At 35.4% G+C, this 72,089-nt stretch overlaps 6 protein-coding genes across 15 annotated transcripts; 4 read left to right on the top strand and 2 right to left on the bottom strand.

Annotated features, from left to right (window-relative positions):
- The first annotated feature begins 105 nt into the window (after positions 1–105).
- On the top strand, positions 106–6,074 carry LOC107981929. Its single transcript, XM_031928337.2, has 7 exons — positions 106–1,959; positions 2,049–2,387; positions 3,260–3,535; positions 4,013–4,251; positions 5,058–5,220; positions 5,677–5,780; positions 6,015–6,074. The coding sequence occupies exons 1-7, from the start codon at positions 1,761–1,763 to the stop codon at positions 6,057–6,059; spliced, it is 1,365 nt and encodes a 454-aa protein (XP_031784197.1). The 5' UTR covers positions 106–1,760; the 3' UTR covers positions 6,060–6,074.
- Positions 6,075–17,019: 10,945 nt separating this feature from the next.
- Positions 17,020–26,586, top strand: LOC100679404 (putative ankyrin repeat protein RF_0381). Its single transcript, XM_031928334.1, has 3 exons — positions 17,020–17,520; positions 17,665–18,104; positions 25,626–26,586. The coding sequence occupies exons 1-3, from the start codon at positions 17,136–17,138 to the stop codon at positions 26,361–26,363; spliced, it is 1,563 nt and encodes a 520-aa protein (XP_031784194.1). The 5' UTR covers positions 17,020–17,135; the 3' UTR covers positions 26,364–26,586.
- Positions 21,858–25,322, top strand: LOC103315312. Its single transcript, XM_031928335.2, has 4 exons — positions 21,858–23,484; positions 23,567–24,320; positions 24,416–24,605; positions 24,688–25,322. Exons 2-3 carry the CDS (start codon positions 23,738–23,740, stop codon positions 24,451–24,453), a joined length of 621 nt encoding a protein of 206 aa, XP_031784195.1. The 5' UTR covers positions 21,858–23,484; positions 23,567–23,737; the 3' UTR covers positions 24,454–24,605; positions 24,688–25,322.
- A 1,973-nt stretch (positions 26,587–28,559) lies between the features above and the next one.
- Positions 28,560–31,274, bottom strand: LOC116417124. The gene has a single exon (XM_031928372.1). It carries the CDS (start codon positions 31,272–31,274, stop codon positions 28,560–28,562), a length of 2,715 nt encoding a protein of 904 aa, XP_031784232.1.
- Positions 31,275–31,384: 110 nt separating this feature from the next.
- On the bottom strand, positions 31,385–32,443 carry LOC116417123. The gene has a single exon (XM_031928371.1). It carries the CDS (start codon positions 32,441–32,443, stop codon positions 31,385–31,387), a length of 1,059 nt encoding a protein of 352 aa, XP_031784231.1.
- Positions 32,444–47,580: 15,137 nt separating this feature from the next.
- On the top strand, positions 47,581–69,792 carry LOC100115516 (pyruvate carboxylase, mitochondrial). Of its 10 annotated transcripts, none has more exons than XM_003427566.5 (13): positions 47,581–47,637; positions 47,871–47,986; positions 58,587–58,766; positions 60,944–61,263; positions 61,355–61,505; positions 61,583–61,997; positions 62,073–62,334; positions 62,426–62,744; positions 65,603–65,650; positions 66,611–67,078; positions 67,158–67,983; positions 68,545–68,941; positions 69,030–69,792. In XM_003427566.5, the coding sequence occupies exons 3-13, from the start codon at positions 58,631–58,633 to the stop codon at positions 69,276–69,278; spliced, it is 3,591 nt and encodes a 1,196-aa protein (XP_003427614.1). In that variant the 5' UTR covers positions 47,581–47,637; positions 47,871–47,986; positions 58,587–58,630; the 3' UTR covers positions 69,279–69,792. The 10 variants fall into 10 exon arrangements, with proteins under 10 accessions (XP_003427614.1, XP_032457894.1, XP_032457893.1 ...); XM_032602003.1 differs by lacking the exons at positions 47,581–47,637; positions 47,871–47,986 and adding exons at positions 54,183–54,880; positions 60,491–60,509; XM_032602002.1 differs by lacking the exons at positions 47,581–47,637; positions 47,871–47,986 and adding exons at positions 54,183–54,880; positions 60,292–60,509.
- Positions 69,793–72,089: the final 2,297 nt, after the last annotated feature.

Raw genomic sequence — 72,089 nt, 5'->3', positions numbered from 1 at the left:
TATATATGTATTTTAATGATAAATTGTAACTCGCAATGTTAACCCATCCAAGCCTAAGAAACTATTTTCAGACACTGAAGAAGAAATGATACTCTGTAAGTATAAAATGAGCTGTTCTTTTCAGTCCCGGTGTTACTTATTAACTACAAATATTAATTAATATACGGAATGGCGTTTATTAGCGCCCGTGCTGAAGGACGACTTATGACACATGTATCGTACGATATTCTATAGTACTGTCTAGCATAAATCCTTTGTTGCGCCTATCTGTAGCATAAACCGCCCATTTTTTGACCTTGTACTTAGCTACCGATAATCACGGTGCAATAATGGACTACTTATTCCACTGATAGGCGTCACATAAGCGACGATTTATGCCACGCAGCGCTATAATGATGTATTGTATACCAAGATCGTAGATTGGATTTTTTCAGACTCATCTTCGGCTCGCTAGCGCACTCGCCTTCGGCTCATGCTAGCTCACCTCGACACATGCTGCAAACTCCATACTCGGTCTAAAAAAGCCTACTTTACGTCCTTGGTCAATATATTATTATCGCCTGCTGCTGCGTTTTATCGCCCGCCGGTCGGTAAATGAGTACTTTTGGCCTCATTTTTAGATCAATAAAACACGAAACATGTGTTACAACCAAAGTATTAATTTTTTATTGATTACGTGGCTAAAAAGAAGTCGCTGAGATCTTATAATGCCAAAAAGAATGAAGCAATCCATGCAAAATCGAGAAACAACCGTTTTATTGCGGTGAAAAAAAAATTTTTTGCGAAAAAAATTATTCGATTGTTCCAAAATAGATACTTTAGCGTTAATGGGTTAACATAAGTTTGTTGTATATCTCCTTTTAATGCCTGGTTATTTTTTAAATTCATGAATTTTTTATTTTACGTTCTGTATATACATTCTGTATATATATTGTATTTTCTGTACGCAAATTTAAAAAAAAAATAGTTTACCTACCGAGAAAATCCCGTGATTATACACGTAATTTATCACATGATCAAACACAAATGAAAATTACAAAAAGGTTCAGTTAACCTCAAATTGTCGCTCCTTACGAAGAGTGGCACACTTCATACTCGCATCGAAGCAAAAGCAGTAGCACAGTTCGATATTTCCGGCGAAGACTAGCACGGTTCTCGGTGGAAAGTGAGAAAAACTTATGATAATTTAATAATTTTTGCAGTAATTGCCCCTTTCATGCGAATGTAATTATGTGCAAAATCTGAAGTTTTTAATATTAATCAGTTTTTGCTTCATGACGCCTAGAAATCGCCAATTTTGGCGTGAACTGTGCTAGTCTTCGTCGGAAAATCTGAACTGAACTACTCTTCGTAGGAAATCTGAACGATGCTACTCTTCGGAGAGATCGATGAGATAATGCGTAAAATAATTTTCCGTGTGAAAATTTGCATTAATAATGAAAGTAAATAGAATTGTTTAATAAGACTGTGTGACCGTTATTTGGTGTACCTGTACTTATGCAACTTTTATTATTAAACAAATTGGGTGAATATACAAAAAATAGAAGGTTGTTGTTTGATTAGATAGATATCGGTAGTACTATCTTAAGATTTGCATATGCACTGTTCCAAATTTAGTTTACAAGATAACAAGAGTGTAAATTTTTATTTATTTGTAAGCGATGAACGATCTATAAATTTAAGTAAATTTTCCAATTGTATATTATAGAATTTAATTGAAATCAAATTTTAAAATATTTCACAGATTCTTATCAGCCAAAATGCGGGATTTCGCGATAATTTTGGACGAAGAAGACGACATTAGGGTTATAGCCAGCAAATGGTTAACTACAGACAAAGGGTCAATGTTCTGGCCTCCTTTTATAAAGGCAAGTGACGTGACAGAGGCTATAATACAGCTAAGAGATGTCGGAAAAAATTGGAAGACATATCCGATCACAAAGCTAATCAAATTTAATGGTAGGCTGTTATTTTTAAACTTCGACATCACTTTAATACGGTTATATTATATAGTTTAGTTAATGTATCTTTACGTGTTTCATGTACAGATAGTTATACAGATGCAGTACGTGAATCAAAGCAGCATGGGATAGAACACTTCACAGATCCAAGTGATGATCAAAAATTAAAACGATCTAGATCAAATAGATACAAGAAAAATCGCGAAAGTTCTCCAGAAGAACCAAAAAAGAAGAAGGCCAAAACTGTTAGGAAAGATACTGATGATGAAAGTAGTGATCAAGAGGCCGGTGATTTAACAAAGAAAGTTGATTCACCCATCGATAGCGACGGCAATAAGTCTAGCGATGTCGAGCCGACTGAGGAGGATCCTCTATTGTTGCCACCTCTAAGCTTGAACGTTCAACTCCAAGACGTTGTTCAAAATGGTAAGTTTTGTGACTATATATGTATGTACCAGTTAGATAGCAGTATGAAATAGTAAGTCATATTAAGGGGAAGTTGGAGCTACAGCTTCGCAAATCCGCCATGCGGTACTTAGTATTTTACAACTTAAACAAAAATTAAAAGTCGGATCGACATTTTCTTTTGATAGAATTATTCACTAAACTGAACACTATGGCGCTCTGGTCTTGGTTTTTCATTGCAAGCTTTATTCAAAAAGTTATAGGGAACAGAAAAACAGTGTTTTTAGCTCTGACATCCCCTTAAGGGTCGAAACTAAGAAATTTTTCCAGCGGGTGTGTTTTACTGACTGAGCGACAAGATTTATCAAGAGGGTGATTTTACTGCTCAAGCGAAGCGAGGGCAGTAGTCATCTAAGGAAGAAATCTCGCGAGTACAGTAATTATCCCAAGTAAAAATCTATTATCAATCCGTATTGCATATAGTATTTTATTAGAATCTCGATCGGAAAGCCGCCCTGAAAGACGGGATCAACAACCTTTTATTATTAGTTTGATTTAGAATAACGCGCGCACATGCATCTTGTCATTTTTGTTTATTTTGTAGTTACTATAACTTAAGATTTTGTACGAAAATCGCAAAATGTTGATGAATTTATTACAAAACAAAACTAAAGTATTGTAAACAAAAAATTTAAAAAAATTTACTTTCCAATCGAAATTGCATATTTAACTTTCGGTTATTGGGTTAAAATAATAAATCAGGGCGAAAGGTGATGGCCATTTCGTTTGGGTGTGGAATAAGATAGATTATATGGCTAAATTGTGTATTACGCACACAAACTTTCTCAAATAGACATGTATGTATAATTATTGAAAATTATTTAAAAATCTAGTAGAAAAGTCTGTGAAAGGACATGTTGGAAAACCAGCGAATTCGAGTGGAGGTCAAAATAAAGAAAAGTCTGAGATACAATCTGGTAATACATCAAAAGCTCATTCACCAAATAGAGAATCTGATAACGCAAATTTTGATAAGCCGCCATCCGCAAAATCTAGTGCGGAAAAAAATACTCAGGCGTCTACTTCAAAATCCGATGAGCAAGAAAATGATCTTCCTTTGCCTGGCGTCAGTCATCTAACTGATCATGAAATTATTATTGCAACACCCCGTAAATATTTTTTATTTTTTAGATCTCACGAAATCTTTCGTAACACACAATATTGTTTTAATACTAGCTTAATCCAGGACTTTACTATGTTACTTCATCTAAAACAACGATCAATTACCATACATGAAAGTATTTTTGTCGCTATAAAAATAAACATTGATACGGAATGTCGAGTTGTTAGTGTGATCCATAATTTATGTACACACAATATTAACACACATAAGGAGAGCTCACACCTTTTGGATCACGGATTTTGATCATTGGCTTTATTCGTTGAGAATTAATGTTATTTACCTGCATGTACACTGTACAGTACTAAACTTTTTAATTTTATTGAATTCCGTGTTATTGTTATATAATATTATTGTCTGGTGAGGTCTTTAATGAAAATCGTGAGGCAGTATTTACGATATATTGTGTGTTATATGAATACTATCTTTTGCTATATGATCAATTAATTACCATAAATTGTTGCAGAGATGGTTTTTAAGTTAATAAATAAAGTTAACAGACTAAAGCGGCAGAATGACGCTTTAAAAAGAAAATTGGAGGGTGGTTATAGAAATACTAGATCGACAGACAAACAACTTTCTTTACAAGATATTGCGGTAATTAATAACTATTTCCCCATTGACACAAATGAAGCTAACAAGAACAAAAAAATAGATGTTGAAAATATGTTAGGAAAAAAAGATCAAGAGTTCTTCCAGAATGCGGTAAAAGTTATGAATGTTTAAGCTTAAAATTATTTTAGTTTATAATCTCGGGAGGTTCGTACCTTCTTGTGACACAGTATATATCGAGTATGCTTTGATGCGCCTTCTTTCCGAAATTGCACATTTTTTATCATGATTCTATAAAGAATTAGATATAAATAAGCAAACTGCATAAATATAATTTCTATACATTTGTGAATGTTAATTACTTTGAAAAATATTTCCAAGATATTAACTATCGATTTTGTAGTATGTCTTCGCTTATTTACCATGAATAATTTATAATCTTTATTACAATTAAACTATTAAAATCGTACACCATTCCTAATAGCTATTAAGCCTGACTATAACAGGAAAATAAATGTCCAATTACATGTTTCTGTGTCTAATTTTCTCAATTACTGCTTTTGTTTACATACATGTACTATTGATACATTTCTCGTGTACATAAAATTATCTTTTCAGTAATCGTCTTCGGCCTGCTATAAGCAATCGCTTTCATTAATTACCTCCAATTCGGTCATGCAATCTATTTTTTGCCCTTATTATTTGTATTTATAAATCAATATATCCTTATAATGTAGAAGGTACTAATGCAAGCATAAAAGGTACATTTTAAGTCAGTGTCTCTTATCGTACGTATAAAAAACACAGAAAAATGTATATGCATGCGTCAAAAGAAAATGGATTGTAGCAAAAACAATGTCCCTCTTTCCCTCACTCAGCTGTTCATATACATATAATTAGAATTATAAATGTATGAAACATTGTACGAAATTTTTAACATAAAGTAACTTACGTTTTAGGTAATCTTTTTCAAAAGCAAGGGAGGTAGCGATTGCCGCAAGTTAATATTTAACTGTATGATAGCTGCAATAACAAATGAAGTGGCGAATCAGTACAGCTTTATAGGGCGCAAAGCGCCAAGAAAATCTTTCAAAGACCTCCGGCTATGCACTTGCCTGTATCGTAAGTTTGTTTTTTTTTTCAAAGGAGAGAATACACTCAAATTTTAAACCTTTTTGCAATTTTAAGAGCCTCTGTCGTTCATAACGAAATTTCCTAAGATGGAAAGTAAATGTAATTATATTATATATTTTGGTAATGCTTTTTGTTATATAACTTAAAATGAATTTTTTCTAAATTATACCAATAGAATTCAAATTACATCTTATTTTTTTGCTGTTTAATTTTTTTTTTTTTTTTTTTCACTTAAAAGTAATTGAGCGGGCTTACTTGATCATTATATTTTACCTAGTTTACATATAAATTTTTAAATGAAACTCATAATCTTTAAGCGTTTAAACCATTCTATCGAATTATGAAATCATGGATTTTTAATTATTAGCAGTTTTGATGAACAAAATAATTTCAACTGTTGCTAATGTACACTTTATACATAAATATTTTGTTTTTATTGTTTAGAAGCTGTCAAACTTGCATTTCCAAATGCAAATGACGATGACATTGAAGATGGCATAAGTGCTTGGCAGGATACTGCAAACACGCGGCTAAAAGAGAGAAGCAAGGTAAATATTTTAATGAATTGATTATTTTTGCCTTCTATAAAACAAGCGATTTGGTGTAGTCTTTTTTGTTTTCAAAAAATCAATCATAAACAAATTCATTTGCGTTTATTATACGCATTTTTATTAAAATCATAGCTTATTCTGTTTTTTATCAGATTCTAAAGTTTTTTGCCATAGTAAATATTACCATTCTAAAGCTATTTTGCGTTATTTTTATATGACTACTTTTTTCAGTGGAAAAGGTCCAAAAAGGGCGCCATTCCAGCCAATAGTTATTGACGAAACCCTGAACAGTGGTGAAGAATCCGAATCATAATTATTTACTTATTTTATTCAGCATTCGTAAATACTTATTTTAATTCTAATCTTATCCAGTAATTATTATAATAAATAAAGTAGAGATCAGTAATTTAATAAAAACACAAGCTTAATTTGTAATTGATACATTTTTTCAATAAATAAAGGTATGTAATCATTCGATTTGAAGGTTTCTTTGAGCTAATATCAACTAATTTTAAGGGAAGTGTAACTTACATTTTGACAAAGGAGACTTCAAAACATAATCTTTTGCTTCAAAACTTATTGCTTATTTCCATTTTCAAGTATATTTAAATTCAAATATACACTATTCGCATATCTCCTTTTAATAAATAAAATATTTATCATCCATATTTATTACTTTGAAATTACAAAAAGGTAAGTACATTTAAAAAATGTGGTATCTTCGCTGTCCGAATCCTTCGATATTCCGGAGATGCCAACCTTGGGGCTCTGAGAGGTTCAAAGCGTGCAAAACAACGATAAAAATAAATGTAATGAACTGTTATAAGATACTAGCAGGTTACTTTTTGAGGTTAGAAATTCAAACATACACAGAATCGCGCACGAAAACAAATAGCCAATCGGAGATCACATAGAATATGTTACACAATGGCGCCATGCATTTTTTAAGTCGGACAGTCCGTATTTCGAATCGAAAGATCAATTAAAGAAGTATTAAATGATACTTCTGTATATTCTAATTAATTTTGAAAATTAATGAAAAGATTTTCCGAATCTTTAAGAAAGAATTTTTGGATTTTTTCTTGATTTTCTATCTGATCTTTTTTTTTAAATATTTCAAAAGATTAGATGAAAGGAAACTGAAATTATCGTCTAATTTTTCGAAATAACAAAAATGTATTATGTTAAGCTTTCGCCAAGGTTAGTGTAATGTTTTAACGAATATACCAGTAACGAGGTTACTGAAATACTCGATGAAACGTTACACTAACCTTGGTGAAAGCTTACCATAATAAATTTTTGGTATTTCGAAATATTTTAACAAAAGTTTCAGTTACCTTACATATACTCTTCTGAAAGATTTCAAAAAAGATTAAATAAAGCATCAATATGGCATTTAGAAAAGATTCCACAAATTCTTTCTGAAATATTCCAAAAATCTTTATGAAAGATTAAGAAGAAATCTTACTGAAAGATTAAAAAGAAATCTTTCTGGAAGATTAAAAAGAAATCTTTCTGAAAGATTAAAAAGACATCTTTATTTTTTTTTTTTTTGTTTTTTTTTTACATGGCATTTGGAACTCGAAAGTTCATCGCCTCATCTACGCAAGCCTTCCACGCTGCCATATCTTGTGTCAACCCCACCCAAGATGCATCCGTCAGAAGCAAGCATTACCCGAATGGAGTCTCTTATTTATTTCGACATTAATCTCGTTTCTATCATTTATGGTCGTACCCAGATACCTGAATTCGCTAACCTTTTCAAAAGTAAAATTCCCAACTCTGAGATCTTCCTCCCCTCTGCAGATCCCTAGCTTATCCACAATCATGTACTTTGTTTTTGATTCACTCACTTCTAACCCTGTATACTCCACCGCTTTTATGAGGATTTCCGCGTTTCTTGCTACCGTTTCCCTACAATCCCCCAGTATATCCAAATCATCTGCGTAGCCTAGTATCTGCGTTGTTCCATTAAGCGTTGCGCCCATCTGGCTAACCTGCATTTTTCTAACGGCATATTCTAACGTTAAGTTGAACAGCACCGTAGAGAGTCCATCCCCTTGTTTTAAACCATCGCGTATCATGAAGGGTTCTGATACATTACCGCCTACTCGGACCTTTCCCGTGCTTCCGTTCAGACATATTTGAATTAATCTCACGAGTTTTTTCGGTACACCGAGAAGTACTAGAATTTGATACATTTTGCTTCGCTTAATAGAGTCGTACGCTTTTTTAAAATCTATAAATAGTTGGTGTATGGTTTCGCAAAATTCCCACTTTTTCTCTAACAACTGTCTTATGGTAAACATTTGATCGCTCGTCGATTTGTTGCGCCGAAATCCGCACTGATAATCTCCTACTATATCTTCCGCGAATGGAGTGAGTCTAGCTTGTATTACGTTTGACAGAACTTTGTAGCACGTTGCTAAAAGTGAAATACCCCTATAGTTATTGCAGTCTGTCTTATCCCCCTTTTTAAAAATCGGTATAATGATAGATTCCTTCCAATTTTCGGGTATTGTTTCATTTTTCCAGATGGCACATACTAGTTTATAGATTTTGAAAGTGAGCTCGACGCCCCCATATTTGAGTAACTCAGCTGGTATAGAGTCATTTCCCGCGGCTTTGTTGTTTTTTAGTTTTTTAATCGCGGCCTCTACTTCTTGGTAGCTCGGTTCCTCCACGTGGGGTTCAGCAGTGTGAATTTCGTCCCCTAATTCTTCGCTATTTTCGTGCACGTTTAATAATTTATCGAAATAATTTTTCCACAGCGACAGTAATTCGTTGTCATTTGTTACGAGGTCCCCGTTTTCGTCCTTCATCAATTGCGCTCTACTCCTAAAACCCTTTCTGATGGCGTTAATCCCTCTGTACATTTCTCGGGGGTTATTTTCCTTACTGTTAGTTTCTATTCTCCTAATAAGATTCTTTTGATATTCCCGCTTCTTATTTCTGTAGATCGCGCTCGTCCGTTTCCTTACGTTAGAATACTCTTCTACGGTCCTATCGCTTCTATTTTGTAAGCTATCTAATTTAGCCTTTTTGCGTCTTTCAAACCACAGTTCGCACTCTTCGTCAAACCATGGTTTGCTCTTTGGCTTTTTCTTTTTACCCAGTACTTTGTTCGCGGCCTCTTTTATCGTTTTTTCGATGTCCCCCCATAAGCTATTCGGTTCGTCATTCCCCTCCGGCGATGTGTTTGCTTCAAGTGCCTGAAACCTGTTATTAATTTCTATCTGGTACCTAATTTGCTCTGTTCTATCTCGTAGTTTCTCAATATCGAAGCTTTCTACCTTGTTTGCTCGCTTACTATTTTGATTCGCTACTAGTCTAGCTCTTAATTTGGCTACTACTAGGAAGTGGTCCGAGTCGCTATCTGCCCCTCTGTAAGCCCTTACGTCAAGAACATTAGTATGACGTCTTTTTTCAATGAGGAAATGATCAATTTGGTTCTGTGTGGCCCCGTCCGGCGATGTCCACGTTGCCTTGTGTATGTTCTTGTGCTTAAAACACGTAGTTTTGATTATAAGATCTTTTGCCGCCGCGAAATTTATGACCCTAATACCGTTATCATTGCTGGCTTCGTGCAGGCTTTCCTTACCTATAGTAGGCCTAAACATTTCCTCCCTACCTATTTTAGCATTGAAATCGCCTAATACTATTCTTGTGTCGTAAGACGCGAACTGGTCGATTACCTGCTCTAAAGTTTCGTAATAGAGATCCTTAGCTTCTTCTTCTTTGTCCTCCGTAGGACAGTGTACATTAATAACTACATATCTATACCATTCACCTTCGATAATGATGTACGAGAGCCTATCATTGACGGATTTGAAACTTTTAACCGAATGTATGATGCTTTTGCTTACGAGAAATCCGGTGCCTAGAGATCCCCCACTCCCGGCCCCATACAGGTACGTGAAGTTACCCGATGCTAGTACTCCGCCATCTGGCCACCGCGATTCCTGTATTGCTACCAAATCTAGATTGTACCTATCAGCTTCCTTTACGAGTTCTTTAAACGCACCTGCTCTGTATAGACTGCGAACATTCCAAGTTCCGACCCTTAAGTCCCTTTTGGTTCGGATTTGATTTTTTTGAGCCATGATGTTATGTTAAACCCGCGCGCTTCGGATCCTGTTCCGATCGCAGGTGAGTCCACCGTTCTAGAGGTGATAACCCCCATACCTCTCTAGAACTAAGTATGAGAGCTTTCCGACTTTGACGAGGACAGTGTCAATTCGTCGTCAGACACACTACGGTTTCATTCTCGCATCCTAACGCCCCCCTGCAAGGCAGCGCGCCTTCGCTGGCATCGTTACCGCGTAAGACCAGGTGACGAATCATTCTACACATCCCCTTTCGGGGCAGTTGTCATCGCTCCCGCATCCTCCTCGGCAGCAGGATTTTGGCCCATTTTTGTAATGTGTGATGAAAGAGATAGATTGAGAGATAAGAGATAATGTGAAGTGTTTTTGTTGTTGTGGTGCTTGCGTAGTGTTTCTAGATGAATGCGTTCGACAGTGTGGGCTCATCACACCCATGCCTGTTCCTATCGGCTGTCCGCGGCTGCTTATTCAATTTATTCGCAGCTAACCTCTTTCTCAGGGGCTGTTCCTCTATCCGCAACCTAAGGACGCGCTGTGTAGTGGTGATAGGCACCCACCCGTCCGATCTGGACGACAACGCCCAAGACCCGCTTAGGGTAGCGGCATTGTAACAGAGACATCTTTATTAAAGTTTCAAAAATCGTTTATAAAAGATTCCAAAAAATATTTCAAAAATATTCCAATAATATTTCTGAAAGATTACAGCAACATATCTGCAAGCTTCCATAATTCTTTCTGAGACCTTCATAGAAGGTTACCAGAAATTTTCGAACATTTTTTAGATATATTGGAAAATTACTGGAATCATCCAAAAGCTTTCATTATTATTTTCAGAAGCTTTCGAGAAAGCTTTCAAACATATTTCACGGAACGACCCGGTAATGTTGTTGTAATCATTTTTGAAGTTTCACAAATTCTTTCCAAAATATTCCAAAAATCTTTCTGAAATCTTAACAGAAGGTTACCTGAAATTTTCAACCAATTTTAAAATATATTGGAATCTTACTGGAATCTTCCAGAAGCTTTCATCAACGTTTTTACAATCTTCCAAGAAAGCTTCCAAACATCTTTCACAGAAGGAAACAGCAATGTTGCTGGAAATCTTTCTGACATTAATTTGCAGCGGACATTTGAAGTATCTGGGAAGATTCCACAAATTCTTTCGGAAATATTCCAAAAATCTTGCTGAAACCTTAATAGAAGTCGAGGAGCCTAAAAACAGCAGGCTCCGAGCAGAGCCCCGACAAGCAAAGAAGCGACAACAGGTAAAAAGCGTGGCCAATCAAAGGGTCGATGAAAATTTAGCGTTCGACCGAGCAGCCGAGGTAATCGTTCCTGAAATAGACGCCGCAAAAATCAAGTCAATCATCGAAACAGTCGACCAAGATACGTTTCTCAGTTGGCGGGGCGTTTATGCACCTAATAATGTACCGCTTAGCAAACCTAGAGGGCGAACTAGAAGTGCAACAGCATAGTTCAGAAATCCTAAATAAACCTTCATTCTTTAAAGACTTCTAATTCGTGCGTAAGTTGGTAATTGAAATCGCGAATTTACGTAACTCTTTATTCTATTTTTATGCTATTTTTCCAAGTAAATCATTTTATATATAAATACCGAGATTTATGTAAGGGCTGGTATGTAAGGGAAGAGCTGGGCTGTGCGAGCATGCTAACATGCGCGGCGAAGAGTGCGTTGTGGTGGAAAAGAACTGCTGCTGCTTTCGTGACGATCGGTCTGTCGTGCTGCCGTGACGGTCACCGCTCGCTGATTCGCTCCCTAGTGAAATGTGTACCTGGCGAGCCTATAGAATTATTCACTTCAAAACTCCCAAGATACTTACTACGTCACTTGCTATGACTGTTTCATTTTGTTTATTGGTGAAAAACTAAAATTTTCTCTTTACGTGTGTGTGTGTATATATATATATATATATATATATATATATATATATATATATATATATATATATATATATATATATGTATATAATGCACTTCGTGGTTTGCGGTATGTAGGTGTAAGTCCTGCTCGAAGATGATGGATACGTTACCCGCGAGTCTCGTAGACGATGTCCAGGTGTCCGAAAATCTCAGCGGCTAGTAATGATTCCTATATCCAGTCTAGTTCTGAGTACAAATTATTTAATGTAATTGCTGCCTCATTACTGATACTTCTTTTAACATTAGTCAAGTACATACTCGTTTCTTTTAACGCTGCATCAGTTGCAAATTCATGAATTTTCTTGTATAGCTTTCTTTCATAGTTTGAAACTTCTTCATCCCTTGGTCTTATTTTGTGTGTTATATATGGTTTCAGGAAGTACAGCCGTTTAAAAATAGAATTTTCATAGTATGTCAGAGAATCTTTTTCAGACGCTTTCATGTCTGCTTTAGTAAAAGTATCTCTAAGAGATTTCCATTTCATTTTCAATTCTTCTACTGAAAAATAACAATATTACATGTATATTATTTATTTTACAAAAGGATTTACATATCATAAAAAATAAAAAATTATATGTTACCTGTAAATGTAGTATTTAGATCATCAAGAAGAGATTTTTTTAATATTTAACCAAACATCATTTTTTAACACTTTCCAGATAATAACTATCTTCATTTTTATTATACATAAACGTCGATGAACACATGATTTTTGTAATGATTTTTTCTGCAGGTGTCATCTGGGAAAGCAATAATATAAGTTGCTTATATTATTGATATGTTACATATAGTAATAATAAATAATGTTTTTTTACTTTTTTATAATTTTGATGACAGTTTCCCTGCCACGACAGAATTTGAACAATGTGATCCTATACAAAGTGCAGATTGATTGCACACTAGTAATAAAGGTAAAGTTATTTACTTTTATTTTAATTTGGAGGATGCACTTTTTCAAAACAATATTGCTCCAAAATACAACTACACATTTGTAGGTTATGTGTGGCAAAAGTTTGTTCACTCGATACCTCCAGAAACGTGCAACTTTTACTTCTGTTGGATGCAATGAAAATCACCAGATTTTCAGTTGCGATTTCAACGCAGCCGTACGCGGCCGAACGCGGTCGTACGCGAACGCACGCTGCTATGTGGGAAGGGCATAAGGCGAGCGTCAGCGGTTTGTGTGCCTTGCATCGCGAAGCGATGCAAGGCTGCGAGCTACCGCGGCCGTACGGCCGCGCGTGGCGCATTAGTTTTAAACGTAAATGATTTTAGAATTTACTGCGTTAAAAGAAATTTGATAATTAAGTTATATTTATGGATTTCAGGTTATGAACCCATTGATGGAGTCAAGTACTCAACATAATATAAGCATATTATGTTGACATATTATACTAAAAAAAATATGGCCAGTAGTTATTCACCGGCCATATCTTATGGCGTATTTTCTACGAGGGTAGTGATGGGCGATTCTTTTCGATTCTGTACGAATCGACCGATTCTTTTTCTGAAGAATCGATTCTTCTATCGATTCTTTTTGACTGACGATTCTCGATTCTCAATTATTTTGAAACTGGGAATCGAGAATCGATTCTTTTTCGGTTTTATTTTAAGTGAAAAATAAAAAATAAAAATTAAAAAATACAAATTAAAAGTCAAGGCTTTATTTTAATCTCTATCGCTTGCAAAAGCTGATTAAAAGAGAAATAATACTTTTTTTGGCGTATGTCGGAAGATGTATATCCGAGTATATCCGAGTATATCCGATGTATATCCGAGATATATTTGATGATATCGAATAAAGCGCAAGACAAACATTTCACATAAATTGTGCGTACATGTCAAAATAAAGTAAAGTAATCTATAAAACTGTATTAAATGGATATGTTATTGTAAAATCATACTTTCTAAATAAAACAAATATAAATGTAAATATCAAATTTTTTTATCAATTTATAATTTTATAAAAATCATGTAGTTATTAAAGAGTATAATAATATTAATATAATATAATATATTATATTATTTTATTCAATAATATTAATAAAAATTGGTCGATTCTTCATGATTCTTTTTCTGGAATCAGCGATTCTTGAGAATCGATGAAAATACAATACAATTTAATAAAAAAATTTGTTTAAATATTTAGAAAATGACAAAAATTATGCTTAACTTGTAGACAACTTTTTTAAATTAAATTTTTTTTTAAATTCCCACATTCATTACATAAACATATGTGTTTAAAGTAGATCCATTAAGAAAAAAGTGCCCTTCAAAGCCCAAAACTGAAGTAAGTCTGCGGTAGCTGAAATAATGAACATTGTGATTTTTGGCCTTCGAAGACCTATTGTACCTGACATATGGTATTGATAAACATTGTTTGATAATTTTTACAGTATGCCTGAGTTAATATAATTGTTCAATTGATTATTTAAACAATTTAAGGTACTTTTACACAAAAAATCAATATCTCATTTTTTTTTAATTTAAGGTGATGAGGTCCCCTAAAAATAGGGGTAAAATGAGAAGAAATGCTTGATAATATGTTACAATTCTTACTTTTTTGTAAAAGCAAAAATTAAAAAATTAAAACAACAGTCTTTTTAGATATTTTATAGTCTTATTGCACATAATACTTGCAAACCCAGTAAAAAAAGCTTGCACGACAAAGATTTCTTTAACAATTTTAAGAAATGATAAATTTCATGTTAATTTTCAGACAAGCTGTTATATGACGCATAAAATAGTACATTATGTAGCAAGCTTTGTTGTGCAGCAAGGGGTAAAAGTAGAAGTTTTCACAGAGTGCATTCACTGTCCAGCGAAGCAAGGGCAGTAAGCATCCGAGGGAAGAGTATTCTCGTAAGAACAGCATAATCATCTAAGGAAAAAATCTACTTTTACCTCGTGTTGTATATAGAATTTAATTCCACTCTTGACTAAAAGGCCACATTTTAGTTCTGAAAAAAACGGAATCGAATATATAAAATAACATTATGTGCATTAATTGTAAATCAATAGGAAAAATTTAAATAAAGTGTCACGTATAAACACACGTCATGAGTGTCTAATTACTATAATGGAGCGAGTACAAAAAGTGCAATGTGGGTAGCGGTAGTGTCACGGCGATAGAGCTTCTGCTTCGTGAACCAGAGGTTCTTGGTTCAAGCCTGAAGTCCGTCACTTTTTCATGGAACTTTTAATCATAACAAAAGATACTTTATTTTGTAAATTTAATTTTATAACATACCATTAGTAGTATTTGAAAAATATTACGAGCATATAGCAGATAAATTTTATGATTTTTTCGCGTAGCCAATCATTCTTTAATTTTCTTAAAAATTTTGTTAAAGATTTTTTTAATGTTTCAAAAATTTAAAAAGTTTCAAAATTTTTGAAAATATTTAATTTTAATTTTTGTAAATTTTGCTTCCTCTTAGAGGAAGCTTTGTGATAGTAAAATTTTCAGTTTCGCTAAAACGTCGTAGAAACGCATTTGGAAATGTTTAGAGTTCGAATCATATGCGTTTTTAGAAAATGTCCGTGCGGATGGCTGGGTGTGTATGTACGTATACCGTTATGATTTCGGAAGTACGCTACTGATCGTAATAAATTTTGACATGCATATATTATGTTTTCTGCTTTGAATTCGGGAAATATTTTTTCTACGATTCTGAAACTTTCTTGGCCGTTTATTGGCCGTTTTTCGACTTTTGTATGAATATATTTGTTTTTTTTTTAATGACATGATTACTACGATAAATTCGGCAATAATGTTTCTAAAAGAGCATTAAATCGCCTATTTTATCCCGCAAGATTTTCAAGATTGACTGTTCCGTTCAATTATTATCATAAAAAAGGGGATTTAAAAAAATGTAATATCTCCAAAAGTAAATGGTCAAACGTTTTGAAAAAATTTATGACAATTAAAAACGATAATATCTATTTGCTGTAAAAATGTTAAGCCATTTTGGCAACTAGTTTTTAAGCTAAAAATCGAAAACAAAAAAAAATGGGGTTTCGATGCCGTACGATTACGGGAGTAAAAATTGACTTTAATTAAGTTAAAATGTTGAGAAAAGATAGTTCTTTTGCTTACCTCGGCTAAGTTATCTATGCAGCTTGAGAAACCGATTAGTTTAAAAGGTTTTTAGATTGAAACTCTTTGTCTCTCACCCTACTGTATTCCCTTTATAACTGAAATTTACAATTTTTGTTAAACCTTTAACTCGCTAACTAAAGTTTAGAATGTTTTGAGAAAATTCATGATTTTATGAGGTTATGAGTACCCTATGGTATTTTAAATACTGAGGTTTAAATTTTTTCATGAAAATTATTTGATTTGATATCGTGACAGGTGCTTCTTTGATAAAATAATTAAGATTAAAAATAATTTAAAAATCATTAATATACAGTACATTTAAACAATTTTATTTATTGAAACTATAAATTTTGTTGGAGGAAACAACGTGCCAAAGAATTGGCAGCGGTTTTTCATATATTCATAGCTCATGATGAGTCATTTTTTGAATATTAGTAAACATATTTTTGTTTCAATCAAATATAGATTTAATCCAAACTGTAATAAGCCCGTTGTTTATTATTTTGTTATTCTAAGAAAATATTTGGTTATTTCAACGATATATTCCTTCTGTTTTTGAACATCGCATTACTTAAAATCGAGTTAATATATTCTGCGTAAATATGTGGTAAATGATTGAATTAAAAAAAAGCAACTTATAGTACTACCAAATTTTTTCAGTCTGCTAAAGTCCGCTTTAGCTGCCGGTATTCAAGCGCTGGACTTGGGATTAGAGCAAGCCGTAGCGTAGGTCCCTCACTAGTGTTTCGAGCAGGCCTCAGAAAATGATTTTTAAGTGCAGAGCAGCTGTACGAATAATATGAGTCTTGTAGGAAGGCTGTACTTAAGCCTTGGGAGACGAGACTTTCAAGACGAGTACTGCCATTCGTCTTGTAAACGACGCACATCCCTGCTATAAACATGAATATCTTTGCTTGAGGTGAAAACTGATGAAAGCGTGCTCGGTAAAAGTCGAAGAGCATGCAGCAGCATTTCGTATCCCTCCAGAAAAAGTCCCAAGGGTGAGGGTTTATACCTGCCTACACAAAGCACTTTAGCCACACCCACGTTACCCCTGAAAGATCGGCAGGACCACGCGGCCTCACTGCAGTTCTGAAGTCAGTGTACTCCACGGCTCGTACGTGACTACATAGCATGCACGCGAACTCGTGTTTACAGTAAATTTAAAATAATACCGCTTTTTTCTCTCAATCTTTAATCAAAATGGAATCACTCGACGTAATCGAAGAAGTGTTCACAGCTCAACTGCAGCAGCTTCGAAAAGCTGTCGAGGAAGGCTATCTTGCAATCGTCAACGAGATATTTCAAGACGATGCATTCAAAAGGGCTTTTAAACGCAGCAAATCGCGCTTGGGAGAGTATCAATTAAATCTTCTCAATACAGCGGCGTGCAAATACTATACGGAGATTGTGGAGAAGCTCATATCTCACGAAATTACTCTGAACGTAGAGGATAAAAAGTTTCCAGTTATCCAGCCACTTTGGTACGCCATAATAAATGGCCGATATCAGATCGCTAAAATTCTGATTCGCGCGGGTGCAGACGTCAATCGTCGAGCAGGTGATCAATGTCACTTCGATTATAGAGGTAAGTACTTTTTATACATCCGCGAAATATGAATATAACCACATTAAATTAGTCGTATTCTAACAATATGTGTTGTGTGATAACTATGACAAACTAATACTTATAAATAATCGTGATTCATATATTGTAACTTTATTGTTAAAGGCACACCCCTACATTTTGCCGCAATGAAACGTAATGAAGATCTCGTGGAACTTCTCTTGGCTCACGGCGCCAAAATAAATGCTTGCAACAGCAGGAAAGACACTGCGCTGCACTACGCAGTGCATGCGGACCCGCGGTGCATTCCAACGGTTCGTTGCCTCTTAAGACATGGCGCCCGGGTCGACCTAGGCTCCGAGCCGGTGCTGTTGCTGGCTGCGAGATTAGGAAACTTGGAGCTCGCCAAACTGCTCATTGAATATGGCGCTATCGCGAGCAAGGACGCGTCAAATAAAAGCGCTTTGCATCACACAGCTCAGGCGTACTATCAGAATACCGAGCTCGCCATGATGCTGCTCAGCAACGGCTTACCTGTTGACCAGCGGGACAAATGGGGAGAGACACCGCTGCACGAGGCTGCTAAGAGTAATAATGCTGCAATTGTACGTTTCTCAAGAAGATTTTGTTGTATTTATTAACTTTGTGCGTAGTTCATTTTAGATTGTTGGTTATGTTTGGGGGTTCCGTATAATTCAATTGAAAATTTGAATTTCGCGCCACAGTACAGTAGACGAAAAACAATGTATTCAATTATGAATAGTAACATAAACCAAATTGCGATGATTCACGGCATAGTTAGACTCTATGATATAATTATCTATTATTTTACAGTCGCAGACTGCACACATACGCACACATACGCACACATTCACACATTACTATTAAAAATATAACGTACTATACTACGTACTATAATATGTATAGTACTAATAAAGAACAGCAAAATTAATGTACTTAAATACGTATTATAAAACATCTCATTACCGAACATCAATTTTAGATTTCTCAGTTCAAAGCCCATGTGAATTTTCTGTTTGCCGGGTAAAATGTCATATTATGGTTGTTACAGAAAATCTACTTGTAGTAAATTTGTCTTTCATCCCGGCGCTTTAGTAAGTATTTTCACTCTTAGAGTTACACGAGGTTTCTAACGCAGTGCCGGTTTTTCAAGTAACTTTCAAAAGTGAAAATTCTTACTAATTAATATTGTGGGAATGAAGACAAAGTTATTACAAGTTTTTGTATATAAAAATACACTAGAAGTACTTTCATTTCATAAAAAGCGAGTTTATATATCACGAATGCTCAGAACAGTATCTCTATACTTTTTTCTCCAGTGTGGTAGGACCGTGAAGTTGTCCGCACAATCTATTATCAAGTGGCGCGGTAGCGCCACGAAAGCGAGTTTGAGAAGCAGGCGAAGTCGCGGCGCCCGTGACACTATTTACTTCTATATTGGTGTTCGGATTTTTCATCATACAGAAAAAAATGCTTATTGTTACTGTTCGTAAGATTTTTTGGCTTATTAGTATGTTTTCTGGGCTAAACTATGATTTCCAACAAAAATATTAGTGAAAAGGCTGCTTATTTTTATAATATGTGAGTGTATAATCCACAAATGCTAAAATTACGTTTTTCTTCTTCAACCCGAAATGTGAAAGGACCGTTGAGTTAGCCGCAAGAAGTGTTAGGACCGTGAAGTTGGCCGCAAAGCTATATACAGATGAGAATTGCTTTCTCAAGAAAATATAATAATATATTACGGTATTTTGAATTAGGAGGTTGCCAGTGCATACTGCCAGGGATAGCCGATGACAAGCTCTAGGAGGCGCGCTCCGTGGTTTTTTGTGTCTAGGTGTAAAAATCATTCGAGGAAGGTGTCTAGAGGTACAGGGTGGTCGATAACGACGTCTAGGTAGTTAGTCCCGTGGTTTTTGGTCTCTAGGTGTAAAAATTATTCAAGGGCGGTATCTAGATGTACAAGGTGGCTGATGACGAGGTCTAGGTGGTGCGCTCCGTGGTTTTTGGTGTCTAGGTGTAAAAATCATTTAAGAGCGGCGTCTAGGTGTACAGGGTGGCCGATGACGAGGTCTGGGTAGCTCGCACCGAGGTTTTCGGTGTCTAGGTGTAGAAATAATTCGAGGGTGATGTATATTAGAACAATCAGTGATTTCATCTTAGTAATAAAAATGTTACAAAAAAGCTGTGGTCGAATGGTGCTAAAGATGCTTATATTTTATTTTTACGACTTTGGATATGAAATACTATAAACAATTTTAAAAAAAGGATTGAAATCTCTAAAAAAATTAACTGTACTTATAGTGTTTGTATGACTTTCTAATATATATAAAAAGAAAATTTAGTTGTTCACCAATAAACAAAATGAAACGGGCATGGCAAGTTACGTAGTAATTATTTTGAGAGTTGTTCTTTGTTTCATTACGATTAAATATAATAAACTTGACTTTGTTTGATTGCTCTCAGTTCTTTTCTATCTGTAATTTTGTTGCGGAATATATCAAACTCGCCTAACCTTTTACTTTTTTAAGAGTTAATTTTTTTTAGAGATGTGTAATACAGTTGGGTATCGCTTTCCCACAGATTTCTATAAGCTGCGCAGAGTAAATGTGTTTACATTGTCTGCTTGAATTTAAGGTTATGTTTTTGAACAGCTGCTGTACTGTCGCTGCACAAACTTTCTGAGTTCGGGGTTACTGATTACGGGGCCCAGGAAGTGGATTTCGTAACTTTCCGTGCATACATGCAAATATCGTTTCGCGGTAGCCGATCACGCTAGGTGCCAAGGGTCTTCGATGACGAGGCTATCCAAATATATTGCGCACTGTAGATTTTTGTATCCACGTATCAATATCTGCCATGAATGCGGTCTAGGGTGACCGATAACAAAGTCGTGCAGTGCGCACCGTACTTACTTCTAGTGCAAAAATGTTCAAATCAGTTATGTTTACTGTCCAGGTACATGCGGTCGACAATATCGTGATCGAGGTAGGGCTCTCCGTAGCTTTCATTGTCTAAGTGTAAAAACTAATTCTAGACACCAAAAGCTATCGTATCACCAAGACCCTGTCATCGGCGACCTCATGCACCTGGATACAATAAACGAGAGAGGTAATAAAAATCCCAGTACCGTCGTAGGAAATTGAGGCTAATATGGCCACGATAGATCAAATTTTATGCCCAGTATAGCCAAATTATGTGGCATATTGTGGCCATATGTCCCTGTTAACAGGCGACAGTAAGTGGGCATAATATGCGCTAAAATTATGGCGAACCTTTTATACATGGCAACCTAACCTTGCACATATTTATGCATATGTGCATACAAACATGACCACACTCAACGCTCACACTGAAATGTACACTTTTTATGTGGGTTCAGATATTAGAAACATTAGGTAAAATTTGTGTGTTCAAGATTATCAACAATGAAGTGTAAAAGTGATGATCCTGACAGATATTCTTTCAACTCAGTGTACGAGTCAGTCGCAGGCAGTATCTATCATTATATTGCCTTATATGCAGTGTATTCATGCAAGATATTTAATTTGTGGCGTAGATGCTTATTTTATTATGTAGAAACAGACTAGCGTAACAAGTTTTGCTTGTCTGTCTTTGCTAGCTGATCCAGACCGAACCCCATGGCTCCGGGGGCAAAATTTAAAGATGGGTATTTACATGAGAATTTAAACTATAGCACTGGAGATAAAGACAAGTGGATATATTGTATTTACAGCTTGATGCAAAATTTCAGCCCTCTAAGTATGATAGATTTTAATTGAGAGCAAAAAGAAAAATTGAAAAAAGTAATTGTACAATCATTGAGAATTTGATTCTGCTCTCAATTAAAATCTATCATACTTAGAGGGCTGAAATTTTGCATGGTAATTTGTTGCAAGCTGTTATAACAATATATCCGCTTGTCTTTATCTCAAGTTCTCTAGTTTGAATTTTCATATAAACACCCATGTGTAAATTTTGCCCCCGGAGCCATGGGGTTCGATATGAGTCAGCTAGCAAAGTCAGACAAGCAAAATATGTTACTCTAGCCTCTACACTACAAATTAAACATCTTGCACGAATACACTGCATATAATGCAGTATAATGATGAATACTGCCTGCGACTGACTCGAACACTGAGTTGGGAATATCCGTCAAGATCATCACTTTTACACTTCATCATTGATTATCTTAAATACACAAATTTTACTTAATGTTTCTAATATCTAAACCCACATAAAAAGTGTACATTTCAGTGTGAGTGTTGAGTGTAGTCATGTTTGTATACATGCATGAATTATGTGTTAGGTTAGATTGCCATTCCTAACATATTACCTTTTATTTTCCAAATTTGTTGTAAATACTTTTTTTTAAACGTCAATGATTTTAAAATTTACTGATTTAAAGTAAAGTTGATTATTAAGTTTATGAATTTTAGGTTATTAACCCATTAGTGGATCAAGTACTCAACATAATGTAGGCATATCATGTCAAAGTATTCTAACATATTATGCAAGAAAATATGGCCACTAGTTATCGACAGGCCATATCTTATGGCGTATTTTCTACGAGGGTATGCACTACCTGAACCCCATCATTATGTATTTTATTTTTAGAACATGTTTTAGGTATTTCAATAAGTTCAGTCAAAAAGACATGAAATCTCTAAAAAAAAATCTAAACCAAAGTAAAATAGTTAGGCGCGTTTGATGTTTTGCGTATCATCATGCAGTCAATAATTTTGTTTACAGTGAAATTACAGATTAAAAAACAACTGAGATCAATTATAAAAAGTCAAGTTTACAATCTATTTATAATACGGAAAACAAAAACCATTATGTTTAATTGAGGTCTGAGTCGAATGATTGGTAATTTAAACTTAAGTAATATATTGATCAATTACAAATAACTCAAAAGATATTTGCTACGTATCTTACCATGCCCCTCACATTTTGTTCATGATACATACTTGTTCACGGAGTGGTCTTATTGTAAGTGTACCTTTCTGCATATTTTATTTGTGTACATAAACATATAAAATTTTTATTGCAATAAAAGGAAATATTTTAATTGTAAAAGTATGTATTATGAACAAAATGTGAGGGGCATGGCAAGTTAGGTAGGGGAAGGTGGGGTACAGCAAGCTTGGCGGGTGACTCGTTTTTCTATAAATTAAAACAGTAAAAAATAAAAAATCCTTTTAATAATAGTTCATATATATGTCTAGATTTTCCCCCTTATAATATTTAATCCAAAAAGGTATTTTAAAAATTATGCTGCAAGTGGAAAAAAGTTAGGAAATCGTAGGTTTTTTTTCATTTTTTAATAAGCGAGTACATTGCGAAAAAGTGTGTTTAATGAGATTTAAATAATCCTAATACATATTTTAAATCTTATTCTACAACCCTGTATTTTTATTTTTGTTTAAAGCCGCCTTAAATATGAAAACATAATAATTAAAAAAAAATTATAAATGTGGGGCACGGAGGGCACCATAGCGGGGCACGCAGGGCACACGGAAGCACTGCGCAGCTCCGATCTGGGGAATCAGCTGACTGATTCCTAACCTCTATACTCAATCGGAGTTCGGCGAACTGAGTATGTAGCAGCTCGATGCTTGTAGTTTTTTTAGTTAATTGCTTGTAGTTATAAGATTTTTAGTGTAGTGATGCTGCGGCATTACGTCAAGAAAACTAATAAGGAGTCGTGGAATGATGGGCAGATGCATTTAGCTATTAGTGCAGTTCTCGGCGGTTCAACATGCAAAGCTGCTGCTCAAAAGTTTGGCATTCCAAGAACCACTTTACAAGAAAGTTATAAGTGCTCGTAATAATGACAACATTATCCAATACGAGAGATCTCACAGTGGCTTCAAGTGCATTTTTTCAGACGAGCAAGAAGAAGCTCTCGTTAGAAAGATCAATCTCATGGAGAATTGTCTCATGCCTCTTACTGCAGCTGATGTGAGAAAACTAGCCCTAGACTTTGCTAAGAAGTTGAATATTCCTCATAATTTCAACGAATGATTTTTTTACATTGTTGCAGTCTCTGATGGATAAATTCAACTTCAGAGCTTAAAATATTTACAATGTTGATGAGACTGGCATATCCATAGTACCTAAATCATGCTCTAGACTAGTGACACGTACAGGACGCAAACAAGTTGGAGGCAAAACTGCTGCTGAAAGAGGTGAAACCGTCACTGCAGAAATTTACATGTCAGCCGCAGGAGCTTTCATGCCACCTATGCTGATTTTTCCTAGAGTGAAAGAAAATAAAGAACTACTTGAAGGAGCGCCAGCTGGAGCATGGTCTGAATTTCACAAAAGTGGATGGATACAAGTTGACATTTTTACAAGATGGTTTAGAAGATTCATTAATTATTCCCATGCTTCAAAAGACAACCCAATACTTCTGTTATTAGATGGGCATATCAGTCATGTAAAGAACCTAGAAGTAATTGAGTTGGCGATGGAGCATGGCGTTGAAATCATCTGTTTTCCACCTCACTGCACGCATAGAATGCAACCACTTGATGTCGGCTTCATGAAACCTCTAAGTCATTATTATACAGAAGAAGTAAATGTATTTCAACGAACAGGTGAACGAGTCACTTTAAAAAATGTGTTTCTGTTGTTTGGAAAGGCATTCATGAAAGCTGGAAAAATAGATACAGCTGTCAACGCATTTAAAAAGTGTGGAATTTTTCCACTCAATCCAAAAATATTTTCTAAATCAGATTTTGCGTGCTCCAATACTGATGCATCAACTTTAAATCAATCTACTCCAAAGACTCCACGTAAACACAACTTTCTTAAAAATCTTTTATGTACAAAAATTTAATTTAATATTTCTAAAGCTAAACATAATATATTTTTCAATTTTATATTTCAGAATTTGAAGCCGAAGTGAGAAACTACAGTGAAATGTGAGTCCGATCCAACCAAAACCAAAAAATAAGACTGAAATGTCAGTTACTGACTCATCAAATCAACCATTCCTCAATGTGATATCTACGGCTGAGCCTGAAATAAGGATTCCATTATCATACATAGTTAACGCTAAGCCATTGATAAATTTATTTGTGAGCTATATTTTTATATTTATCTACCAAATATTTAAAAACTTGTTAGTATTACCACTAATTTTACTGTCCATTTTCACAGAATACTTGCTTAGCATCAGTTCCAACGTCTCCATCACTTCAGGATAGTGTTATACCACTAGGGGCATGTTCGACAGTAGCATCCACTGCATCGTCAACTACTTTCCAGACATTGGACACCAATGATTCGATTGGTACAATGTTTACTACAACAATGCAACAATACACTGGTCCACCACGCCTATCTTCCTATAAACAATACTAATTGCAGCGTCAGTGAGAATTTAAGTGCAAATTTTGCGAACAATGAAATTAAAGTAATTCAATTAAGTGAAATTGATGCAGTTCAATTAGAAAACTGTGAGTTTGTTTATATTTAATATTAATTATTGATCTCGTTATTCAAATAAAATGTATTACTAGGTTAAAAACTATTAAAATCAAAAGCAAAATGTGATAAAAGTTACCTAGTCGACTAGTAATTATAATTATTGTTTGTAAAATCTTCGAGCAATAAAATGAGTTTATAAAATTTCTGTTGGTTAATTTGGTCTTGACCTGTGTGCCTCATCCCCGTGCCATGCGTGCCCCATGGTGGGGCATATATAGCTTTTTGGAAACAATTTCTATTTTGTAAATTGCAAAAAAAATACTCCACCAATTCAAGTTTTGTAAATTGCATTTATTTTAATACTCAATTTATTAAATGTTTTTTTTTGAGCCCGAAATAGCCTATATTACCGACAGAGGAGTTAAATAAAGTTACAGTGCCCAACATGCCCCACCTTCCCCTAAATATCTTTTGAGTTATTTGTAATTGATCAATATATAACTTAAGTTCTTAATTACCAATCAAAAATTTAATTGGTTAATAAATTTGTAGAGAATAGTGCAAGTTTCAAGGAATGAATTTCGCACATTTGACATAATGCGTAAAAAAAGTAAAATTTCAAACTTCAAAGTTGTACTTTGTAAAGCCAAAATATTCTTTTATTTCAGGTAGAACTACTAATAGCTCAAGGCGCAGATGTCAACGCAAAATGCTCGTTCGACGTAACTCCTCTCTTCTCAGCGACGGCCAGGGGCAACACCTCGATTGTAAAACAACTCCTCACCAAAGGTGCAAATCCAAACGTCATAACGAAGTACGGACAAACGGCCTTTCACCTTGCCTGTTCAAAAGGCTTTGCTGTTATTGTCAGCGAACTTCTCAAATTTGAAGCTGACGTAAACGTACCGACTTCCATGGATGCTTTATCGCCTAATAGAGCAGAGTATGACTGGGACATCAGAGTTATGCTGATAAAGTACATCGTTAAGCTACAGGCCAATAGTAAACCCGTCTCTGAGGATTTCATATTGACTTTGAGGATCAAGCATGACAAGCTTTTCTCTGATTGTCAGAGTGAGATTGAGAGGATGAAAGCGACGATACTTCATAACAAAGTAACATTTTTTAAACTTCTTACGCTGCCTAAAAAGGGATTGGTGGCACTGATGGAAAACAAAGAGCTGATGAAGGTTCTTGACGAAAGCGACATAAAGTCATTGTTTCCTATCTACGCGCAAGAAGTAACTGAGCGATGCGAGGTAGCAAAAGCAAGGTTGAAGATGAAGTGTTCAGTCGAAGAGAGTTTAAATTCCATTTTGCATGTAATAATTCCATGCGAAATTATACGTAAAATTATGGAATTCTTTACTTTCGAAGATATGCAGTTTTTGTTGGATTCATCTTAGCAAGGTAACTTCAAAGGGACATTTATCACCAATAAAAGATAGATACAGCGATTGTCTCAAATTGAGGTAAGAAGCTATAGCTAAGTAAGTTTTGGTCGAAATAAAGCTGCTGCAAGTATATAAGTTGCACATGTGTTATTTTCGCACATCATATGCGAATTGTAGACAATCAAGGTCTCGAGATGTAAATATTTGTAATAATGTTAATAAAAAATGAACAATAAACTATGCTAAAATTTCTATAATTATTAATATTGTATGTTAAAATTGTAAATTTTGTATAAATAAAAAATTCTTGTTAATGTCGCACAAGCCTTTAATTTTATTTAATCACTCTACTATATTTTGAAGTTATTTAGAGAATTTGCGAATGAAAAGCTAAATTAGATAATATTATATACTTAATTTTATTATTCTAAAAATATGATTAGATTGATCTATTTTAATTGATGGCAACATACCTCATATTACAAAAATGTATGCATTATATTTACCTAATTAAATTGGTGCTACATAATTTGTATAAACGAATTCTAGAAAGCGCGATGCTTAAAAGTAGTATATAATGCGAAATTAAGTGAGGGTCACAAGCATATCGTCGCTCCCCACAAAGAGTAGCACTGTTCTCCTCATAAGTAGCATGTTCCGGGTTAAAAACGGGCTTTTATGAGGGCCAAGATGTTCCGGATTAAAAAGGGGCTTTTATGGGGGCCAAGATGTTCTGGATTAAAAGGGGGCCTTTATGAGGGCCAAGCGCTACACGGCGATCGAGGCGTGTGACGCTAAGCGTGGCTGTCCGACGAGGCGAGGCGCGCTAATGGCCGGCCGTATGGAAGGTCCGGGCCAGGAAAAACCCTGAAGAAATTGCAAAATAATTTCAACATCAAAAAAAGAAGTTATTTCGCGAAGTCTTTGTTTGCCTTGAGAGCAGACAAGACCGAATTAAGTTTTTAGCTATATTGAGATTCGAATGATTTTATTATTACTGATTTTACGATTTTCACTGATTTTAATATTTTTGAGGGAAGTTAAATAAAATAACACTTTTTATGGGAAAAAGTCCGCAGACATAAAAAACCCAATTTATTAAGAAGAACACAAGAAAAAAACGTTGATTAAGAATACAAAACTGCGAGTGAAGTCGACACAAAGAAAAACGCCGTTGAGCGCGCACGCAACACGCGGTACACGCAAATCACACATTCACATGCACACACGATTGTTCAATTTTATTGTTGCTGTCACAGTTTGACAAAAGAAAAGAAAACCGAACGTGGGTCGGTTGATGAACGCAACACGCGACTCGTGGGGTCCCGTATATACGTCGCTAGGCCACAACAAAGGCAAACCGCTCGTGGGTCGGTTATGAATAAAATGCGATTTAATTGAATATTAAACTCGCGATATTAGTTTGAACTTTATAATCGTAATCGCATAAAGCAAAGTCAAAAACGAGGAAGACTTCCGCTCGTTGGAATGGCTGTCGACTGACTGACTGGCATGCACCCGCACGGGAAGATGTCAAAAAACGTGGCGCGAATGCGCGCGCAAGAACGAAGCGCCCGGCAGGTGCTGCCACCACCTCGTGAGCCGTGTTGCGACGCAACATACTCCCGGGGAAGATTGCAGAATCGGAGTTATAAATTTACGAGATGACGCAAATAGAGTTCAAAAAAGATACAAGCAACGCTTAATTAATCGCAACATGAAGTTTATAACTAATTATATCGACGAACAGTAACATATTTACAAACGTTAAACTTACATTTTAACGCTAATCTTGATTTTACTTGACAAGGAACAGACTAGACAAGTAAAAGATCAGTTTCCTTTGGAGTGACTGATCTGTTGATCACAGATGATTATCCTAATGAACAATATTTACAAGAGATAGCTTAAACCTATGAAGATAAAATACTACTTAATAACTAGAGGGAACCTCAACCATCTTGAAACCTAATACCCGAATTTTCCGTATTAAGCATCGCGTCGCAAAAGCCAAGCTTCGCGCTTGACTCCTGAGCTTCTGGCAGTAGAAATTCCGGATCTACTTCTCGCGGGCCAGGTATATAAGGTGCTACACAGAATACGACGTGGCTCAACTCGTTTATGGCAAGCCAAATCGCGCACATCTGTGGCAAAAATCGGCATTACAAAACGACGCTAATGGTGAGGTTCCGATGCGGTCGCTAACGGTCATAACAATTTGCTAATCTTAGTCGTGGGAAGAATACACAAACGGGTGATGTTACGCTTGTAGATGCCGGTTGAAGTCTTGACAGAAGCTACTCGAGCGATGCCGTCACTCCCAGGATGTACCTCGACGATCACACCCAGTGGCCATCTTGAACAATAGGTGATATCGTCCATTAGAATCACCACCGATCCAACGATGAGTTCCGCAGTAGAGTCATGCCATTTTTGGCGGGTTTGCAATTCATGCAGGTACTCCTTATGCCATTTATTCCAGAAGTCCTGGCGCACTTTGGTAAGGAATTTGTACGTCGAGAGTCGATTGCCTGGAACTGAAAGGACAGATTTTTCTGGTAAGACATTGAATGGACGTCCTACTAATAGATGAGCAGGAGTAATGGACACAGGATCGTTGGGGTCAGTAGAAAGCGAACAGAGAGGACGAGAATTGAGGATTGCCTCAATTTGGATGAGAAGAGTGTTAATCTGTTCGTAAGTAAGTTTCTGATCCTTGAGAACACGCTTAAGATGGTGTTTGAAGCTTTTGACAGCTGCTTCCCAAATACCTCCGAAATGAGGAGACAGAGGTGGATTGAAATGCCACTCTATCCGTTTGGCAATGGCATAAGTGCCTATTGTCTTTCGAAATTCTGGAGTTTCAAAAAGATCATAAACTTCACGAAGTTCGTTACTAGCCCCAACGAAATTAGTGCCATTGTCCGAATAAACATGTTCGGGGACTCCTCTGCGGCTGATGAACCGATCAAAGGCAGCCAGGAAACCTTCAGAGGAAAGATCGGTCGCCAGTTCGATATGTACGGCCTTACAAGCTAGACACACAAAAACGCAGCCATAGGTTTTGATGAACGACCTATTTCGATCCTTTTTTTCTTTGATTAAGATTGGACCAAAGAAATCTACTCCTACATGAGAGAAAGCTGGCGATTCATTTATTCGAGTCTTGGGTAGATCGGCCATTTGAGCATGAACGATTATTGGCCGTTGACGAATACACTCCACACAATGTCTAACAACATTCCGCACTTGGTTTTTTCCATTGAGAATCCAATAGTTCGATCTGATGGAAGAAAGAGTGGATTGAATTCCAGCGTGGAGATTGACACGATGAACCTGGCGGATAATCATATCTGTAACCGGATGTTTACTAGGAAGTAAAACTGGATGTTTTTGATTGTATGGAAGATCAGACAATTTCAAACGACCCCCTACCCGAAGTAACTTGTCGTCTTTGATAAAAGGATGTAAACTGCCTAACCAAGTTTTGAGATTGGGAAATTTTTTCAATTGACGAATTTCAATTGAAAAATTTTCGGATTGAACCATGAATATGATTTGATCTTCTGAATTTAATAATTCAGAGACCTCCAATGGTCGGATCAACTGGAGAATCTTGGAAATCCTATCCTTCGATTCGGAGATCTCTGGGAACAACCGTTCTGGTTTCTTTTGAGATCTGATTCGTTTCCAACGCAGAATAAAAGCAACAACCCTCACAAATCGTTCAAACCTCGAGAAACGCAAATAGATTTCGCTGTATGCAGGCTTGGTAAGAAAACAACCAGCCCTTTTGAGACCTAGAGTTACCGATGAGCAAGGAGTGGATGATTCAGGCCATTCTCCTTCGGGAAGACGTAACCAATCAGGACCAGAATTCCACAAAGAATTAGCTAGAAATTCAGATGGTAATTGGCCTCTGGAAAGTGAGTCAGCTGGATTGTCTTCAGACTTAACATGTCGCCAATGCACGATGTCTGGTAACGATTGGATGTACGATACCCGATTAGCCTCGAAAGTTTGCAATACGTGAGGAGATTTCTTTAACCAAAAGAGAACGATGGTTGAATCGGACCAAAGGTAGATCTGATCAATGGAAAAATGGAGTTGAGATTTAGACTCAGAAAGGAGCTTTCGAAGAACTACAGCCGCGCTGAGTTCTAGCTTAGGAATGGTAAGTCCCTTCAGAGAAGCCACTCTAGATTTACTGCAAAGCAATCGAATAGAGACATGTCCAAGAGCGTCAGATGATTTGACAAATAGACATGCTCCGTATCCAGAAATACAAGCATCGCAAAATCCATGAAGCTCGCTCCTAATGGGATTCGCAATCAAAATCGTGCGAGGAATTGAGAATTCCGTAAGAAGAGGCAACTGAATAGAAAACGAATGCAATTTGGTATAGACATCCTGAGAAAGAGATTCATCCCAATTTACCTTAGATTTCCAACAGTCTTGCATCAACACCTTAGCATACAAGACAATTGGTCCTAACAATCCAAGAGGATCAAAGATCTTGGATATCTCTGATAGGAGCCTTCGCTTGGTCACAGTAGTCTCGTTATCCATTTTTACAACTGTATATTTTAATTGGTCATTCTCGGAATCCCAAATGATTCCCAGCGTTTTCTGGATTGGAGTCTCTTTGACCATGTGATCCAACTCGAAAACTCCTGAATCTATTTGGTCCAAAATAGATCGATGGTTCGATGCCCATTTTCGAATCAGAAAACCGCCTCGACGCAGCAACGCAATTATTTCGTCACGAATGGCTAGAATCTCCTCCAACGAATCCGCTCCGGATACAAAGTCGTCGACGTAAAAGTCGCGAATAAGCAATTTGCTAGCTCGAGGAAAATCCTTCGCTTCATCGTGAGCGAGTTGATGAATTGTGCGTATTGCTAAGAAAGGGGCAGCAGCCATGCCAAAAGTGACGGTATTTAATGCCCAAGTTCTCAATTTTCCTGTTTTTGGATCAGGCCAAAGTACCTTTTGGAATTTTTGATCTTCTGGATGGACAAGAATTTGACCCACTATTCAAAACACCATCTTCGAGCAAGTAAAACTTGCTCGAAGATGGTGTTTTGAATAGTGGGACCCACAAGGAGAATATCATTAAGCGAAATGCCTGTCGAAGTTTTAGAGGAAGCATCGAAAACAACCCTATACTGCGTGGTTTCGCTGGACTCCTTGACCACAACGTGATGAGGCAGATAACAGCCGTCTTCGGTGTCGTCATTAGGAGTCATATGACCTAAAGTGGTGTATTCTTCCATAACTTTGTAATAGTCAGCCTTTAACTTAGGATCTTTCTCGAACCTTCGTTCAAGAGAATAATAACGACGAAGGGCCTGTGATCGAGAACTACCTAACTCAAACTTGTTGTCCTTAAAGGGTAAGCGAACCGTGTATCGACCGGAGACAGGGTCACGAGTGGTGTGAGCGACGTAATGCTCTTCGCAAGCTATTTCTTCCCGAGATCTTACGGGTTCATTAGGAAATTCTTCGATTTGCCAAAAACGTTCGAGAAGTTTGTCCACTTTAACGATGTTACATGAAGCTTGTTTTGAAGAAGTAAGCGGGTCTACACCTCCAGCTACTAACCATCCAAACCTAGTTTTTTGTAGGATGATCTCCGATCGAGTTTCCTCGTTACGCAATTTAATCTGTCCTACCGCAAAGGTGGACAAAGTAGTTTTAGAAGCAAGGAGCAGATCGATGGGTTTAGGCAAATGAAACTGAGGATCGGCGAGTTGAATATGTTTCGGGATGTCAAAACGATCGCGAGGAAAAGCTTCGTTAGGCACGGCTTCTGCGATATTCGGAACTAGCAAAAGGTGTAAATTAGCTTGAAATTTGTTATAACTCGATTGCAAAGTAGTTGAAATTTGACTCTTTGAAACAGTGCACAGTTGGTCAACTGCTCCTATTTTAACGAGGCAAGAATGTTCTATTAAATTTAATTTTTTAGCAAATTTTTCTGAAACTAGATTTACGTTGGAACAGGTATCAAGCAGAGCACGTGCCACGATAAAATTTCCTCGAAAATCTTGAATCTTGACAACAGCAGTTGTCATCAATTGAGAGTCCATGGGAAAAGCAACAGAAGTATATGTGTATCCATGGAGTCATGATTGAGGATTCGAAGAATTAGGAACCTCTTTAGTTGAAGATTCAGAAGTCTTTGACGCCTCTGGCGCCTTCGACGACTGCGATCCAGAACCCTTATCATTGTGGAGTTTTGTGTGATGAGCCTTCGAACACTTCTTGCAACGGTGTTCACTCTTGCATGGAAAAGGATGTTTTCCGAGACAATTGCGGCACACCTTATTGCTGTTTACGAATTTCCATCGTTCTGAAACGGACAGCTTCTCAAAATCAACACATCTGAATAAATTGTGTTCGCCCTTGCATTTTGGACAAGTGATTTGAGAAGCTTGAGAAGTTGAAGACACTCCAGAAGTGACCAGAGAACGAGCGTTCTGTTTCGGGTTCTTAGAATGCGATTGCGGAACGGCTTCCCCAGAACGTTTTCTGCTATTGGGAGCAGTCGAAGAAGTGCCATGCAGAGATTGCAGTTTGAACACTGTATTGTCAATAAACTTGAGAAGATCGTCCAACTTAGGGAAAGCATTGGGTTCTAGTCTATCTTGCCATCTACTAGAAACTGCAGGAGGTGACACCTCTCTATTATCCTAACAACTAAATCTTCGCTAGGCGCTCTTCCCAAGCGCTCAAGAATATTGAGACGTTGGCGAACGTTGTCCACCAGAGATGACAAATCCTCATCGCACGCCTTCTGCAAGCGAGGAAGATCTAACAGAGCATCTAAATGTTGATTAGCGACGATGCGCTTTTGATCGTAAAAACTGAGAAGACTGGTCCAAGCCTTCTGATAATCGGCTTCACACGGATCGTAATGGGACACCTTTGCTAAAGCCGCTCCTGTGAGCAGAGAAAACAACTGACCGGCCTTCACGGCATCCGATATGTCCGTACGAGTATGGACGAGCGTGGTGAATTTGCTCTTGAAATGGGACCAAGTTTCACGATTACCGTCAAACATAGGCAGTGATACCTGAGGAATTTTGGGAAGAGCCTGATGCTCCGCGAGAACGATTGTACTCGCATTCAGAGTGGAATTCGCAATTGGGATTGGCGGATCAACACTCCGTTGAAGTTTCTCAACAGCAGCGCCAACCTCAAAATAACGATCAGAGAGATCGGGAAACGAACCTATCGAAGGATTGTCGGGATCTAACTGGGAAAGTTCATCATTGTACTTCATGTACTCCTTGTGTAATGAAGACAAAATATCCAACCTTAACTTCGCATTGGTTGCCTCTGGGTTGGCACCCTTGACATAAGTTTCGACTCTCGCTATTTGAGATTCGAGTGACTTATATTTTTGTTGAATGTATGCAACACGCTTGCTTTGGTCAGCAGTGAGAGACATTGTTGAAAAATATGAATGTAACCAAAAAAGGAAAATAAACTTTTAAATAACGTAAAAAGCTAGTTATACGAAAAAATTGCTTGGCCTTTAGATTACACAAAATGATTTTAATTTACTGAAGTTACTCTAGTCCAAGCAAAGGAATAAATTCAAGAACTTGATTAATTATTATAAAAAATTTAAATTATAACGAAGTGAAAGGATGATACAAGGCAATAAAAAATAAAAAAAAACTTTATAAAATTCAATTAAATTGACCAAGAAAAGATAACTAATTGCGAATCGTTATTTTCGAATAACGAAGCAACGCAATGTCCTAATAAATTTCCGAAACCGTGGAGAAAACGATTCCGGAAAACAAAATATAATAATCGGATAACTATTCGAAAAAACGCTTGCGGAAAACTCAAACGAATGCAAGTATATGATTAATAGAGGCGAGAGAATTGAAACAAAAACTTATCTTAATCACAATCCTGGACATCCTTTACGACGAGATGGCCAGCTGGGTGGAGAGGTGACCTGGTCGTGGAGTGACGGCGGCAAGACAATGATGATGTTGATAGAGTTGGATGACGTCACGCTCGACGAAACTTTCGGCCCTTTATGACGCGAGAGTTTTTCGCAGAATCGCCACCGATACACCGGTTGTCACGCGCACAACGGGTCGGCACTTGTTTGTGTGACGTCACTCGCGAACGATAGTGAGGAAAGACCTCACAGGAGGCACCATGAAGAAATTGCAAAATAATTTCAACATCAAAAAAAGAAGTTATTTCGCGAAGTCTTTGTTTGCCTTGAGAGCAGACAAGACCGAATTAAGTTTTTAGCTATATTGAGATTCGAATGATTTTATTATTACTGATTTTACGATTTTCACTGATTTTAATATTTTTGAGGGAAGTTAAATAAAATAACACTTTTTATGGGAAAAAGTCCGCAGACATAAAAAACCCAATTTATTAAGAAGAACACAAGAAAAAAACGTTGATTAAGAATACAAAACTGCGAGTGAAGTCGACACAAAGAAAAACGCCGTTGAGCGCGCACGCAACACGCGGTACACGCAAATCACACATTCACATGCACACACGATTGTTCAATTTTATTGTTGCTGTCACAGTTTGACAAAAGAAAAGAAAACCGAACGTGGGTCGGTTGATGAACGCAACACGCGACTCGTGGGGTCCCGTATATACGTCGCTAGGCCACAACAAAGGCAAACCGCTCGTGGGTCGGTTATGAATAAAATGCGATTTAATTGAATATTAAACTCGCGATATTAGTTTGAACTTTATAATCGTAATCGCATAAAGCAAAGTCAAAAACGAGGAAGACTTCCGCTCGTTGGAATGGCTGTCGACTGACTGACTGGCATGCACCCGCACGGGAAGATGTCAAAAAACGTGGCGCGAATGCGCGCGCAAGAACGAAGCGCCCGGCAGGTGCTGCCACCACCTCGTGAGCCGTGTTGCGACGCAACAACCCAGAGGCCCGCAATTGAAAAGGGACCGGTCATAAAGCGCGTCCCGAAAGAAAAGCCGCTCGTAAAGCACGGTGCCTAAACGACGCAGACAGCGCTGGGGTTTTTTGGTCGGGACCACTCGGACGATAGCTAGTAAAATCGCTCGATGCGAACGTGCGGCAACGCACGACGACGGCATTAACAGATCAAAGCGTCTTTCCAAACAACTTGCTTCCCCGAAAATGGCGATGAGTATAGCGGCTCAAAAGTGCGATATGCGATGTGCGGGTTTGCGTGTTAGATTTTCGTGCTATACGAGGTATGCTACGTGTAGCACGCCAGCGTATAGGACCTACGCAAATTCTGTAAGCGTAGGATGTGTGGGCTATGCATGCGCGTATGTAAGTATGGATGTATGCATGAATGAACCGTAAGTCGGCCCGCACAATTGAATGCTGAGGTAGGAGTCTGTTCTCCCCGGAGCGCGCCCTCTCACATAGCACGGACGCAAGCCGGTCGACTCGCGGACGTGGTGCCGAACAGCTCGTCGGCAACTCCACGAGGTAGCAGAGGCTCCCGGTGCCAAATGTAGGTCACCTGATGACGTCGCGATAGGACGCGCGTTCGAAGATGGCGTGCCGTTGCTCCGGAGGTCGTAGAGAGGAGGGCGTTGACTAGGGAGCGAGAGGGGGGGGGGTCAAGCAACGAGATTCTTAGCACGAAGCTACGACCACCCCCGCGCAGTCCTCCAAGCAGGACAAAGAAGGAGAAACGACCCTATAGAGGGGAAAGAGCAGGGCCTAGCTCGGCGGAAAATTCTAACGGACCGACACTTCGTTCGCAGCTCTCGTCAAGAGTAGTAGAGAGATAACCTAGGTTAAGGCGACACTGCAATACAACTTTGTAAACTTGTATCGAGACTTATTCTGTACCTAAATAAATTATATATATATATGGACTCCAAGTTTAAGCCAAACTACACACACACACATCATCCTTCCGCTCCTAACCCGAACATAGCACAACTCATTTGACGCACGCTAGACTAGCACCACTCAAAATTTCCCGCGAAGACTAGCACAACTCGCGCATTTGCCCCGAAAACTAGCACAATTCAAACTTTAAACAACGAATTTCTATACAAATTTATATAAAATGTTTATATAAAAAATGATTTATAGAAGCTACTTAAAGGCCGCGACTTGACAAGGCGGCAGGCGTCTAAGGAGACCATCAGATCCTTACTGAGGAGTTCAATCTGACGGTGGGACGAAACGCTGAGATTTTTATTTATTTTTGAAGGGTATGCCTGTTCAAGATCTCAAATTTTGAGAATAACCAGTGTCATATCCTATTATTTCAAAATTAATTGTGCTCGTATAGACCGATAGAGTCATTTTAACATTTCTATAAAAATGTCCCGATTTTTGCGAAAGCACAACTCGTGATTTATATTACTTAAAATGTGAGTATTTTACGTTTTTATTGGATTATTGGGTTAGTTCATGAAAACCTTGGACAAAGACAGACAAACCTCAAAGTTTTAAAAAGTTTCAAAAATTTCTAAGTAAACAATGTAAAAAAATGCTTGTAATAGTTATTGTATTTGTGAAAACAATTTTAAATTCGGTAAAAACATTTAAAAATGTTCACAGGGACATTACGACATTACGGGGCCCAGGAAGTGGATTTCGTGACTTTTCGTGCATACATGCAAATATCGTTTCGCGGTAGCCGATCACGCTCGGTGTCTAGGTGCCAAGGGTCTTCGATGACGAGGCTCTCGAAATATATTGCACGCTGCAGATTTTTGTATCAACGTATTAATATCTGCCATGAATGCGGTCTAGGGTGACCGATAACAAAGTCATGCAGCGCGCACCATACTTCTAGTGCAAAAATGTTCAAATCAGTTATGTTTACTGTCCAGGTACATGCGGTCGACAATGTCGCGATCGAGGTAGAACTCTCCGTAGCTTTCATTGTCTAAGTGTAAAAACTAATTCTAGACACCAAAAGCTATCGTATCACCAAGACCCTGTCATCGGCGACCTTATGAACCTGGATACAATACACGAGAGATATCGATATTCGCGTAATAATCCCAGAAAATCAAATTCTCAATGATTGCACGATTACTTTTTTCAATTTTTCTTGTTGCTCTCAATTATAAACTATCATACTTAGAGGGCTGAAATTTTGCATGGTAATTTGTTTCAAGCTGTTATAACAATATATCCACTTGTCTTTATCTCAAATGCTCTAGTTTGAATATTCATATAAACACCCATGTGTCAATTTTGCCCCCGGAGCCATGGGGTTCGGTGTGGATCAGCTAGCAAAGACAGACAAGCAAAACTTGTTACGCTAGCATGTTTCTACATAATAAAATAAGCATCTATAACACAAATTTAATATCTTGCATGAATACACTGCATATAAGGCAATATAATGATAGATACTACCTGCGACTGACTCGAACACTGAGTTGAGAGAATATCTGTCAGGATCATCACTTTTACACTCCATCGTTGATAATCTTGAACACACAAATTTTACTTAATGTTTCTAATATCTAAACCCACATAAAAAGTGTACATTTCAGTGTTAGTGTTGAGAGTAATCATGTTTGTATGCATGCATGAATTATGTGTAAGGTTAGATTGCCATTCCTAACATATTATCTTTTATTTTCCAAATTTGTTGTAAAAACCTTTTTTGAAACGTCAATGATTTTAAAATTTACTGATTTAGAGTAAATTTGATTATTAGGTTTATGAATTTTAAGTTATAAACCCATTAGTGGATCAAGAACTCAAAATAATGTGGGCATATTATGTCAAAGTATTCTAACATATTATGCTAAGAAAATATGGCCACTAGTTATCGACAGGCCATATCTTATGGCATATTTTCTACGAGGGTATGCACTACCTGAACCCCAGTATTTTATTTTTAGAACAAATTTTAGGTATTTCAATAAGTTCGCTCAAAAAGACATGAAATCTCTACAAAAAAAACTTAACCAAAGTAAAAAGGTTAGGCGCGTTTGATGTTTCGCGTATCATCATAGTGGAAATAAAAAATGTAATAAAGCGTAATAAAATATAAGAAAATGTAAGAAATCGTACCATTTTGTACGTTTTTGTTGAATTTCGGCCTTTTTTACGTTTCATTACAGTTTGCTACATTTTATTACATTTTGTTACGTTTTATTCTAATTTATTACAAATCCATTGATCCAGGATTTCATGGGGGTCTCTTCTTTGAAACGACAAATGTAACAATACGTAAAAAAGTATAATAAAATGTAAAAAATTGTCTAAGCGTAATATTATATAAGAAAATGGCGACTTTTTGATTTTCTTACTTCTGCTTACATCCTTTTACTTTTTCTTGCAATTGTTACATTTTATTATAAAATTAATAATTAAAAAATCGACTCAGACCTCAATTAAACATAATGATTTTTTGTTTTCCGTATTATAAATAGAATTATATGATTGTAAACTTGACTTTTTATAATTGATCTCAGTTATTTTTTAATCTGTAATTTCACTGTAAACAAAATTATTGACATACATGATATTACGCAAAACATCAAACGTGCCTAACCTTTTTACTTTGGTTAATTTAAAATAGTACACCGCGCGATACAAGTAGCCTAGAGTCGCACTTTATACGGCACAACGTGTATGTTCACTCAGACGTTGCGACGACTTATGGCACTTGTATCGTAATGCATAAAAGCAAGTACTATCGATACCAAAATATCGAATAAATCAATGTAGAGTTTGTCATTTTTAAAATCAATGTGCAATATAAAACATAAAAAATTGTAGCGTGTACAAAAAATATGACGTTTGTAAAAATTTCAAAATAAATAATTTATTGTTTGCAACTTTATCTTGTCAACCATGCTATTAAGAGCAGGGTTAGAAACATCATATTATAAATATTGTAACTTACACCCTAGAACATGATTCAGATACATCATTATATAAAGGTGTAGATCGTTTTAAGATTGGCAAAGGCTATAGCCGGGTTACTATGGTGAAATGGCCCCCTTGGAAAATGTATATATGTTATATACCATTCGATGGGGGATAAAAAAAAACTCCCATAGCCAAATTTTTAGCTCTCTGCCTAGTGCGCATGCGCAGTAACGTCGATAAACGTGTTTTTTTGATTTTATTTTTTTCTGAAGTCCCTATAGGATAAAAATTTTTTTAAAAATTCACATTGGTGTATTTTTATGTCATGAATAACTGCAATTTTTTTGGGATTACATAACCTCAAATATCGGATCTAAAAAAATTATTAAAGTTTTCAATCGATATTTTGACCCCCTTGTTTTTGAGGTGCAACTTTTTAAGTAGACTTTTTTTGTGTACTTTTTCCCGTTCTTTACGATGGCACTAACGTTTTTTCCTTAAAAATGGTGGCACAACTCGATTTGAGCCAAAAACTGATTTTTTTGCCATTTTTTCACGTTTTGCTGGTTATGTTACAATGTAGTTACTAAAGTGACTCCTTTTGAGTAGTTTTGCATATCTTCCCATGAAAACATAATCAAATGAAATATTTTGTTCGCTCCAAGCCGTATTTTTTATATTATCTTACGTTTTCAATGATGGTCTTATCAGAATTTGAGGTAATAAAGGGTTTCTCTCTATATATAAAAAGAATATCGCCGCTGTCAGTGTCTGCTTTTCTCTTTAACCTAAAAATGCCCTCATTTGAGTGATTTAACGCCGAAAAAGGCCATTTTTGGTACCATGTAACCCAAAACTAACCTAAAAATGTCATAATGCAAGGGTTTTCACGCAAAAAAGCCTGTTTTTAGCTAAACATAGCCTTGAAATCGATCGTTTGAGGGTACTTTTGGCGTCTTGTGGTCTTAAAAAGGCCATATTTGGCTTATCTGCCTCTACTTAATTGATTATTCAAAATCTATTGACAGTAATAATTATCAGGTAAAAAGGAATTGAAGTTAAGTATGTTCAATTCGTACAAAGTATAATTTATTATCTTCATAGGCTATTTAAAATATATTATGGAACGTATACAAGTAGCTTTTTAAAAATAACGAATGTTCACAATAGAAAAAATGATTCACTCATCATTGTCACTATCTTCATCAATACACACTTCAATTTGATCATTAAGAAACATTTTAGACAGAATTTCAGCTGGTCGTATGATTTTTGATAAATATCTTCCATGTGAAAGATAATAGATTATGGCAGCAATATGCGCACAACATCCTATAGTACGGTTACCGTTAGCACAATCACAACAGTGTCTTAAGATGCTAGAATAACCAATACCATTTGGTTTATACTCAACGAAACATTTGTATTGTTTTCTGTTAATATGCCTGGATTGAACTTCAAGTTTGAGAATATTGTTAGTCTCTTTTGAATATCCAATCTTCAAATTATTATCTGCGTCAAGCATTTCCGCTAAGTAAGATATTGTCTGTTTAAGCTGATATGTTCCTGTAAACAGAATTTTCAAATCTTTTATTGTTAATTCAGGAAAGTCTGGTAAATCATCCGAAGTTATTATTTTAAATGGTAGTTTCCGACGACTCCATCTTTTGTCTGCTACTAAAACTGCTAATGTATTTTCAACATTTTTTCTAGATTGCATAGCACTAAATATTTCATCTTGCATGTCTTCATCAGAATCTAGGCGTTTGCCAAACAAGTTATTTAAGTAGCAAGAAATTTTACAATAAGATCCAGTATTTTTCACCATTGTATTATCAAGTTTGTGATCTAATAACCTATATTTTTTCTTTTGAACTCCGTGCACTGCTTCAACAACCCATCGCAGTTTTGTAGTGAATCTTGTTTCATTTGATTCTTGCGTAGAAAGTTGAGATTTTGAACCTTTGAGTGCAGGCATCAAAACAATATAACCCATATTTTCTAATTTTTGTTTAATGTCCCTGAAACCTCTATCCAGTATAAAAATGTCCCCTTGGCGAAGAAGTTTCTGTAAAATATTCTGCTTCTCTTCCAATATTTCAATCAGTATTGTAGCATTATTTTTATTTGCAAGATATGGACCTAACTGGTCAACAACATAACCATTAGTAGTACATATAGTAAATGGTTTAGTCAGAGGAACTTTTTTTTGGCCTGAATAAGATTTTCTTTGGTACTCGTTATTAGAGCTTTTTTCATGCCTTATATAAGTACCATCAGCAATCAAAATAAGTTGTTTACCAGGATGTAATTTCTTTGCCATATTAGAAGTTTGATTTTCAATCAATTCATTTCTGTCTACATTTTCTAATCCAAAGTGTTTTGATAGTAAATCTTTTTCGAAAGATAATAATACTGATTGACAAAAACGAGATACTTGTTGTTCGCTTTCAATGTCAAATATTGTAGAGATGAGCGAGTTAGAATTCCCAGAGCGCATTTTGAATAAAAATACGACAATGGCTTGTGTCGATGTCCTTACACAGGAATTCTTCAGAGAAGTGAGTTGATCTTTAAGATAATTAATATTTTCCCACGTTAATCCCGTAAAAACTTTCAATTTTTTTTCAGGCATGGAAAATTCAGCTACTGTATCTAATAAAGTTTCGTCTGCTTTCATTGATAATTGACTCAAAAATTGTAGTAATTCATCAATATATACCGTACTTGTAGTGGAAAAAATATTAATTTTATTTAGTTCATCTTCATAAAATCTTTTTTTAATTAAATGTGTGCAACAGCATCTATTGCCATGTGGAATAAAAACATTCATTTTACTATAAACTTGAATTCGGGCCTCTAAAGGAACTAATATATTATTAGTCTGTTTTTGGTACCCACAAACAAAGCAATATTTATGTGTCGCAATCGTCCTTTGAATAAGTAATTCCGTGGTTGCTCGTACTTTTTGTTCCTTTATTGTGTATACAGATGATTGTGTACTTTCCTGAGATGATGAAGTGACAGTTAGCTGAGAAAATGATTCAGAAACATTTGAATCTTGAGACGAAGCAGTTGCTGGAACATTAACCTTTTTAGGTTTAGAGCTTGATATGTATTTGGCTAATCGCTTTCTACATGAATCACAAATTACATCATGGATGTAAATATCTTTATTTGATAATTGTTTAGCATATTCGATTTCAACTTCAGATTCGATTTCCTTTTCTCGACCAATTGATTTTCTAATATAAATATTACACATGGCACATCTTCGATCATCGCGTTTCCTGATGTTATCTGACTCTTCATTACTATTAGATGCCATATTTATTTAACCATTAGACAAGAAGATCACTTCTGAAATAATAAAATATAAATATTTTACAATACATTTAAAAATGCTGTTAGTTAGTTTTTAAAAATCTAAAAAAATTGTTTGCCTTTTTTTAAATTAAAAACTAGAATGAATAATAAATATTACAAAAATATTATAATCTAAGTTCTTGTATAATCCAGTTTTCTCAGTAGCTTTACATGAAAAGTAAAAAAATAATATTGCCTAGTAAAAGTGAAATAAGTTGTATTTCATTTATTAAGTTTTTTAAGCAAATAATTTTTTTTTTTGTCATAAAAACTGTATTGAAGTGCTTGCACCTAGTGATTTTATAAAATCAACAAACCTATGAAATTATTATATTCAATTTGTTTTTTTGTAAAAATATGTTCTTGTATCTAGACATGAATAATAGTGTATTTTAAAATAAATAAATAATGTTGTTTTTAATGATGTTTCATATACGTATGTGTTTAAAGCATAGGTTAGCTTGTGTTTACTTTATTCATTTTACATTTTTTTAACTTAAAAGTTAATTGACAATTAATAAGTTCGCATCCTATTAGTTCTATTTTTCATTTTTATTATTTCTCATGTATTGTTTTTATGTAAAACCAAATATTTTGTCTCATCTCATAATAATTAACTATAGTAAAAATCACATCATATATAGTCATATGCAGATATTTATGTGCATTTTTTATTAATTTGACAGTATTTTATACATAAACAAATTAATTATTGTTCAAGACTTTCTATATTTTATCAATTTAATCATACTTGTATAATTAATATACCGCATTACATCAAAACATGCAACTCATCAATCGTCAAATCCGTTTCTAGCAAAAGTTTATTGTCATATTTTATTCAAATGTTTTTCCTTCTTAATTTTATTTAGTTAATAGTTTCAACAACTTTATGTTTAACTAATTTCTCATTTTACTTTATGTGATTAGCCTAAATTGGTTAAGTTAAATAGATAAAGACTCGTTCCCCTTACATGCATTGTACGTATATCTATATCTATAGGATTGAAAATTCATTTTTATTAATTACTTTTTTGTTAGCTTATTGATTTAAAATCTGATTGCTATTTTTGTTTTAGGATAAGATCGGATCTTTATGCGAGTACTAAAACAGTTTATAATTTAATGTTGGTTTAAACTTTTGATTTTATGCAAGAATTTAATAACGTACACAACATGTTTTTCTTATTTAGCGTATAAAAAGGTCTAATAATTATCTGTTATTATTATTACATTATTATATTATTATATTATATTATTATATTATTATATCATATTATTATATTACTATATTATCTGTCATTATTTTTGATACAATTACTCTTAATACTACAGAATTTATAATAAAAATTTTATTTTTCTACCCATTAATAAGTCTTACTCTGCATATACCGGTAAAATACAAGTGTATTTATTATAAATACATGGGAGATTTTTTATTTATCAGTAGGTTGGTTACAGTATTTTTTTCAAAACTCAAAGTGTCGGCATAAAAATAACATTTTAGATATTAATAATAGGTTTTGATTTTAAAGAAGTTATTTAACAAAATATTAATTTATTGTGTAATATGTATTAGAAATACATATAACCCTAATATCAAAGCATATAATCTGTGATGTCAAAACTTTTGAAAAACTTTGTTAAATCTTCATTTTTTTAAAAGATATGTAAAATATATAGTACTCACTTTAAATATACAAGATTGTTAGTTTTGAAGTAAACAGCAGAAAGATTTAAAGTAGCCGCGTCAGCCTTCGGTTCCAACTAACTCCAATGTATTTGAAAATAAATACTTAACTACTTTATTATTTTTTCTAGTATTGCTATCAATTATCAGTCAAAAGCCGAAATAGTAAAAAGAAAAATCGAAACAATTTTTATTTGCTAGATTTTAATTTACTTTAAAAGTTATAAACTTATACTAACAGCGTTTTCACCATTCACTTGTATTAGTATATTATGGAGAAAGTACAATTGAGTCCGTCGTCCCGTACCGACCTCGGGACATACCGTCTGAAATAAGCTGTTTTTACGGGATTGGCTAATTCTGTACCGTCGATTGGGTTATCGAACAGAATTAGCCAATAATATAAAAGTGACTTATTTCAGACGGTATGTCCCGGGGTCGGTACGGGACGGGACGGGACGTATTGTACTTTCTCCCTTATATAGACAATTGTAAGAAAAAAAAAATTAGTTTTGAAAAAAACAATGTTGCCATTGGTTTGCGCATCGTTTAATTAATTAAGAAATCAAAATACTTTATTTGTTTATGCTCCTGATAATTCTTAATTTTATGATTGACCATTCACTACGCAGATCATCTGCATTGCAGCCGCCGCGTCAACCGCGCGGCCAAGCATAACCTTTTATTATAAATAAAAATAAACAATAAACAAAAAAGTGCGACAGAGACAATACTTTCGACCAATCACAGAACGTTTAAAAAGAACATAACATTAGCCATCAGTTTTATAATAAGGTGATATCACAATTCTGATAAGACCATCATTGAAAACGTAAGATAATATAAAAAATACGGCTTGGAGCGAACAAAATATTTCATTTGATTATGTTTTCATGGGAAGATATGCAAAACTACTCAAAAGGAGTCACTTTAGTAACTAAATTGTAACATAACCAGCTAAAAACGTGAAAAAATGGCAAAAAAATCAGTTTTTGGCTCAAATTGAGTTGTGCCACCATTTTTAAGGAAAAAACGTTAGTGCCATCGTAAAGAACGGGAAAAAGTACACAAAAAAAGTCTACTTAAAAAGTTGCACCTCAAAAACAAGGGGGTCAAAATATCGATTGAAAACTTTAATAATTTTTTTAGATCCGATATTTGAGGTTATGTAATCCCAACAAAATTGCAGTTATTCATGACATAAAAATACACCAATGTGAATTTTTTAAAAAATTTTTATCCTATAGGGACTTCAGAAAAAAATAAAATCAAAAAAACACGTTTATCGACGTTACTGCGCATGCGCACTAGGCAGAGAGCTAAAAATTTGGCTATGGGAGTTTTTTTTTATCCCCCATCGAATGGTATATAACATATATACATTTTCCAAGGGGGCCATTTCACCATAGTAACCCGGCTATAGCCTTTGGTTGTCGTAATATATGATAAATGCGGTATTCAGGGGAAGTACACGATTTAGAAATTTCAAATGATACATTAGTTAATCTGATACGTTATTTTTTTAAAGAGAAATGAACAACTTTAATTGTGGTCGAAAAAATATTAATGTGCACATTGTTAATCTAACACAAAAATAAAAAATAAGTATTTTTAGAATAAACAATAAATTTTATCATATAATAATCAACATGCTAAAAGTTTGTATACCAAACTAAGGGGTAAGGATAAACATTTTGAACAATTAAAATTTAAAAGGGTAAACATCAGATATTCAACGTTTATAATCTGAGATTTTATGAAATAACAAAATTTGTAAACAAAAATGACACCGAACAAACTGTACACATAAAAACCCTACACAAACATATTTTCCTACGCGGAAAATTCTACATGGATATTATACATGGATGCTACACTGATATTCTCTACATCTATGTTGCTCTCTTCCTAAGGAAGCCTTGTAATAGTAATTTTTGGAGTTTGTGTAAAAATATGTGGGAAGTGTGTTTTGATGCATTTTTAGTCGAAAAATGGTGTTTTTGGAAAATGTTCGTACGGATATGTGCGTATGTGTGTGTTCGTTCGTATACGCCTGTATCTTAGCTTCTACTTAGTAGATTTTAACACACCAAGTCTCATATTCTTTATTTTTACTAGTACATAGTGGAGAAAAAAGTCAGTTTTTACATTATGTGGACACGTATTTTAGCGATTTTTTAGTTTTGAGATTTCAGTTTATTCTAATACAGTTATCGGAAAAGTTGATAAAAGTAATTTGCTTAATATATGCCAGAATGAGAATAAAATTACCTACCTTTTTACCGCGGAAAATTAATAATATCGTTCGTCACCATAAACCACAATTTTTTTAAATTGTTTAAACTCAAAAACTAAGTGTTGAATCTTTCTAAAAAAAAACATGATTATTTAAGGTTATTAGGACTATACGCCATTTTAATTCAAAGTAATTTCATGGGCAGATCCTGAAAAAAACATCAAGAACTGAAAAAAGTCGTTTTTCACGTGACGCGATAACTGGAGTAAAAAGGCAATAATCAAGTTTAAATTTTAGATTTAGTTAGCATTATATAGTCCCTTTCTTTGGGCTGTTTATGAAACGAGTTAGTTTCAAAGATATTAGGCTTCAAAATTTTTTTTTCTTACCCTGTATACTTTGCATAATTGAAAACTGCATTGCTTATATATCAGCTTCTATTTAATGGATTTTAATGTATACTTAGACTCGTTTTTTTCTGTTTTTGTTTATGGCGATTTTTCGATCACTAAAGTTAAATAGAATTAAATTATTAAAATAAAAAAGGGGAAAATCACTCAATTCTATAAAAATTAGATTTCACATTATTTTTAATCGCAGATAATTTTCAACCTTGCCTTGAAAAATCGAATTGAGCTCTTTTTTTATCGTCAATTCTATATTATATAGATTTAATATTTAAATTATCTTGCATAAATTTTGATTCTTTATAAAATTGTTTGAATCACCGAATTTTAAGTACCCGTATATGAACAATGATTGCTAATTAACACATATTTCTTTGAATGAATTTGTTAACTCTTCATTCTATCAATTTTAATTTCCCAGGATTTCTATTGCATGTTTTGAATAGCCGCGCCAATTCTGCATTTGCATGACTCGTTGAGTGCAAGTTATAGGCGTTCTTATAGCTTTACGAAATTAACTTGCTCAGTGCTGTAAAATCTTTATTCAACGCATATCTTCCTTGCATGCAAATCAATTCTGTTACGTGCACTTTATTTCTGCGCATAACTTTTTTCTTTCCTTACAAAATGCTCGCAGTTTTGCTGTTTACTTAAATGTCGTATCGACTCAGTCGCGCTTAGCGCTTCTATTTCTGTAGAGGTCGACCCGTTGGACTCGAATAGCCGTCACCGTAAGAACGCGCGTGTGTTACATCAAGAAGAGAGAAATAAAAGATAGATAAATCGAGAGTAAGAGAGAGAGAGAGAGAGAGAGAGAGAGAGAGAGAGAGAGAGAGAGAGAGAACGGCCGCGCGCGAGAAAGAGACAGTTGGCACGTATTTAGCGAAAGTTAGACTGATTCAGTTTTTTAGCGTGGTCTCGGCTGAAAAGAAATTTCAGACGCATTCTATAAGTTTGTTATCAGGTTCACAGGTGTAAGCAGCTTAACTTAAAGTATTCTATGATACTTTGATTCCCTCACAGTAGTTAGCACTGCTCTCTAATCCAAGAAGATCACTGCCGCCAACATTTTTAACCTTGGTAAAAACTTTATCTCCGTCTAACTCATACTTTATAACGTTTGTTGAAAATTTAATCTCTATTTAATATCCATATTAATATTATAATCTACTTTCGTCATTATTTTATCAATGAATTTTTAATGGTACAGCGCCTAGTCTTTGTTGTGACTAAATAATAGAAACAAAAATCTTGCATTTGGGTATTCCCTTGACCGCTACTAGCCACCAATATAAATTAGTAGCAATAAATTTGTATTTGTTTGTCTACGCAATTATACAATGAATACCAAATAGAATCGGCACAGATAATTATAGTGGTACTCGGTGACAGTACTGACAGAGACTGGATCATCGTATACTACGTATAAAAGTGTATAGCAAGCGAGTCGAAACCAATGTGGAATCAGGCCCTCAGTTGGGTGAGAGAGAGGGAGAGAGAGAGATTTCTTATACACTTGACACGATATAACTTCTCCCGCTCGCACTCTTAATCGAACGCCAACAGAGCTGTAAATAAACAAACATTGTTGATCTTGGACCTTGAACACAAGTAATCTGCTATTTGTCTTTGTGCTACAGGATAATAAAAATCCCAACACCCAATATTGCAATCATGCTATTTATTAAACAATAAGTACGGCAGAAACGGTAATGTTTGAGTGTATAAGCGCATTATATCGTCGCTCCCTACGAAGAGTAGCACTGTTCAAATTTCCCTCATAAGTAGCACAACTTATTTTACGCACGCTAGACTAGCATAACTCCAAATTTCCCACGAAGACTAGCACAACTCGCGCATTTGCCGCGAAAACTAGTACAACTCAAACGTCCAACAACGATTTTCTATAAATAATTCCCGATTTTTGCGAAACTGTCCGTAATGAACATTTTTAAATATCCACAATTCACAACTTTTTATTGAATTTAAAATTTTTTTTCCCAAATACAAAAATAATTTCACAAACATTTTTTTAAACTGTCACTTTTTTTAGAAATTTTCAAAACTTTTTAAAACTTTGAGGTTTGTCTGTGTTTGTCCAAGGTTTTCATGAACTTAACCAACCCAATAATCCAATAAAAACGTAAAATACTCACATTTTAAGTAATATAAAGTCGCAAGTCATGCTAGTCTTCGCGGGAAATACGTGAGTTGTGCTACTCTTGACGGCATTTCTGAACTGTGCTACTTTTTGCGGCAAATCGTGAGTTGTGCTAGTTTTCGTTTGAAAATTTGAAATGTGCTAGTCTTTGTACGGAGCGACGATATCACGGTGTATTATCAAAACCGTATACTACAAACGTTTGAAAAATTGTCAATGTATAATTGTGCATTCAAATTTTTAGTTGAAAAATGTATTACATGTATACGGTGTTATGAACATGTGGCTTATGACGTATTATAATTTTTATTAACCATCTGTTGCCCGTGTTGTCATGATATTATAATAATATACATTGCTAAGTTTTAGAATTTATTGGTATATCAATGATGACATGATAATTATGCTGCCTTTTTCTATAGTATATAGGATATATTTCTATAGTCTATAGTATATATCCATAAAGGAATATAATGCGGTGTAAAAAGCACTTGTCATCCTGGCTCATTGCACGCTATTATGCATTCATTTTGTACATAAAATTCATTGTAGAACTACCTGTTATATATATACATTTCTGAAATCTTTAGCTATACTTTACTGTATACAGCAACAAATATTTATATATTACTAGCATTTTATAGTTATTTCTAATGGTAAATTATTATATCTTTTAGACTTTTAATTTAGCTACGAGTTAAAGACCATTCATGTAAAGGCATCGCGTAAATGTTTTGAGTAAAAAATTTTCTTTTACTCAAAACACCCCGACAGTATTCAATTATTTGATGATTTTTAACAGTCGCATATAATAATATTGGATTCATATGATATGCATAAGTTTAACTATGCTGTCACAGAAAAAAACTATCATTGAAAATCATTGAAAATCATTGAAAAATATAATGAAAAATTGAAAATAACACTTATGTCGTTGTTTCATTAAATTCGTAGCACGTACGCGCGGCTTATACAAGATATTATATGTGAACAGAAGCTAATGAGAAGCTAGAGGGCAGAGCCGAGCAACATGTCGTCGGAGAGAAGAAGTAGCCGTCTTGATGGTTGACTCGCACCAAACCATCTGGGCCAGGATGCACCTCAAGGACCCTGCCCAATGGCCATTTTGATGGAGGATACCGATCATCCTTGACTAAGACGAGCTGACCTACCGCAAAGTTCTTGCTAGGGTCCCTCCACTTCTCTCGCTTTTGTAAATGAAGCAGATACTCCGTGGACCAACGCTTCCAGAAGTTGTTTCGAATGCGCTGAATCCGCTGGAATCTGGGCAAACGATTTTCTGGCAACTTTGGACAATCATCTTCCGGAAGTAAGACCGAGACTCCTTCATTGAGAAAATGAGAGGGAGTGAGCGCCCGTAGATCGTTGACGTCAGCACTCAAGGCACCTAGTGGACGAGAGTTGAGACAGGCCTCGATCTCTATCAGGACTGTAGAAAACTCCTCGAAGGTGAGAGTGTGCTCGCTAACAACTCTCTTCAAGTGATGCTTTACCGACTTGACACCTGCTTCCCACAAACCACCGTAATGAAGCGCACTAGGGGGAATGAACGTCCAGCTGGTTCCATCATGGGCAAGGACAGCACCAACCTTCTTGTAGAAGTCTGAGGCACGCTGGAACATACTCCTTAACTCCTTAGCTGTTCCTTGGAAGTTGGTGCGGTTGTCGCTGTAAAGATTTTGGCAAATACCTCGACTTCCCACAAACCTACGATACGCATAGATAAACGACGCTGAAGTCAGGTCACCAACAAGCTCCAGATGGATAGCACGAGTAGCGAAACATACGAATAACGCGATGTAGCCCTTGAAGGAACGATTTCCACGACCCTTTGACATCCGAATTTGGAAGGGACCCGCGTAATCGAGTCCAGAATGAGAGAAAGCCCTACTACTTGTCACTCTATCAGCAGGAAGCTCACCCATGAGTTTTTGAGCCGAATGATACGTCTCCGATTCTAGATTACGAGCCCCGAGAGGAAACCAATGACCTTCATCCTTAACTAACTGAGACAGAGTGCGAATCGCTAAATAAGGAGCACAAACCGTCCCATAGGTGACCGTAGTCAGGTGAAAATCAACTGGTTCAGATACTGCATCGGGTGACCAGAGGATCCTCTGATAATCCTGATGCTCTGGTTCCACCTGAATCTGCCGAAACATCTTGATTATATCGGCAGTAAATACGAAGCGATACCTACGCCAATTTAAAAGAATCAAAGAGAGGTCACTCTGCAATGGAGGTCCTGTCAACCAAAAAGCATTGAGCGAGTGCCCGTCCGTACGCCGAGAAGCATCGAACACAACTCTCAACTTCCATATCAACAGAAGCATTTGCACGACTCGGTGGTGAGGCAGATACCAGGCGTCAGCCTTGTGGACTTCCGACGGTGGAACGCGCGTCATGTGCCCTAACTTCTCTTACATCTCCATGAATTCGCAATACGAATTGGCAATTCTCGAATCACGTGAAAACTGACGATGCAAATTCTAGAGAGAACCAAGAGCCATACGTCGAGTTTCTGCTCCCACTGACGGAAGAACAGGCTTCAACGGCAGCTTCACCACGTACCGCCCCTGTGCGTCCCTACGATGAGTGTCCTGGAAGATTCTCTCGCATCTCTCATCCTCCGGCTTCATCTTAAAAGAAGACACCAAGGAATTAGCAGCATGCAAAACCACCGCTGAGCCGCTACCGGAGTCGCCTTGGTCCTTCTTCGGCGCAGTAGACGATGATCCTTGACTCCTACTTGGATCATGAAGAGAGGGATGGTGCTTTTATTTACACTCCGAACAACGACCGAAGAAGAACAAGAATTCGCTCGATGATGTCCCAGACAGTTGAAACAGAGCCGGAGCCGCTTAACCTCCTTCTGGAGATCCTGAAGCTTCTTCTCCTTGTATTGAGAGCATCGCATCAGCGCGTGTGGACCAGCACAGAGAGGACACTATGAAGATTTCGCGTGGAACACCTTACGAGGATGAATCGATTTAAGCGGAGCAGCCGATCGTTTCTCCCCACGTCGAACGATAGCCAGAGCACGAACAATACGCGTAGCCTCATCAATGAAAAAGCTTAACTCATCACCTGATCCCTTCTTAAGATGAGGAAGAATCATAAAAACCGTCAAGTACCTGGTGATGATGAGCCTCGGATTATGGTAACGAAGCTCCAATGCCTTCCATGTGCTTGCACAGTTAGCGTTAGTAGTTGGAATTTCTTTCACTAAATCAGCCGCGCTACCGGTCAAGCACATTTTCAAGTACTGTAACCAAGTAGCATCAGAAATCCGAGGCAAATCATGCACCATGTTCCTAAAATTATCCCTAAAACTCGCCCAATCCTCGTAGTTGCCTGAAAACGAAGGACGGTTAAGTTTGGGAAGTTTCGTGAACCCAGCATCTGACGCAGTAGAATTCAGCAATCCGCCAGGAAGTGTTGACTGGTTAGCAACCGCAAACTGCGACAGCAACGTCAAAAATTCATCGAGAGTCTCCTCATAAGCCCCCTGGAGATCCCCGAAGTTATCCTCGATGACGTACGCATCCGCCTCAGCGTCATCTCTGGCGACGATTTCCGAGTGAGTCCTCCGAGCCTCATCCCAGACCTCCTTCAAAGCGTCGACTCGAGCCTGGAGGATGTTTTTGTTGAGCGACGCAGGGGGCTTAGCGAGCAAACGATTAAAGGAAGCTACCAACTTCCTTAGCGGTGGAACCATGGTAGACTGACCTTGAAATACGCAAACGATAGGACAAAATCAAATTTCGAACAAGAAAAGAAAACACCGAAATATAATCGACAAACGAACTCCAGAGGAATTATCAAATGCAGCAATGAGAGTGAAATTCGAAATAATAATTGAGAATGCGCTGTATGAGTGTGCTACTCACGACTCGATTCCCATAATCGCTGTGTTTACGCCGAAAGTCTACGGCGCGAAGCTGAAACGCGAAAATAACGCACGAGGCCGTAGCCCGCTTGCCGACAATGGCCGCTTCCGCAAACTGCCGACCGACGCCGGCAGCGACTCGCTCGCTTACAAGTTCGCTTTGAAATTATTGATTTTAAAAACCCAAACAATCACTCACGCCTCACCCGGAGCACAATGAACAGAAGCTAATGAGTTCAAATTATATATATTAAATTAAAATGGTGGAATGAGTGAGGGAAGTTTTGGTGAATAAATCAACGCAAAAAGACAATGAATTTCGCGGGAGAAAAAAGACGACTTGCCTCGGCGTAAAAACTCTCACGGAGTAGAGAGAAAAGCCGGGACAAGCCTATAGCTTTATTTTAGAAATAAGGAAATTATACAAAGAAAAGTGACTCTAGGATAGACTAAACAAAAAGAGAGAAACGCAATTACAATGTACGCTTATACAAAAAAGGAGAGACTCTAGTATAGATACCAACAGAGAAAGAAACGCAAGTAGCTTAATCGTATCGCCGCGAGGTACCTTTCGCATGCTGGAGAGCTCTCCTACCTTATTCACAGAACGAGACGTGGACGGCGCGACGTAAAAACCTGGCCGCACGTTGGTAGGATAAACCTTCTTCGGTCGCAGGACGCCTCGACGTCTCGAGGGAACCAATCCTAGACTACGGGCAGGGCTTTTCAGCCCTGCCGCGTAGGTAGCAATCGCCGGGTGGAGATCGACACGGCGAGGAAGCTCGCACGTGGCCGAAATCCCAACACTCGAAGAACTCACACAATCCGCACACCGCACGCAAAATGCACACACACTACGCAACACACGGTGATACAATAAAGAGTGTCGATCGTCCTGAAAAGGACGATGATGACGACTCTATTCGCATGCAATTTATAAAGAGGCTTTCGCAATCGCAAGTAGAAAAGCGCAATGTCGACTGACTACTCGAGAGGAGCTGTCAAAACTGAACTGCACGTGCTCCCACGCGCCGGAGCCCGCGCAAACGGGAGAGGCCCACATCAGCGAGCGCATGCGCTCGACCGCTCTCGCTGCAGCGCTCGCCGCGCTACGGTGGTCGTTCATATTACATTTAATATTTTGAAATGAAAAAACAGCTTCGACTATCTTTTTTAAATGAATTAAAATGGCTAGTCGTAGCTTTCAATTTTTTTAACAATAAACTTGGAAGAGCTTTATGTAGTGCAAGTTATGTTATGCTTATGCTTTGTGTAAGTGAAGAAATGATACACAAATCAATCAAATGAAAAGCAAACGCCTGAACGATATTGCTAATACACCGAACTCTTAGGTAATCGAGAACCATCAGAGTTTATACGTTTTTGCCTGAGCATATAAAAAATATGATACTTTGACGGTTAACAAAGTTTTATTATTCAACCAATTTCTCTTCACTAATTATAGCAGACCTTTCTACGAATTCACCCCCCGTGCATGTTTGCGAAAGCGTATGAGAGAGAGCGTGAGTGGGTGTCTGTGTACAATAGTTGCGAAACATTTTAATGCGTGAATAACATCTCGCGGACAGTTCGCGCGTATCGTCTGCTTCTTTGGGTGAGGTATTTGTGTGTATTCTAAGACCGTGCGGTAATATACTGTTCCGTCAGCTGATTAACCTGTCGTTGAAGGAAAAAGCGGAGAAGTGGTGGAAACGTTCTGGGTTATCGGCTGAGGGCGGCCTCCCACCAGCGACAGCTCGCCTACGTAGATACAGCTCGGCGACTCTCACAGTTTCGCGAGCGCGCGCACACAGATGCAGTCAGTGAGAGAGGCACGCCGAAGACGCAGCCCGAAACGACGTGAAAGTGCCATAATACTGTGGTGTGCCGAGATTAGTACGGTGTGCGTAAACAGCTGTATTTCTTATACAAAAAAAAATAGTAGTGACCTGTGTGTATGCGAAGGGCGAGACACAAATATCTAGCGGTTACGTGCGAGAGTTACTTCACTTCGTGCTATCACGAGTGACATCTACCGAAGGACTGTTCGTCGTATTAAATGATAATAATAACCAATTTTATATCGTTCAAGAGACCGAGGAAAATATTCAATCAAAATCCAAACAGCAGACGTTTAAACGACTGTAGGTTCATAGAATTCACGCAATACTTATACGATAAAATCATTGATTGTGTGAAAGAATATTCTTTCGTTATTTTCCCTCGCGACTGCCAAAGTCCACATGATCGCAAACAAGACGTTGAATAAGATTATTCTACTCTAGTATTCTTGAAAACATTGATAAAGATGAACGTACTTATCGAGTTAAACAACTTTTTAATTATTTCATAACGTAAACGGGCAACTTAAAGAATCGGAGGCGTTGTTTTGAATAAAAACGACACTCTGTATTCGTTTATTTTAAAATCAATCGCATACATGATATACATTTACTTTGCATACAATAACTATTTTACCATAAACATTAGTCCTGAGATTATTCACGTCTGCTAAGTGTCTCACGGCACAGCGCTTCTTTATTTTGTGAAAACACTTGATAATACTTTCCATTAAGATGTTCTTAACCTCAAAATCTTTATAGTAGGACTTCGTAAGTTCTTTAACTTTAATACGTTATTTATTAAAGTTGTATACAGATGTTTACTATATACCGTAAATGATTCCCAGATTGTTTAAGTGAATGTGATTATGTTTCTCGTGCTCACTTAATTTCCTGAGTACATTTAGGAAAATTTTACAATTTAGTAAATGCTGAATAAATTGTAGTTAAAGTAAATGATTTTTTTTTAATTTTGTCCATTTTGAACGCTTAAAAAAGTTATAATCATTTCATCCATCGCAAGTTGCGAATATTTCACTTTAGATCTTGGTTGTGTAACGCTGATAAGGTCAGAACTCTCGTTTGGCAAATGTTTGTTGAAAAAACAAGGAATTGTTTCAGTACTTTTAAGGAAAGGTTTGATGACTTCTAACTCAATTCATGAAAGTTTATACATTTTTTTAATACGACTATTGCCGCATCGAATAAATTTCGCAAGAACATAAAAATTATAGAGTGTATTAATTAAAAAAATATGTTACCTAACTTATTCAAAATTAATGATTTTTTTATATAAAAATCTAAGGAAAAATTACTGTAATAAATTAAATCATGTTCAGGGAGAAAAAATAATTTTATTTGCTCTAATGCTTACGTAATCGTGCATATTCTCGATTGCCAAAATGTAATTAATTTAAAAACCGTGAATTAAAGTTTGCACGCTAAAGTAAGGGGGCACGCCACCTTTGAAATTAAAATCAAAGTTTTGCATTAAAAATTTATAAATACTTATATAAATAAACCAAATTTTGTTTACTAATTTTTTTGGTTTAATTTCCATAGAAAAAAAGTTACATAATAATTATGTTAAAATGAATCAAAAATTGATAAAAAAATCAGTAATATGCTTATAAAACTTTTTCTATAAAATTTAAACCAAATCCCCTCATTCATACCATAACTAATGTACTTTTAAACAATATCCTAGAGTTTGAGCTCATTTGGGTCATTCGTTTCTTTGGATCTTAAGGTCAGTGAATTATGGACTTCCTACTATACGTACACCGAAAAAATGTTTAGTTGTGTACTGTTGTTGTGTTAGTTTTTTACAATGAAAAAGTCGACTTTATAGGTTAGTAACTAATTTACTTGGTAAGGACAACAATTTTTCTGGTTGATCACTGTTTTCATAGGGGTCAACCAACATTTTTGTTGTAATTACCAAGATATTAGTTGAAATCCGAGTTGCAGCTTATATTTTCAAAAATGTTCTTATTTACCAACTCTGCATCGCTAGCGCGACGACAGAGTCTCCGCCTTTGGAGTTGAAGGACCCGTGTGTTCGATCCCCAGTGAGGGAGAAATTTTTTTCAGATATATTAATTGTATTATAAAATTGTAAACATGTAAATTAAATGTAAAAAATAATAGCGCACTTGTAAACGGGTCTATAAAATAAATCTGCATGAATAAATAATAATAATTAATAATACATAAATGAACAATAAATAATAAATTTAAAAAAGTAAAAAAATAAGGAACAATTTTTTTCCGCTTGGTTCTGAAAACAAACTTGACTATTTTTTTTAGTAAGCAGAACTAAATTATTTCCTGGGCCAACAATTATCTTGGTTGTATTGATAGATTAATTATCATTGCCGATATATTTTGTTTGTATTACAAACCAATATATTGATTAAGATAATGAATATTAAATAGTGTTTGTCGCCTCAAGAATACACAATATACAACCATAATGTTGGTTATGGTTACCAATTTTTCTTAACTAACTCCACTTGGTAAATGATACCAACAAAATAGTTTGTGTGTATTTTCCCAAGCAATTTGGTTATCCCAACCAAGTACTTGGTTATCGCAACTAACCATTTCTTTCCGTGTAGGTATTATAGAGGTATATAGAAGGTCTAAAACCATCAAAATAAAGGTGATCATATCTAAGAATAGTAAAAAAATTTGGTTTAATTATATAAGTATTTATAAATTTTTAATGAAAAATTTTGATTTTAATTTTAAAGGTGGTGTGTTCCCTTACATGTCAATCGAAAAATTCAAAAGTGCGTTGTCAATTGATTTGGCAGTATGTTTTCTTGAAAACGATTCAGTTTATTCGAGAGTGATTTTAAATATTAATGAGTCCTCAAAGTTAGGTATAATTTATCGACGAAGACCTTTAAAATCCTTTATCACGGTTTCAAATGAATATATTTTTATTTTACTGTTTTATTAAAAAATTAAATTTATAGCACTGCGTAACCTAAGAAGTACTTTATTGCACCATGTTTTGTCGCTAACTAGCTACGAGCCATCGAAGGAAGAGAATTACAAACTTTCAATTTTCATCAATACTACCCCAGTATTCTTTAAAACTTATATAAAAGACTAATTTTTAAAAAGTATAGCGAAAAACATTCTGGATACATTTTTTTTAAATTCAGTTTAATGGGATGTCGTTCTAATTAACACTGTTTTTCTATTACATACAACTTTTTGAATAAAGATTGCAAATGAAAAACCGAGCCTATAGCGGCGTAGAGTTAAGTTTAATGAATAGTTCTACCAAAAGAAAAACTCGATCGTATTTTTTGTATTTCTAGAAGTTTGGAAATACAAAATACCCTGTGGCAAATTTGCGAAGCTTTTGGGACGATATCCCCTTAAGGGGCACATTTATAATATAAGTTATGCAAGACTTAAAACTATAAGATTTCGCCCAAGATCTCACTTGCGAAACTAAACATAATTATAGTTTAGAATTAAATTTTTGTCAAGAAATATTATTTTCTAGATAAAGAGATTAATGATTATAAACTGATTTACTAATATTTTTTCATTATTTTTTTTTTTTTTGTCAGCATCTAAATGATTGCTAAAAAACTTACACATGAAGAGTAGTTGTTTTAAACGCACAAAGCGTAGTAGTTTTTATAAAAGTCATAAAATTCAAAATTTGACAAAATAAAATCTGTTTTGATGCACCACTTATGTCAAATAATAGTTATCATTCGTATTTTTTTTTTTTAATTGCAGAAAACACATACGTCCTCATAAATAATTAATCAAAAGAAGGAAAGATGTATTCCGTACGCAAAGCTAACAAAATGTTAGCAAGGCGTAGAGTAACCTTGAGGTTGTGGAGTACTTCAAGTAGGAATGTGAGGACAGAAGTTGAGTACAAACCTATTCGCAGCGTTCTTGTCGCTAATCGAGGTGAGTCCAAGCAATTTTTATTGATTAAGCCTTTCTGCTTTTTTTTTAACAAAATGATATAATACTTATACATCTACTTCTTTAAAAGTGATTATTATTTATTTCTTTGTTGAATTTTTTAAGTTATGTTAAGATTTATCAAAATTCTTCTAATTATAGCGTCAATTTAACAAATCCAATGAAATTGATACTATAAAGAAAGCGTAATTTCTTCATACAGTAAATGTTTGGATCACCATTTGCCTATCCTTCTTATAAAACTAGACTTGGCGCAGTGCGCTGCGCGCACTGTAGTAGACTATAATTTCATTAACTTATTAAATGGAATATAAATACCTGATTGATATTTTTAATATTTGTTTTTTATCACGGAAATATATCAAACTTTACAATATATGATTCATTTCGCGCTCATATAAATTTCAAAATCGCCGCGGTTTCGTCGCCAACTTCCTTTTAAAATTTTAAGGTTATGTCTCGAGAATAGAATAGTCTCGAGAGTAGAATGTCTCTAGAATATTATAAATACACAAATTATAATTTGATATGTATTATAGTATTATATTACATTTGTAATATTAGAATCAATTTTAGAAAACAAAAACAAATCAAAAAATTCTAACGATACTTTTGACGCATGCGCACTACATGAGCCAATCATATTGACGCATTCTTGGCTTCACTTCATCCGGTCATGACTTTTTTATATAGGGATAAATTGACTACATTTTGGCTTCCGATTCTATATTTTTTATATTAGAATGAAATGAAACTCGTTTGTATTCAAATTTAAACTAATACGTTTACATTACAAATATTTCTGCAAGAATAATTTGTTTAGATATGTTTGAGTATAAGTATTATAACGATACGTTATTTACAATTTATTTATCAAAAGTGCAAAACAAACATAATTTTGGAGTACGTCAAAATTATTTTTTATTCGTTCGATAGCTATACTGTTTTGCTTCGGGTCTTCTCAGCATTCGTACATACATGAATGTACATATAAACATATAAGTACTTAATCATCAATTCAAAAAGGGGAGATTTAATGCGGTCGTAGACGATTCTTTCTGATAGCTGTGCGCACAGCGGGCGTATCTAAATGCGATACGCCGAGTTAACCTTTGATCATATATTTATTCTCTCTTATAATGACATGCATATCATTCCAGAATTAGCTATCAGAGCAATATTTTTTATTGTCTATACGTGTACAAAAGATTTATTGGTTCAAAGACCAATATTGAAGAGCAATTCTGTTCTATAGGATTGGAATACTAACAATAAGAAAAAAATGTATATTGTAGACTCTGCAGGGAAACAGATTGCAACAAAAATTTGGGAAGTTGACATCTTTTACGTACATATGTATTAATAAATCGTGGCATATGCATAGTATTTTCTGATGTGATTTTTCTTATACATATATGCCAAAAAAATCAAATTATGTAAAAATATTAGTATGTTAAACAAAAATCTGCTAAAACAACTTACAGGACCTTCTGAGTTTTGTTTTTAGGTATGAGAAATTAGATCCAAAATTGCTTGATGCGTTTTCCGAAGCTCTTTGTAACTACGGACTTTTTGTCTATCTTATATGTATAACATAGTTACATAATGCACACGAAGAAACGCCATTTTTGCACGTTTAACAAAATAGTACTTCAATTAATAAAAATAACATATTTTGTTTTCAAATACTTTAAAATGTAACCAAGGACCGAAAGGAATAAACACGTGAGCAAATGTTTATATATTTTGAGAACACGTTAGCATTGATATAAAGTTTTTTTTTGAATCGCAGATTTCTCTACGAATCACGAATGTGGGGGGATTGAATATTAGTTTTCGTAATAAGTGATTTTGTAATAAGTTTTCGGCTTTTGGTTGCTTCGTGTGGCTTGTGTAAAGTTCAGGCACATGTTGCAAATATTATCTTTTGATTAAAAGTCCGAAAAATTGCGACTTTTAAAATTTTCAAAATATGTAAAATTTCATCTTACCTTAAATGAAAAAGGATACCTAACTATAACTTATCTTTTTTCTCGTATATCCAAATTTTAATCTTTATTTTTAAAAGTAGTAAACACTTTATATTTAAAAAACGACTTGATGATTATAAAAACATTGTAAATTTGAATGATTTGATTTAAAAAATTGTTTCATTAAAGGTGAAATCGCCATTCGAGTTTTCCGAGCATGTACGGAATTGGGCATACGTTCAGTCGCTGTTTACTCGGAGCAAGACAAAATGCAAATGCATCGACAAAAGGCGGATGAAAGTTATATCGTCGGTCGAGGTTTGCCACCAGTTCAAGCATATTTAAACATACCCGAAATCATAAGGGTGGCCAAAGAAAACAACGTTGATGCTATTCATCCTGGCTACGGTTTCCTGTCAGAAAGGGCAGATTTTGCACAGTCTGTTATCGATGCCGGCATACGCTTTATTGGACCTAAGCCAAGCGTCGTCCAGCAAATGGGTGATAAGGTAAAATAAGACTCACTTATCAACCATTTACATCCATATCCTAATACAAACTTCAAAGTAATCTCTGATGTATTTTATCGCTTGACTGCAGGTTGCGGCAAGGAAGGCTGCAATTGAATCTGGTGTGCCAATCGTTCCCGGTACAGACGGACCGGTAACCACTTCTGATGAAGCCATGGAGTTTTGTACAAAGTATGGACTGCCAGTAATATTCAAAGCCGCTTACGGTGGTGGTGGACGAGGTAAATTTATTCTACATAAATTTAACGCTTTATATTTATTTCTCCAACAAATCAATTTTATGTTCGATGACTTCAAGGTATGAGAGTTGTTAAGCAAATGGAAGAGGTTCGTGAGATGTTTGACCGGGCTTCTTCTGAAGCAAAAGCAGCCTTTGGCGACGGCGCTATGTTTATAGAGAAGTTTATTGAAAGGCCACGACACATCGAAGTCCAATTGCTCGGGGACCACGCGGGCAACGTTGTACATCTTTACGAACGTGATTGTTCTGTTCAGCGTCGCCATCAAAAAGTTGTTGAAATAGCTCCAGCGCCGACACTCAATCCAACAGTACGCGACAAAATGACCGAGCATGCCATTAGATTAGCTAAACACGTTGGCTACGGCAATGCAGGTACGGTTGAATTTCTGGTTGACGAAACGGGTAATTTCTACTTCATTGAGGTGAACGCTAGGCTACAAGTCGAGCATACAGTCACGGAAGAAATCACTGGGTGAGCCACGTTTAATAATTAACTTGTTTTATACGTTCAACGTGTTAAATTTGTAATAAAACTTTTGATCAACAGTATCGATTTAGTCCAGTCGCAAATCCGCATCGCAGAGGGTATAACTTTACCTGAGCTTGGTATGACACAGGATAAAATAAAGCCACAAGGATTCGCCATTCAGTGTCGGGTAACTACCGAAGATCCTGCTAAAAGTTTCCAACCAGACACTGGTAGAATAGAGGTCTTCCGTTCAGGCGAAGGTATGGGTATACGTTTGGATGGTGCATCAGCCTTTGCAGGTGCCATTATTTCGCCTTATTATGATTCCCTTCTGGTCAAGGTAAAAATTTCCAACTTATTTGTGGTTTACAAATCAATGTGAAATATGATCACTTCATACAAGTTACTTATTGTACTTAAAATGATTCTAGGTGATCGCTCACGCAGGTGATCTACAATCATCTTGCGCGAAAATGAATCGAGCTCTCCGTGAATTTAGAGTTCGGGGTGTCAAAACAAACATTCCATTTCTACTCAACGTCCTAGAAAATCAGAAGTTTTTGAACGGCAATGTTGATACTTACTTTATTGATGAAAACCCTCAGCTCTTCCAGTTTCAACCTAGTCAAAATCGTGCTCAAAAGCTGCTCAACTACATCGGTACCGTTCTTGTTAACGGTCCAACTACACCGCTTGCAACTTCTCTAAAACCTGCTGAAATTCGACCCTACGTTCCTCAAATAGCTATGGGTAAGTTCATACTTTTTCTATTATACTTTGTTTTTATTTTATTCTTTAAGTATAAATGTTTTTACTAAATTGCTATTGCAATATTTGCATTATCGACTTCATTGTACTATATGTACTAAGGTCACGCAAAACACGTACATATATTAGAAACACAATTTTAACGTCAAACTTTTATTATATGACACTGAACAAACTGTACACATTAATAACCTACATAAGCCTACGAATATTTTCTACACCTCTCTATACCGATTTTATATTATTTTACTACCCTGCGAAACTCTGCTCAATCACATAACGTATTGTTGGATCATTGTTACAACAATAGGTTATATGATTGTGTATAAGTTTCGCAGTGTAGTACAATAATAAAAAATAGGTGTAGAGATATATTCGTATAAAAAATATCTGTGTAGAATTTTTTCGTGTAGGAAAATAAGTTTGTGTAAGATATTTAAGTGTATAGTTTGTTCGGTGCTCTACCTATAACAATAAAAATCATACAAATATTCGCTACTAGAAGTTTATCATAATTATAATGCCGCATCGATGCTGATTCAGATACAACAGTATCTGTCTCAACGAGATAATAATATAAATACAAATTTTCTTTGTTGATCATAAAATAATTTTGTGTAAAACATATACGTTTTTCGTAAAAGCTAGAAAATTCATTGCATTAATGTAGCAAGATATTCATAATATCATATTTCACGGTAATATATCAATCTTGTAAACATAAATTCGATTGATCAGAGCAAAGTAGAAATAATAGCTAGTAATAATGTTTATAAAAGCGAAGCGTACTCGGATACAAAAATAGCAGAGTAGAAAATAATCGTTAATGTTTTCGTGCATTCTACCTACATTATTTAATTAATTTGATAGGTCATTCTAAAGATAATTGAAATACTTATTTTCATATAGGGGTAGTAGTCCATTGGTTTATCACTTTATACATTTTTATAAGGAGCGAGTTAGCGCCATGATGATAAGTATGTAGCATGCAGTACTATACACTTTCATGGCTGCTCTACGCTCCTTTTACCTTTTAAAATTGTGTATCTACTTACAAGATATTTTTACAAAAAAGTACTTTAATAATTTTATCAACTGATTTTTTACGTGTATTTGCATGATTTAAATCTTGTCTTATATCGATATTTGTATAATAGAAAAGAGTGCTTTTTTGTTTATGTTCTGACAAAATTCTTAGAACTTACTACACTTTTATTTACACTAATTCTTTTCATACGCTCAAATTTTAACATTTGTATTACTTGTGTATTAATATCTGTGTGTTACCTGCCTATTTGTTAACAAATATTCTAACTAATACGTAAGTTTAAAGCACGCCTTAAGCTTTTTAAATCTAAAGTTATAGCACACATTCATAGAGACATGAATTGAACAGCATACGAGTAGTGTAAAGATTATCATCCGATAGCAAAAAGTAAATCACATACGTGTTACTGCATACACATACCTTATAAAACTATACTTAACTGACAAAGAATACAATAATAGACTTTTTACACACGATTTATTTTTAAATCAATTGCACAAAGATTTTATTTAGAAATGTTTTTACACGTAACGAATAGCATACCACCTCATAGTATAGACTTGCAAAATTAATACAGTTCAGTCGAGAGCACTGACAAGTATTTCTTAAGCTGGATGTTATTTACATCTAAAGTTTTTTCAACTTACACTTATCTTAATGTACTATTTTTAAGTATCGACATACACTTGCCATAAAAAACGTTGATTTTACTAATACTAATGGTGATTAATATCTTTCTCTTTCTCTCTCCCTCTCTTTCTCTCTTTCTCATTTTGTTGTTTTTTCTATTCGCTCATTTGACAAGAAGAGATCTGACTTGGACGCATGCAATAAACAAATAATTTACTAGAAATCACATTTTCAAATGCAGCTATAACAAGCTACAGCTATAAAAAATTCTAAAAAAAATTCACAGCCTCGTTTCCAATAACGATGATAAAAATGTTAAGACCACTTTCTTCCTGATTGTATGTATTAAAAAAAAAAAAAAAATTACTATTCAAGGTATAAAAAGTATCTTATGGCATCAGTTTCTCGGCCATTTCAATTTAACGGAAGGTATTCGTTTTTCAACGGCATGTATGTACCTCATGTATGCGGGCCCATAAAGAAATAGCACATCTGTAAGATAAAAATACAGAAAAAATATTCATTAAAAAAAAAAAACTTCATAATGCTCAAACACTTAAAAGCTGTCTGCAATTGCACATATCGAAAAATCATGGAAAAAGGTAAGAAAAATTACTTGACTTCGATAAATCCCGCAATTTTGATGATATTTCAATATTTTCAATTGAAAACAACTTTTTTACTTAAGCGAGAATTTTCAACTAATTTTTTTAGTTGGAGCTTTCCCCTATGCTTATGTTCTTTCTATTAGCACCCTCATACACTGAATACTTTCCGTCAAGCATGGCTACTTTTCGTTAAATTTGAATGGCCCAGAAAACAGGATTACAAGGCACTATTTGCGCATTGAAAGGTAATTTTAATTCTTTTGAACATCAAGAATTAGAAATAAGTGGTAATTTAATCTTTTATTCATCATATTTGAAGACGAAGATCTAGATTTTTTTTATAATTTCTCATATTTAGAGTAATATTTATATTAATGAAAACAGTTTTCTTTTAAACAGTTGTCCATGTCGTCATAGCACTACATTCAATCATAACAGAAATTTAGAAATAACATAAAAGACATTTTCACAAATCATTAATGTTAATTAGCATACAATAATTTTAGAAGTGCATACGTCGCATGCTTTTATTGTTTTGTTTGCCAATTTTTTAGACTATGCTAAACTCGCAGCGGAAGAAGAATCCGATCCAGAGAAATCAGGTATGTCAGTGCAGAAAGTAACAATTTCACAATCCGTACTCTTTAATTTTATAGCCTCCAACAAAATAAAAAAAATATATACTGCAAAACTTGCTATATCATGCCGACGGCTGATTAGAATAACATGCTATCTCGGCGGTAGCTTCCAAAACGCACTAAATTGCCTGTGGTTTAAAAATACATAACATCAATAAAAAGCTTACGTGATTCGCGAGTTGTCCGGGAATTGCATCAAAATCAATTCTATGAGTAAATTTCGCTATTTACTATACTAAGATAGCGCGTTGTTTCACTGAGCCATTGATATAATCACTATTGTTCAGAATAAACTTGCAGTGTTATTAGTAAAAATTTAGTAGATAATTGGATCTAACGATTTAGTAAAATTGCTAAATTAAACGTGCGAATGTAATATTATTTGTAGGGGTGTGTGTATATATGTGTATATATATATATATATATATATGCGTGTGCATGCATGTGTCTAAATATATATATATATATATATATAGAGAGAGAGAGAGAGAGAGATATAGCTTATATATATATATATATATTTAGACAAATGCATGCACACGCGTACACATTATAATCCACGCGCACGTATGCTACACACTTTATAGATGTTTAAAAAAGATATCATCAACAATTACTAGACATTTTTTTAATATTTTAATTTGCTTTTAAACTTTCAAATTTTTTAATTGTTACTTTCACAAAAGTTCGTGTCTAGAGGATACAAGACAATCATTAAACAGTTTTACATATGCTTTAACAAATAATACCACAGATTTATGTAGTGATCAAATTATTTAAACATTATGTAATATTTGGCCCTCATAAAAATCTATTAATTTTACTATGTTTTTGTGATTCCTGATCTGCGACAGATAATTTCGAAAAATTCGAAAAGGTTTCAAGTTTAAAATGTAAATTAATGTAGAAAAATTGATTTTACAGATGTAATAAATCCGCCAAAAGGTTTTCGAAATATTTTAAAGGAGAAGGGACCAGAGGCATTTGCGAAGGCGGTCAGGCAGCACAAGGGTTTGCTGTTTATGGATACGACTTACCGCGATGCACACCAGTCATTACTAGCAACTCGTGTTCGGTCACACGATCTCTTGCTAATCTCACCGTTCGTCGCTCACAAATTTAACAACCTCTATGCTTTGGAAAATTGGGGCGGCGCCACTTTCGACGTAGCTCTTCGTTTTCTCCACGAGTGCCCTTGGGAACGGCTAGAGGACATGAGAAAAATCATACCGAACATACCTTTCCAGATGTTGCTTCGCGGTGCCAACGCCGTGGGTTACACCAACTATCCTGATAACGTTGTCTTCAAATTTTGTGAACTTGCTGTGCAAACGGGCATGGATATTTTCCGAGTCTTTGACTCGCTGAATTACTTACCCAATTTGATTCTCGGTAATAGAGTCTTTTTACTTTCTGGAATAGAATGCAGAGTTATCGAATTCTAAATAACTTGTCTAAAATTTAATTTTAGGTATGGATGCGGCTGGAAAGGCTGGTGGCGTTGTTGAAGCAGCGATTTCGTACACAGGTGACATCAGCGATCCAAGCCGCAAAAAGTACGATCTCAAATACTACGTGAATCTAGCCGATGAATTAGTTAAAGCTGGAACGCACGTGCTTTCAATCAAGGACATGGCTGGACTACTTAAGCCTAAAGCTGCTTCAATGCTGGTCGACGCCATTCGGCAAAAGCATCCTGACGTACCGATTCACATTCATACACACGACACCTCAGGCTCTGGGGTCGCCTCAATGCTTGCCTGCGCTAAAGCTGGTGCAGATGTCGTCGACGTAGCGGTAGATAGTATGTCCGGCATGACTAGCCAGCCATCAATGGGAGCTTTAGTCGCTTGCCTCCAAGGCTCTCCTCACGAAACTGGATTTGACTTGAGGGATGTATCAGAATACTCGGCTTACTGGGAGCAGACCAGAACACTTTACGCACCTTTCGAATGCACAACGACAATGAAGTCTGGAAACGCCGACGTATACCTTAATGAGATTCCAGGAGGACAGTACACGAATCTTCAGTTCCAAGCCTACTCTCTGGGACTCGGTGAATTTTTCGAGGACGTCAAAAAGGCTTACAGGGAGGCCAATCTTCTTTTAGGTGATATTATCAAGGTGACTCCGAGCTCTAAAGTAGTTGGAGACCTGGCCCAATTCATGGTACAAAACAAGCTCAAGCCAGCAGACGTGCTAGAAAAAGCAGAGGAGCTATCATTCCCTAAATCTGTAGTTGAATTTCTACAGGGTGCTATCGGCGAACCTTATCAAGGATTCCCCGAACCTTTCAGGTAACTTTAATAACAGTTAATCTTAATGATTTACACATCAGAATATAATATATCGTCACGTCGAAGGAGGACTCGTGCATTTGAAAAATGCCTATATTTTCAATCTTTATTTTCAAATCCAATAAATAAAACAAATTTATCAAGGCCCTATAAACTAGAAATACTTATTGATAATAACTAGAATTACTGTTTTATTACAAAAAGCTAGATCATAAAAGTTTATAAAATAGATGAAAAAGGTTTGTAATAAGTTAACAATGAACATACTATGCATACATTGTAGTAGTTTTCATTACTAGTCAAAAGAGTTGCTTCGCATATGTATCATATGCAGCTTTTTGATACAAGAATCATCGATTGCAACTTAAAAATGTGTACAATACATAAAAGGGCAATTTTCCATTATTACATTTCATTTTAAAATTGTTTCCTACGTATGTACAAAAATTACGTTTTCATTACTGAAAAATTTCTTTTACCTAATTTATCATTTTTTGTTGTTATTAAATTATTTGATTTTAAAAAGTAATTAAATGGTCTTTTTATTTGATTTTATTACAGATCGAAGGTTTTAAAGGACATGCCACGTATTAACGGAAGGCCAGGCGAAAGCTTGCCTCCGTTGGACTTTGCGGCCCTTAAAGCTCGTCTTCAAGAATCTCATCCACGCATTACTGATAAAGACGTTATGTCAGCAGCCCTTTATCCTGAAGTAACTCAAGACTACCTTACGTTCCACGATGCATTTGGACCAGTGGATAAACTTGATACTAGGATTTTTCTGATCGGTCCAAAAGTTGGTGAGGAATTCGAAGTGACTATTGAGAAGGGTAAAACTTTAGGCATCAAAACACTAGCGATGGCTGAGGATCTAACACCGAACGGGGAACGAGAAGTATTTTTCGAAATGAATGGACAGTTGCGATCCGTCTTCATTAAAGATAAGGAAGCTATTAAGGTCCGTTTACGAGCTTGCATATACTTGTAAATCAGTCCTTTCAAAATTTAAAGTGGCACATGCCAATACATTTGCCTTTAATTTTCAGGAATTACACATCCATCCAAAAGCATCGAAGAATGACAAGAACCAAATCGGTGCTCCTATGCCTGGCACCGTGATTGATATTCGAGTCAAAGTTGGCGATACCGTGGAGAAGGGCGCAGCTCTTGTTGTTCTTTCTGCCATGAAAATGGAAATGGTTGTCCAAGCACCGCGGGCAGGAAAAATTAAGAGCTTGGATATTAATCAAGGAATGAAGCTCGAAGGCGACGATCTTCTGATGACCATGGAATAATGCAGCTGTTATGGCCCTAAAAATCAAAGACAATAAATCCATTTTATAGCGATTCAATCGAAGAACTTGAATTTTTTTCAAGTAGCTTGACTGATTTGAAATTAATATTACACACTCTCTCTGGAAGAAAACGATATACCGATTACGCAGTAAATTTTTACCCAATTAAATAATAAGAAGTTTATCATGCACATAGGGAATTGAATCATGTTGAAGCGCAAAATTAGTGTATTAATAAAATGTTGAAAATATTTTATGTAAACATTTCTTCCTATTTGTAGAAACTAATTATTTTATCATAGGCTGTGAATGCTGTTACGCTATATCGATTACCTCAATAACTCATACTAAATTACTCTTCATTCCAAAATACAATTCACATTGAAGCAATTTTTATAGACGAGAATATTTATTTAATTGCTTTGATGATACAGTAATGCACGTTACTCTGAAGCGAATTATGAATTGTACATCACATAAATAAAGAACGAAAATGAACTTACGATCACATACATATATTATATATTTTTCATTTTAAACTGATGTTACACGAAGTTTTTTAGAGATATCTGATTTAAGAATAATACTTATATAAGCATTTGATATGTATTTGTTAGTATACATTGGAAATAAATATACTTTTTAATAAATTTTAATAGGATTACTGCAATCATCGGTAGGAATAACTGATATAATATTTATTGATGGCTTAACTATAGTAGCCACTTTATTGCTCTGAAAAGCGGGACTATAGTAGCTTTTTTTCCCACATATATTTTTTCTCGCAAATCTGTATATACAATTTTTGATGTTTTTAACATTTTTTTAATTTTTGGAAAAATTAAAAAAAAAATTTAATTTTAAAAACTGATAATCTTGTAAAATTTAGTTTGTATTAACAATAGATGTGTAGGTCCCACTTTTTAAGACAACAAAGTGACTACGCAGTTAAGTCGTAAATAAAGTTTCATATGCAACGCGGGACTAAAGCCGATCATTTCCTCTGGTGATTACTCCCAGTAGTCACTGGCGATGAACCCACTCGCCGGAATAATCTACGACTTTAGCTCCTTGTTGGATGAGGATGAGTAGCATTTTTTTTTTGTAGTCACAATATTCGATAACTTATTTCATCGATTAACAGCGTAGGTCAATACTACTCTTATCTTATCCCCGCCGACCAATCCCTATATAAAAAAGTCATGACCGGATGAAGTGAAGCCAAGAATGCGTCAATATGATTGACTCATGTAGTGCGCATGCGTCAAAAGTATCGTTAGAATTTTTTGATTTGTTTTTGATTTCTAAAATTGATTCTAATATTACAAATGTAATATAATACTATAATAAATATCAAATTATAATTTGTGTATTTATAATATTCTAGAGACATTCTACTCTCGAGACTATTCTATTCTCTAGACATAACCTTAAAATTTTAAAAGGAAGTTGGCGACGAAACCGCGGCAATTTTGAAATTTATATGAGCGCGAAATGAATCATATGTTGTAAAGTTTGATATATTTCCGTGATAGAAAAAAAATATTAAAAATATCAATCATTTATATTCCATTTAATATGTTAATGAAATTATAGCCTACTACAGTGCGCGCGGCGCACTGCGCCAAGTCTAGTTGAATAAAAAAATTGAGGCATTAACTCCACGTGTTCATTTTCTGGATACTAACAGATTTTGAACAAAACATTCTAGCTTAGATGGTAAAAAAATAAATAACGCTCAATCTTTAAATGTTTTATTTTCAGGATATTATCATATTTATCATAAACAACTGACTATATCGTTGCCTCCTACGAAGACTAGCACAACTGAGATCCGCCGTTAAGACTACACACAACTCAGAACGTGCAGCCTAGACTAGCTCAACTCAAACTTTAAACAACTAATTTCTATAAATAATTCCCGATTTTTGCGAAACTGTCCGTAATGAACATTTTTAAATATCTACAATTCACAACTTTTTACCGAATTTAAAATTGTTTTCACAAATACAATAATTTTTACAGGCATTTTTTTAAATTGTTCACTTTGATTTGAAATTTTCGAAACTTTTTAAAACTTTGAGGTTTGTCTGTGTTTGTCCAAGGTTTTCATGAACTTAACCAACCCAATAATCCAATAAAAACGTAAAATACTCACATTTTAAGTAATATAAAGTCGCAAGTCGTGCTAGTCTTTGCGGGAAATGCGTGAGTTTTGCTACTCTTGGCGGCAAATTGTGAGTTGTGCTAGTTTTCGTTTGAAAATTAGAACTGTGCTAGTCTTCGTACGGAGCGATGATATAATCTGTTGTATATGATTTTTTCAAGGATCTTTGCAATATTTGATATTAGTGATATTGGCCTGTAGTTGTGTACCGGAACAATTTGTGCCTTTTTTAAGGGGCTGTCGGAGGAGCAGCCGAACGGTGCCGCCGCAACGTCCAAGCGGTGCTGCGGTCAGGTGGCAAAATCCTGATTGACCAATAAACACAACAGAACTGCGTACTTTAGAAAAAAAATCGCTCTTTATCGACCTTCCTTTTATCCTAAAGCAATAGTAACTCGTGCAAAATATGGTATTAAGTGCATATTCTCGACGTAGCAATGGAATTACGATATGACTTACCAAGGTATGGTGACTGTATATAAATTCAAGATGGCCGCTTCTTTGGCTGCTCTGTTGCTGAAACTTAATTCCAATACTACGTCAAAAATATGCACTTAATACCATATTTTGCACGAGTTACTATTGCTTTAGGATAAAAGGAAGGTCGATAAAGAGCGATTTTTTTTCTAAAGTACGCAGTTCTG

The sequence above is a fragment of the Nasonia vitripennis genome (genome assembly GCF_009193385.2).
Source record: "Nasonia vitripennis strain AsymCx chromosome 4 unlocalized genomic scaffold, Nvit_psr_1.1 chr4_random0006, whole genome shotgun sequence".
NCBI lineage: Eukaryota > Metazoa > Arthropoda > Insecta > Hymenoptera > Pteromalidae > Nasonia > Nasonia vitripennis.
This window is presented reverse-complemented; position numbering and strand designations above follow the sequence as displayed.

Coding starts and splice junctions, on each gene's coding strand:
- LOC103315312 (XM_031928335.2), top strand. CDS start 23,738: ATGTCAGCCGCAGGAGCTTTCATGCCACCTATGCTGATTTTTCCTAGA. Junction 24,321..24,415: donor ATCTACTCCAAAGACTCCAC/GTAAACACAACT, acceptor TTTATATTTCAG/AATTTGAAGCCGAAGTGAGA.
- LOC116417123 (XM_031928371.1), bottom strand. CDS start 32,443: ATGGACTCTCAATTGATGACAACTGCTGTTGTCAAGATTCAAGATTTT.
- LOC100679404 (XM_031928334.1), top strand. CDS start 17,136: ATGGAATCACTCGACGTAATCGAAGAAGTGTTCACAGCTCAACTGCAG. Junction 17,521..17,664: donor ATGTCACTTCGATTATAGAG/GTAAGTACTTTT, acceptor TTATTGTTAAAG/GCACACCCCTACATTTTGCC. Junction 18,105..25,625: donor AGAGTAATAATGCTGCAATT/GTACGTTTCTCA, acceptor CTTTTATTTCAG/GTAGAACTACTAATAGCTCA.
- LOC116417124 (XM_031928372.1), bottom strand. CDS start 31,274: ATGGCTGCTGCCCCTTTCTTAGCAATACGCACAATTCATCAACTCGCT.
- LOC100115516 (XM_003427566.5), top strand. CDS start 58,631: ATGTATTCCGTACGCAAAGCTAACAAAATGTTAGCAAGGCGTAGAGTA. Junction 62,335..62,425: donor ATGATTCCCTTCTGGTCAAG/GTAAAAATTTCC, acceptor AAATGATTCTAG/GTGATCGCTCACGCAGGTGA. Junction 67,984..68,544: donor GGATTCCCCGAACCTTTCAG/GTAACTTTAATA, acceptor ATTTTATTACAG/ATCGAAGGTTTTAAAGGACA.
- LOC107981929 (XM_031928337.2), top strand. CDS start 1,761: ATGCGGGATTTCGCGATAATTTTGGACGAAGAAGACGACATTAGGGTT. Junction 3,536..4,012: donor AATTATTATTGCAACACCCC/GTAAATATTTTT, acceptor AAATTGTTGCAG/AGATGGTTTTTAAGTTAATA. Junction 5,781..6,014: donor GGCTAAAAGAGAGAAGCAAG/GTAAATATTTTA, acceptor TACTTTTTTCAG/TGGAAAAGGTCCAAAAAGGG.